This window comes from Pinus tabuliformis, chromosome 4_2, assembly GCF_031772625.1.
Source record: "Pinus tabuliformis cultivar Carrire ecotype Pingquan chromosome 4_2, CPIR1, whole genome shotgun sequence".
Classification (NCBI taxonomy): Eukaryota; Viridiplantae; Streptophyta; class Pinopsida; order Pinales; family Pinaceae; genus Pinus; species Pinus tabuliformis.
In genome coordinates, this window is record NC_142304.1 from 181500626 (window position 1) to 181572714 (window position 72089).

The window sequence follows — 72089 nt, forward strand, 5'->3', positions numbered from 1 at the left end:
AGTGGAAGGATTTCTCTCCCTCAACTGGTAGGCTATATCTAGATGAAAATCATCTTGATAATGAAGAAGTGCCAAGCCAGGAGGAGGCTTAATAAATTCTGGGATAGAGTTATATATCAGATTAAATTTAGCTGTGAAATCTTTCACATATTCATTAGTGTTTCTTTTCAAGGCATTATACTTGAGAAGAATTTGGAGAGGATTCTTTTTCTCTTCCCACTTTGTTAGGAATAGGTCCATTAATTATTGGGAAGAGGTTATAGAACCATCTGTTAAGGAACAGAACCATTTCTTGACTTCCCATGAAAAGCTCTGTGCTATAATGTGCATTTTGGCATCTTCATTATCAATTTGCTCAAGATCAATAAAATTAACCACTTTGTCTATATGTTTCCTGGTTGTGACTTCGGTTGTCCCATAAAACAAACGAAATATCTAACCATAACCTTGAGGCAAAGCAATGATTTGTGCAGGTAAAACTAGAGGAGAAAATCTTTCCATAACTATTATAGAAGGTAGTATAGTAGTCATAACAGGAGGTGTTGATGAAGGATATGATTTTGGAGGAAGCAATGGATTAACAATGGAGGATGATGGAGAAGCTATATAAGGAGGTGTAACAGTAGATATAGCAGCAGATAAAATCTCTTGTTGGTATTGGATATAATCCTTTTCGAAGGTTAATTTGAGTTGATTAACCAAATTCCAAAGTTTATAGAAATGTGACCAAAGTTTCTTATAAAACTCAGCATATGGAGACTTAGGAGATGACAAGTATGATTTAAACCTAGAAGGATCAAAAACTATTTCTAAGAGGAAAGGCTCTAACTTGGATTTGAATAAAGACAACTCAAAATTGATATCAAAAGACAAATATTGAAGAGAAACCAATTCTGCGAGAAAAGATGCATATCTTACCAGTCGAGGTGTACCTTTTCCGACTTCTTCAGGCTATGACCTTTTCTTTCTCAACAAGTTTTCATGGTCATCAACAACTAATGGAGGATCTGGATCAGGAATAGACCTTGTATACCTTTTTGGAGCCAATGTTCTTCTCAATCTGCACTTTGACTCTAAAAAACTTAATCATCCTTCTTTTAAAGCTAGGACATGTCACCCATAGACCTAGACCTCAGCGATCTTGTAAGAAAAATCCTAGGGAATATTTGAAACTCGTTCCTCGGAAACGACGCGAAAATGTTAACACTCCTTAGTTTCCCAAGGCTGAGAAAGGAAACCAAAGAGGTAACCACAAACCAACTTTTGACTTGGTATTTAGCCCTACTAAATCAGAGAGGGCTCTCTCAATATCAATCTTGTAGCCAATGGAAGTGACTAGAGAGTATTAGGGTCTTAGGGTATTTCTTTGCATAGTAGGGTGTGATATAGGGTTTGCTGGATAAAGAGAACTAGGTCTCAAAACTAGGTCAAGGGATCCTAAAGGTAAGTTGTAGTCATAAGATGGGGCAATCAGTGGCACAAAGTGAATTTGGCATTGTAGTATGGTGAGGAGGAAAGAAGAAGAAAAATGAGCATATAGGTATGAATTCATTTGCTTAAAAGATAAAACGCTCATATGAAAATCTCAAACAAAACAGAGCATATTGATCATGAAATCTTCTTTAAAACTTAAGAGATAATCACCAGAAGAGTATAGATGGATGCTGGAAATACTTAATCATCAAATTCATAAAGAAAACTAGAGAAATATAGTTCCACAAACCACATCACAAGAGTCCCATAAAAATAGCTGCAACAGTTTGTTATATTTCTGCAAAAATATCAAATACACTAGTCAAAGAGATGAGCATCAAGAATCCAACCCTCTCTATTAGTTCATTCTGACTACATGTAGATGCAAAACAACATATTCCCTCTTAGGGGTCGAAACCGCCTTCCTAGGAACTATTTACACAATCTTCTCTAACCATTGCCAAAAACTAGGGAGGTTAGAAACCAATTCCCTTTTACACTAACTGATTTGATTTTGACTTTGAAATCATTTAATTACAAGACATTCACTCTAACCATCATTAAAACATGTTATATCTAAGACTTTTGTGATCCATATTGTAGAAGTAAGTATTTCGGATTAATCACATTGTTAGGATTTGGTCGACGTTTCAAACCAACTAATGTGGTTCATCCTTAGGACAAGGTGAGAAATCCATCGATCAAAAGGAATAAATAGTAAGGATGCATCGTTGCCTAGAGTTAGCCATTAAAAATTAGTTGTTGGTGAATTAGTTAATAGGTAAAGAAAATAATTAGTTTGGAATTAGTGGTAATAATTTATTTTATTAAAATATTCTATATTTGGTTAAAAATAATTGTTAAGGAATAATTAAATATAAAATATTGTATTTCAATATTATCGATTTACATAAAGTAATTATTTAGTAATAATTTATATCATCTTATTTGTTAGGGGTTGACTCATTCGTATTAAATAAAATGTATTTGGTAGAAAACTAGTTATTAGGAATTTAAAATATTTAATTCCAATATAATTAAATAATTAATAATTAATAATTAATAATATCAATTTCTATATTAAGATTATTTATTAATAATATCAATTTTATATTATTTGATAGAGGGATGCTTAAAAACCCTCAAAAATATAGCCATGATAAATTAAATAAAACTAGAGTCAAAGGTTAAATAATAATAATAATAATAATTACTAGTTATTTTATATTGTTATGCAAACATATTTTAGTCATTAAATATATATATATATATATATATATATATATATATATATATATATATATATATATGAAGAAAGGGATGATGAGTTATGATGAGAGAGACAACTCATCATCCCTTTCTTCTCCTTTCTCCTCTTTAATTTCTTTCTAGTTTATTTTCTTCAAGTTTCAGCGTTGATCCCCTATTTATTATTATTATTATCAATATTTTTTTTTAATGACTAAAATATGTTTGCATAACAATATAAAATAACTAGTAATTATTATTATTATTATTATTATTATTTTGTTAACCTTGGACTTTATTTTTATTTAATTTATCATGGGTATCCTTTTTTAGGATTTTAATTGTCCCTCTATCAAATAATATAAACTTGATATTATTAATAAATAATCTTAATATAGAAATTGATATTATTAATTAATAATTATTGAATTATATTGGAATTAAATATTTTAAATTCCTAACAACTAGTTTTCTACCAAGTACATTTTATTTAATATGAATGAGTCAACCCTAACAAGTAAGATGATATAAATTATTACTAAATAATTACTTTACGTAAATCGATAATATTGAAATACAATATTTTATATTTAATTATTCCTTAACAACTATTTTTAACTAAATATAGAATATTTTAATAAAATAACTTCTTACCACTAATTCCAAAATAATTATTTTCTTTACCTATTAACTAATTCACCAACAACTAATTTTTAATGGCTAACTCTGGGCAATGATGCATCCTTACTATTTATTCCTTCTAATCGATGGATTTCTCACCTTGTCTTGAGGATGAACCACATTAGTTGGTTCAAAATGTCGACCAAATCCTAACAATGTGATTAGTTTGAAAGACTTACTTCTACATCATTAAAACACTCAACTACATCATGTAAAATCATTAAGACATTAATTACATCAAGAAAACTCAACTCTACACCACGAAAATGTAGAAAAAGTCTTCCTCCACAAAATCACAATGAACGATTACAGAAGCACAGTGAAATTTGGGCTGATGTTTTGATGACTTTGAAGTGGTTTTCAACTTTGTTGATGACCTAGGAAGATAGCTTAGGATGTATACTACACCTTAGGATCTTTAATTCACCCCAACTCCATCATTAAGACTCCTCAAAACTGGTTTGAAAATAAACACTCCAGAAGCACAGCGAGTGACCCAAATCAGTGGCAAAAGGTTGAAAAATAGGTTGCTTTTTTTCCTGAAAAATTATGATTACAAGTGGCCCAAGTATATTTCAGGAATGTACTAATAAAAATCCACCTCCACATGCTTTCCAATCTTCATTTAGAGCCTCTAGGAAAATTACAGCAAGCACACACTGCGTTTCTATGGGGTACACTTGAATATGTGCAGGAAAACTTCAAAATTTAAAAAATGTGCAAACCTTTATCTCCTTAACTTGCTTTCTGTCATGCCTTCAAACAACTAGCGATGCCTCTACCAAAAAATCAAGATTATCTTTCTTCTTAAGCTTCTTTAGGGTTTCCTTTAGCTTTTTCTTCATGTTCTTAACCCTAATCTTGCACACCATGTTTCTTGTGTAATAGTGCCTTTCCATATTCCTCTGCATGATAGTGCCTCTACTTGCCTTCTTCAGTAGTTTCTCTAGGTGCACATTCACCTTCTCAAACCAATACTCCATGTCCCCTTCAATTTCTGTAGCTATGGAGTCATCTAAGGTTTTTAGGGTTTGAGGAGGAGAAGGATTTTTTGCTTGATGTCCCTTCATGGCCATGGCTCTAGTTGTAGGTCTCCTTGACTACACCTGAATGTTCTCCTCTTCCAAAATCTCCACATCAATGACTGCTTTTCCCTTGTCCTTGGCTACCAAAATATCTTCTCTACTAGAAGAGGGAGAATCTTCATGTGATTTACTTTGTGGCATTAGGCTTAACTTAAATTTCCTATTCTCTTGTTTCGAGAAAGCCACCATGAAATTGGCTTTAGAAAGGTCATCTTGTAACTCTTTGATCTGTTCCTACTGCTCTTTAATGATGTCTTCTGCTTCCTTATCCCCATGATCAGTCATATCTACCTCAAGAGGTACCTCTTCATGATTCTGCAATGGTGAATCACCTCTATCCTTAGGTGATTCCTCTCTCATGGCTTTAGCTTGAACTTCTTCAATAATAACCTCCTTAGGCACTCGTTTTCTTTTAGCCCTAGTCGTAGGTTTAGGAGTAGGCATGTCTCTTTCTATCTTAGGGGAAAAACCAGCCCCTTACCCTTCTTTTATATTTTTGAAACCTCTACCCTAGGTTGTCTTTTTGTCACTGATGGTATGCTAGATGGCTCAAGTCTTTGTGGCCTAGATGGTGTAGGTGTATTGAGGCTTTTGGGCTGATGAGAGTGTTATCACTGTAAAACTTCCTTAAAAAAGTTTGGACAACTTACATGGTTTCTCAATTCTTGTATCAGTCATGGTCAAGTCATGGTCAAGTCATTTTTATGTTTTAGAGTCTAAGTCATAGGGTTAGAGTCTCATGTCCATCTTCAAATAAAGTTTGATAGCCTCATTCCATGTCCTAGAAGCCTCACCATGTGTTTAGAAGACATATCTCACATAATTTCGGAGAAATTTTGAAACTAGCTACGAATCCACGTTTTCGTAGCGCAGACAGTGTAAAAATCCTGTTTCGCGCTACGAAATCAGTGTTTTCATAGCGCTACGAAACCCCTGTAGCAGCCTGTTTCAGCAGAAAAAACTGTTTTACTAGTTAACTTCCAAAAGCTTTCCAGAGTAGCTGAGAACTCAATTTTGCAAACTGAAAGAGGCTTTTCTTCCTAACATGTTGAGTTACAAAAACCTCTTTCAGTTTCTTCAAATCCATTCTGATCTGGGAGAAATGAAGGACCAAAGTTGCGCTACGAAACTGCTGTAGGTGCAGTTTTTCATCTCCTGTTTTACACCTTTTTTTCAAAGACTCATTTTGGGCGGTAGAAAAGATGTTTCAAAAAAAAAAGAGAGTTTTTTGTTAAGAACGAATTGTTTCACAAAAACCTCCTTCAATTTTTCCAAATACATATTTTACGAGAAGTTATGACCTCTGTCCCAAGACCTATTTTTCAGCCAGAACAGAGCAAGGGACAGTTTCCTGTTTGACACGTGTTTTTCAAGGACAGATTCTGAACAGCTGGAGGAATGTTTTAAAAAACCAGGAGAGGTTTTTGTTCTAGACAACATGGGCTACAAAAACCTCCTTCAGTTTCGTAAAATGTGTCATGGATGAAGAGATAAAGGCTCTGCAATTTTCAAGGATCTAAACCTAAAAACAGGGAAACATGTTCCCTAATTTCTAGGGTTTGTCATCAGCAGTTGGGTGACCACGTGGGAGGCTTCATCAAATTCGACTTCATGGAGTGTTAGGTGTCAAAGAATGCTTTAAATGTTTAGATAAGGTTGTTGTAATCATAATAAGGAGTTACACTCCTAGTTGTATTAGGTCACTAGCACTCCTAGTTAACAGCTAGTTCTAATTAATGGTTTGTTTTATGGTTAGAATAGGTGTCACTGATGGCAAATTCGAATTCTCTTGATGAGGGATGATGGAATACTAATTTTAAATGCTTTATATAGAGCAAGAGGTCGAATTAGCAAAGGGTTGGAGACTTTTTGGCTCAGCTGCTGCTCTATGTGCAGACTGTGTATATTTTTAACCTAATGCAGATTTCTACTTAGACAACTCAAGATTCATGAGGAGTTCTTGTATGTTCTTGTTATGATGGCATATTCCAATACTTACATTGCAGTGGTGTTTACTTATGATACTCAGAATTCATCACTGATGCTCTGACTTCCTTCATAGATAAACTTACTATGTTTCACTGTTTTGTATTGTCATTTCTACACTCGAACTCTATAATGCCTTGACTTCCATGCTAGGTAGAATGCTTTGGCTTCACTACTCAGGATTCATGAAGGATTTCTTATATTCAGAATGTGTGTTGTCCTTTCCTTAGTTTTGTTTACAGTTGCATAGGTGTACAATCACTCAAAATTCACTGATTGTGCTCTGACTTCCTGTGTGCACTTATGAGCTGTGGTTCCACATGTGTGTTGTGTTCTGAATATTCAGAACACAAATCCCAGCAAAAACAACTGTCATGGACATTGTTGTTGCAGACATTCCACCTAAGTTTGGGATGCTTCTTTCAAGGTCATGGGCAGCAAAAATCAAGGGTACCATGCAAATGGATCTAACATATGCTACCATCCCAGTGTTTGGTGAACAAAGGAGGTTGTATCGTGAGACAAGGATGGCATATATGGTAAGCAGCAAAGACAAGCCTCAGAATTTTCCTATTTACTCATGTTTTTCAATGAATCAGTTGGAAAAGAATCACAAGATGAACATGCAGAAAATCAATGTCAAAAGGTACAGCAAAGAGATGAAAGAGACATCACCGGTTGCTGGTCCCTATACTTTGATGGAGCAGCAGGAAAAGAAGGGGCAGGAGCTCGGATTTGGATCACTAGTCCAACTGAAGAAAGTAAGTTTCTGTCATACAAACTAAACTTCGATTGTACCAATAACATGGCTGAGTACGAATCTCTGGTTTTAGGCCTGGAAACCTTGATAAAGTTGAAGGCAAAGAACATTGCTGTTTGTGGAGATTCCGAATTGATTATTAAACAAGTACAAGGTACATATCAAACAAAGGATGCAAGGATGAGAGCCTACAGAAATTTAGTGTTGGAATTGTTGGAAAAATTTCAATCCTATTCCTTCAGTATAAAAACCAGAGATCAAAATTCTATTGCAGATTCTCTTGCTGTTGCAGCCAGTCTTTTTATTATTCCTAAACATTCTTCTGAGAGCTATGAAGTGAAGGTTCGCCATAGACCAGTCATCCCAGATAAGATGGCTAACTCTTGTAAAGTGAATTTAACAAACATGAAGGCTGGACAAACATTACAAAGGCTTCCATTGGGCTTATGGAGTCAATCATACTTCAGTAAACCATAACACTGCTTTTACATAGAAATCAGGGCATGTGACATTTAAATACTCAAAACAACATCTCATAGAAAACCTCAGTTTACAAATACACACAGGAAATCAGAGCAGCATAAGTGAATTCTGAGTGATTGTGTATTTATACAACTGTAAAAACATTAAGGACAAAGAAAAACCACATATCTTGAGCATTAAAATACTGTATGAATCCTGAGAGGAAAAGCAGCAAATTGTATTACTGAAACTGAGTTTTTACACAAGCCAAAACAATACTCTGTTTTCTCAAATATCCAACCTTCATTACATAGATGTTTCAGCTATATATAGAAACATAATTCTAACTACTTTGAGCTTCCTCCTCCAGCATGAGGGGAGCTCGATGACTGCCACTAATGACACCTATCTGCTTTGCAACAAACTATTAAATACAATAAGTGCTAACTGAAGTTCTAAAGAGTTCTAATTTGATTATGACTCTAACTCTATCTTCTTCGTAGAATGATTCCTTCTTGTTCTTTGACACCTGGTTTCCTTTTAGTTTGGCTGAGATGGCTGAGATGAGTAGTTAATGCTCCATTTTGGCTTTGGATGCTGAATGCTTTAACTGCTCAGTGATGTTAGGTAATATTCCTTGCTTTTTGGTTCTGGTCCCCCATAACTTCGAATATACAGCAGCATGTCTTTTAGCCCTTTTAATAACCCAAAAATATAGAACACCACCATGTTTCCTGATGAGTTGGATGCTTCATCGATGGCCAAGTGTGCAAGCCAAAATTCCTTGTATGTAATTCATTCAATACCCTATGACCGGTAATAAAGTGGCTTTATAACAGAAACTTTTAAACTTGAGTTAAAACATTTCACCTTTTTAAAGGCACACATGTCTTGATCAGAATGGTTGTGATGGCTTCATTTGGTCTTTTACATATCCTTTAGGTGTTTCCTTTTGAAAATTCCTGCACATATTACCAAACTGTTTGTTTGCGTTGAAAACACCACCTACAGCAGTTTCATAGCGCGCTACGAAACTGCTGAATTGTTTAAACAGCTTGTATTTTCCCTGAGGTATTTACTGCTTAGACCTTTGATTGCTAAAACTCATTTTGATCTTCGATACATATAGCAGGGATCTACATGTCCTCAAAACAATAAAATTAAGCAAAATTTGACAAAATTTGGAACAACACCTTTCTTTGAACAGCAACTTCATTTAGCAGCTAACTGGCCTAGCTGTGCCTTCAAGTCTGCAACTTTCTTCCTCATAGCTTTATTTTCAGCTCTTAGATTCATATTTATCTTTCTGATTAATTTGGCCTCTTTGAGTGCTGGAACTGTCCATGTGTAAACATCGGCTACTGAATCCAACTGGTTTACTAGGTTTTCACTTCCTTTCAATACAGCTTTACGATAATTTGCATACCTGACTGCAGACTCCCTAGTGGCATTATTCACCTTAGCAATCTCATGTTTAGCTGCTTCTAACTGGTTCCTTATAGCTATAATATTGCCTCCTTGGGATATGATGACTGTTCTATTTGTGTCTTTTTGCTTGATTTTCTCTGCCTCCTCTGTTCTGGGCAATTCCTCGGCTTCCTCTGTTCTAGGCAATTTCTCGGCTTCCTTTACTTGCTTTCTTGTAACAGGTCTTCTGGGTTTGAAGATGAATTCATCACCTGGTTCATCAAACTTCAGCCTTTTTGAGGCCCTAGACTTCTTAGTACTTTCTGGTGATGACTGTGTCAAATCAATGTGCACTGGTTCAATTTGCTCAAACTCAATGGCCTCCAATAAATCACTCAGGCTTGCCTTAGATACTGGGCTTTCTTCAATAGCTATGGCTTTACCTTTTTCTTTACTTATTTGGCTCCTTGTCCTTACCCTTGACACTGTTTCAGATCTACTTGGTCCAGGTACAGTCTTCTTATGCTGAGCTTCTTCTTTTGCTGATTGCTGAGGTTGTTCTCTAATGATCAGTGGCTTCACTGATTTTCTTAGCTGTGACTTGGCTTGCTTTTTATCTCTTGCTTCTTTTTGAAGCTCAGCTATCGTGAGTTCTTTGACTGATTGTTCTTTAACTGGTTGTGGAGTAAGGCCAGTTTTGCTTTGGAAACCAGCCATGAAAATGAACGAATTCCAGTCCCTGCCTATCTTCTGGAGGCCATCCAAAACTAATAATTTAACCAAACCATGATGAAATAAAGATGTTTCACAGTCCTCTTTCCTTAATTGCACTTTGTCACACATTTTACTCAGACCGTGAAACAAATAAAAGGGAATGTCTATGGAGGCTTTCCCAGTGAAATGTAAAAGCAGCTTGAAGTGATAAGAGTAGACCTTATTGTATCTTCCTTCACAAGTCAAGTATTTCTGAATACAGGTGAGAAGAAGGGCATAATTCTCCTTGACATAGTTTCTGGGCACTGCTTTTGTTAGGTCTTCATTCACATATGCCTCTTTTAAAAACTCCTTGCATGGATTCATATCAAACTTAAAATTCTTAAACCATTCTTTCCCCCCTCTTGGGATCTCTGTTACAGCAGCTATCGCCTCCGGAGACACTTGAACTTCCAACATAGCTATTTTTGAATTTAAACCGGTGAAGTTTAAAGCAAAATCTTTTGTTACCTGCGCATGGCCTCCTTGCAGCTTTTTACAAAAATTCCAGCACCCGGCATCTTTGAATGCTTTCTTCACGCCTTCATCTCTCAATGCTATGTCTAAACCTTCAGGTTCGGTCCTCTGACATTTTCCAGATCTGTGTTCTTTCCTCTCCATTTTTCTTTTGAAATCTTCACGCACACAATGACCAACAGCTTCAGCTAAAATGGTGATTCAGTTCTCTTTAACTCGGCCTCGCTTGTAATCAGGCTCGCTTGAAAACAACCTCGCTTGAAAACTCAAATACATCATCATACAAGCTGGTCACTTATGCATCGCTTACGATCATCATAAAGATCCATGCATGGTAAAATCCATTGGAATGATATTTCTGTGCATTTCTACAAATCTATTGGTGGAGTAGTGGTTAATGAGCGTTTGGGAGGTACACAAACTGACATGAGAGGACGGAATTGGTGACTCATCAACAGACTTGACACTTTGGGAAAGATTCGCTGCGAAACGCACGAATCCACGATTTCGCAGCGCGGTTAGTTTTGAATTCTCATAATGCGCTGCGAAACGGCTTAATGATGACGCGCTGCGGAATGGCTGAACAATGATTACGCTGCGAAACTGACCAATAAGAGATTGCGCTGCGAAATCACGGAAAGAATCGGTGACTAGGATAAGACAAGACATGACTTATGAAACCATGATGGTGGAGGAGGACCAATAGGATTAGAGTATAATTTAAATCAAACACCTTTAAAGCTCCAACCCTACGTAAGAAACATAAAACGAAAACAATTTGACACCAACTTTTGACATTGAACTAGGACAAAGGATTATATGCAAATTTTTATAGTTCTAAGTGATAACAGAGAGATAGGAAAGAGAGCAATTTCCTCTAAGAATGCTTCCCATCACATATTGACTTGTGTGAGATGGTGGAGAACTATGACTTTGATCAAAGAATGATGGAATAAGCTTTCTTGATGATCCTTCCCTTTAGTATGCACCTTTTTATTCATCTTAACCAGGCTTCTAAAAAAGTAATTAGGTAGGTTTAGTTGTTTGATGGATGTGAAATGCATCAACAACATGATGTGATACTGATATAACCTGCTGAACCTACCTTCACAAGTGAAATATTTCATAATCATCTTCATCAAAGGAGTATATTTATCCAATAATTTCCTGTTAGGAAAGATATGAGATGGGGTTTACTTATACTATGGTTTCAAGAACACTTTGTAGTTTTCAATGTCCAAATCCATCCCCTTAAACCAAATCTCTCCTTGATTGGGGATACTAGTGGTTGAAGCTATAACCTCTATTGATACTAGGAATTCCATCCCTACTGTGGTGGTCTTGTTCTTCTTGAAATTGGTGGAAAATAGATTAGTCAGCTCACAATGGTATCCCACCTCTTGTACTTTCTCACAAAACCCTAGGCAACCTACTTGTTCAAATGACCTCTTGATGAACTCTGAAGCATTGATCTCTTGCATATGAGTTGGATCATATCTTGAGACCTGTCCCCCCTTGTATTTTTTCTTTTCACTGGCCATGATCTTGGCTTTTCTTGATAGAAAATCTTAGTTTTTGAGGAGAAAGGGTAGGGGTATAGGGCTGCAAAAGAGGGGAAACAAAACAACTAGTTTAGGGAGGGAAATGGATGGGATAGGACTTAGGGGAAATTTTAGGAAAAATTCAAGGGGTAAGGGTAGATGTTAGGGATAAAGGGGTAGTGAAATTTCTTAGAATGGGTGAGGGAAGGAGGTAAAAAAGTGGAAAAAACAGAGCAAACGCAGAAACGCGACTTGGGCTTGGATTTTTTGGGAAAAGTGGTGAGATGGGGAAAATAGGTATGGGAAATGGTTGGGGAGGTTCTGTCAATTATATACAAGGGTGTTTATGTAGAAAACATAGGAATTTTCTTTTTGGAAGAAAGAAAAAAACATGAAATCTTAAAAATGTAGCAAGGATTTTAGCAGTTTTGTGAAGAAATTGATTGAAGAAAGGATTTGTAATGGTTCCACTTACTTTTTTGAAGCTGTTGGAAACACAAAAATTGATTTTGCACTTGTTCTTTCCCTCCTTATGTCTCCAAAAAAAAAGTGCAGCAACCCTACTAGAAACACAACAAAAGTGAAACAGGTTGATGAATTGAGTAATTTGGTGATGTAATATGACCTTATGATGGTTGTGGTAAGTTTTGAAATGCAAGGGAGGAGCTCTTGAGGACCTATAAGGATAGAATGAACTCTTGGAAAGCTTTGTTTCTCTTTCTAGCTTAAAAAACTCGATTTTTGGCACATGACATCATGTGTACTTTTATAAAATGACTAGTGATGTGATTTGACTACAGCATCATTTCTTCAAATGGAAATGTTACCTTTTTTACTTTATTCCCTAATTTTTCTAAATCCCATGATGGTGACCCAAAAGATGAACATGACTCTCTTTTTGCGTTTGATGACCGATATAATGATGACACTCAAAGGTGAATCCTAGACCATGACCTCTTTGATGATACATTAACTCTTTTGATGACCAAGGACACCTAAATGATGACATGACCATGATGAGTGATGATGACCTTAAGCAAGTGGATGGAGTAGCAATCACCTAGACAGCTACCAATGAATAGTTGACAACCAAGAGGTATCAAATTTTATTTGAAAATATAACAATTGGACCTAATGGCCCTAACAACAACATGGAAAGAGTACATTTGATCACCAGAATTAATGGACACTAACATGCAGGAGATTTCATTGTGTGGGTATTTTACTGTGTTGAGATTTTATGGAAAAGATGAAATTAGGACGGGGTATTTTCAGGAGAACTATGATTATGTATCATAATGTGCAGGAGAAGAAGCATGTAAGGAGGAAGTTGTGTGAATATTGGAATTAATCAATTAATTCAATATTGTTATGAACATTAGTGTTAGAATTGAATATTTGCAAAGGGCGAGGTATGTAAGGGAGATTTCATTGTGCGTAGCTTTCACTGTGTTGCGATTTTATGGCAAAGATGAAATTAGGATTGGGTATTTTCGAGAGAACTATGATTATGTATTGTATGAAGGTATGTGCAGGAGAACATAGAATATTATTATGTTTCGCTATGCAGAGATTTCACTATGCGAAGATGGTGTATGTTTATCAATTTATCAAACAAATCTAATAATTTTACAAATTTTTAGATCATATATAGTATGAATGTTTACGAAAGATGGAGTATGTCTCAAAGAATGGGGAATATGATTATGTTTCGTTATGCAAATCCTTTACTATGTGGAGTACGAAGTATGTGCAGGAGAGGAATTGCGTAGAGCTTTGATTAGGATGAGGTACAAAGTTTGTGTGAGAGATTTCATTGTGCGGAGCCTTTATTAGGACAAGGTATTTCGGGACAACTGGGGGTGCATATGGAAATTAATGAACATGGGGTTTTTTTGTCGATTTCCTGAACAAATATAATACTTTTACTTGTTTCCTGATGGTATTTTGTATAAATACTTACAAAGGATGGGGTATGTGCAGGAGAGCGGGTAATATTATTATGTTTTTTTGTACATATATTTTGTTGTGTGGAGTACGAAGTATGTTTGGGGGAGAAATTACATAGGGTTTTGATTTTATAACTATGAGGGGAATATTATTATGTTTCATTGTGTGGAGATTTTACTGTGCAAAGTATGAAGTATGTGTGGGGGGAAATTGTGAGAGATTTCCTTTTAGAACTATGAATCTTTCAGAGGATGGGGTGTTTGTGAGAGAACGTAATTATTAAAGTTTTTAATTTTCATTGTGCAGCGTTTTTACTGTGGGTTTATGCGGGATAATGGGTGGTGCAGAACACAATTTTGTAACTTTACTTATTTTTTGTATGTAGTAATGCGCAATCACTTGCGCTTAGCTAGTTCTATACTCAGTAATGCTTTAAAAATAGTCATTTACAATTGACTAATGTAAATTTTATGAATTACAATATATGCTATCAATTTTTCAAACAAATCTAATAATTTTACACATTTCCTGATCGTATAGTGCATGAATGCTTATGGAGGATGGGGTATGTGTAGGAGAGTATGGAATGTTATTATGTTTCATTTATGGAGATTTTACTGTGTGGAGTACAAATTATGTGGGGTGGTTGCATAGTGATTTGATTTTAGAACTATGAATCTTTGCATAGGATAGGGTATTTGCGGGAGAACATAATGATTAAAATTGTTAATTTTCGTTGTGCGAGGTTTTTATTGTGTGTTTGTGCACGTGAATGGGTGGTGCATAATGCAATTTTGTAATTTTGTCTCTTTTCAATGGTTTACAAATACTCATTTACAATTGACTATTGTAACTTCTATGACTTACAATATAAGATTTAATATGGGTTTCACACAAGGAAAATATTTGTATAATAAAACAAGTTTCTATCTTCAGTAGGACTTATTTAAATACTTATTTTCTTTAAGTAAACAAATTGTATATGTCTATAAGAAGATTACTTACAAAAATTGGTTTACACTTGAGAATTACAAAACAAAATATGGAGTTTTTTCATAGTGTTTCGAATTACACGAGTGCTCTGACAGTGTGTTATTGTTGTGATCATGACATTGATGTGTGAGGAGATTTTACTTTGTTGAGCTTCATATTGGAAACTTTATTCGGTAGGGATAAAATTAGGATGCGGTTTTTCCAGGAGGATGGGGGGTGCATATAGAAATTAATGTTAATATGTTATTATTATTATTATTATTATTATTATTCTAGAGCTTTGACTATGATAAAGATGGGATATGTATGTCGATTTATAATAATACAGATAAATGTGATGCATAGAAATAAATTATTGTTTTCAAATTCAGCCACAATTTAAAAGTTCGAAGAAAGATTGGTAGTGTTCACTATTGGGTTGTAAAAGATATTATAAACTGATTTTCTTTATTAACGAGGAAAAAAAACTAACAATTGTGTAAATTAATGCATATTTTTTTATATCAAAAGTGACTTCAGATTCATTAACTTTTGCCTCGAGCTGAGAAGGGCAAGAATATTGGTCAATAGCCAAGATATCATTATCCAGAAGAAAACTCAATGTTTCGTTTACCAATTGTATTCACTCCATCTTCAATTCCAGTAATGTCATTTTTTGATTTAGAAGGTCAAAATGGACCCGTGCTTCAGATTTAATCATTTAAGTATGCTTTAAGACAAAATCAATGATAAATTCCAGAGCATCATCTATTCTAGCTACAGAAGCAGTGAGATGTTGTACAACTCCATAATAGCATTCCATTGGTTTCAATATATTCTAAAATTGCCAATAAAATTTCCAAATTACGGTTCTAATCATTGATTCTATGTTTGCAGAACCATTCTAGCAATGTAAATATGGCATTGAGGTAATTTTTCTTGATTTTTAGTCTTTATATCTTCCATTAATGTCAGATTTAAGTCCATACAATGTAAATGTTCATTATCTCAAGGACGTGCAAAGAATGGTGTATGAATGAGAAAATGAAGGTGCAAAAGGAAATTTACGACATCGATACATAATCAAATTTACTAAGAAAAATTTAGAATTAGTATGATTATGTTTCCTTTTTTTGAGCTTTCCTTACACAAAGTGTTTACTGTGTGAAGGATGGATAATGTACATGAGAAAAGGGGCACAGATGAAAATTAATTTTAAACTATTTTTCATTTAAAACTTTTATAGATTTAGCAATGTTGAATCAAGGATGTGTAGAGAGGGAAATATGTGCAAGAGAATCAAGGAAATTTTTAAGAACCCCCCAAATTTATATGTATAATAAATTGGTGAATCCCCATGATACATAGGAAAAACGGAAAGCGACTTTATCAATAATATAATATGTATATATAATTTTTTTGGAGAATCTCTCACCAAATTATATTATCTTGTAAAATCATGGTGAATCTTTCACTGAATTATAAAATCTTGTAAGATCTCGGCGAATCATTCACTGAATAATAAAGGATTTGTAAAGAGATAACAAATTTTATAATGAGTATTTCTTGTAATGACTTCAAGCCTTGTTAAGCAATCTATCAAGAACCAAAACAAGTATATTATTTATATGGGACATAAAGACACATCTCATGGAAATTCAATTAGGTTTAGTGCAAGTGGTAGGGAGAAATCCTACATGTGAGAATGTGTTGAACTCATAATGAGTATTTCTTGTAATGGCTATGAGCCTTGTTGTCTAAGAAATCCCTTGAGGACTAAAATATGTATATTTCTCATATGGAATATAAAGATATTTCTCATGTATTGGAATATAAAGATATGAGAGAGGAGTGGGAAATGAGCCACAAGAAGTCCTTAGAAAATCGACAGGAAGAAGATAAGTGCAAAAATAAAAATAAAGATGAAAATAAAAAAAAGGAGAAGAAATACACGGGCAAAAAGGTGAAACAACAAATTAATAATCCATGGGAGGAACAATGATTAGAGATAGTGAGGGAAGATGTTCCCTTAGCCTAGGCATAACAAAGGAAGACATTAGAATTATCACTTATGCAAGTGTAGTTAAATAAAAATTAAGCTCTATGTCAGTCATAAGAGAGAAGAAATCTGGGAAAGAAATGTGGGAACAACAATTTAAATGGAACAAAGCATTGGGATAACAATCGTTGCTCGTCGAGTTTGGCTACTTCCTTTGAGGACAATAGAAATATTAGGTATGATCTATCTATGTATCTTGTTATCTAATTAGTTTGTAAAATAGTTTCCAAGTAGCTATGTTAGAGCATGGAGTTTGTGAAAAACATTTTCACTATCTTGCCCATCTTGAGATGGAGATGGACAGATATGATTATTGGATATCGAATTCTCCCTTTTTTTTGTTGTAACAAATAATACAGGTATAGCTACAACCCCCTAATTTTAGTTCAAACAATATCCATTAGTGTGAGAAAATATTTTTGAGGTTTGCACCTTGCCTTTTTTCATCTCTATCAATGTTTAATAGACCCAAGGATAAGATGGATTTATGTTAGTATATAGTTGCTTAAAACTTAAATATAGAAATTGCAATAAGTATGATGTCATTTAATTTTTATTTTATGTTGAAGTATTTAAATAAATAAGACATCAGTTTTTTTTCATTTTATTTTATTAGTGACACACCCACACATGGGGATCTCCCCCACCTTAGGCTATCAAGCACCCTGCTTCTCTTGGCGCAAAGAATAAATATGGCATGAGAAAATTCTAGTTCTTACCCATTTTGAAATGGGAGGAAGGTTATAGTTAATAAAAAAACATTCAACCTCTTCTAGTTGATTATTTGTCTTTGATAAACTTATATGTTTGTTATAACACCATTTGGTTACCTTTTAAGCGACCATAAAGACCCTGACTAATTACTATGTGAAATGAACTCTCCAAAGGTAAATGATAGAAATATTATTGTAGGCTATCCATACCATTCAACTATTTAAATATTTTAATCTCAACATAAACTTTCGATATTTTTTATTAATCCGATCTTTTTCTCCCAATATTCCATCCCTCCACTTGACATACTTCAACGATATCGTTTGTGTTGTTATATAGTTAGGTGTTTGTGCTTCAATCTGGATAGCTAATTTTGTATTTTAAATATATTTCTACTTTCTAGTTACATTTTTATTGTGCTCTTAATGTATTTCATAATCTTCAACAACCTCCTTTGTGGAGTTCTATAGCTAGGGTTTGTCCTTCAACCTAGATAGCTAATTTTTTGTTTGAATGATATGCCTTCTTTTCGGATACATTTTTATTATGCTCTTAATTTATTTCATAATATTAACAAAAAAATTGTCTTTCATTTTTAAAAAAGAATTAATTTAATTTAGAGTATTGATTGTAGTTGGTGTTAATGCCAGATTAACATCTGCATGGATTTAGAAGTTTCTTACAATTGATGTTGAAATTATATCTGTTGTAACAAGTATAAGGATGTAAATATTTATTTCTTTCTATCTTTTACCAAATTAATTCTTTTACTCTTTTGTACTTACAGTCATCCATGACTCATGGAGAGAATTGGAAAAACATTAATATAGCACAAGTCAGAAGTGCTGTGCCAGAAATATTATTTTTGCATAGTTGATCATCTTGGTCATGCATATGATTTCAGATAGACTCAAGACTTTATTAGGAAACATGACATTATAACCTAATCATGTTGTATAGGTCCTTGTTTGATGCATCCTGAATTCATTTCATTTTTGAGGTAGGTGAGTTAAAGTGGAACACCTTTGCAACTTAAAGCCTGGAAATTCTGAATTTTATGAGCTTCTATGAAGCATTCATGTTATAGATGGTAGGTGGGATAATGCAACAAAAGTGAGAAAAATTAAAAGAAATTGTATTTCAAATGAGATCGAGTTGCAGTTTGGTGGAGTTAAAATTTAAATGACAGGGTATACAAAGTCATTGTGGGAGTTAAATTAACACCTTCAATTTGAGGAATTTTATGAAACATTTTCCAATATTGGTTGGGCATATATGGAGGTGGTAGGTAATGTCTATAAAACAAAATTTACATTGCATACCAGGAAGAAGTTAAGGAATACATGCTCAACAATAATTTCCAATTTATGAAGACAAAAACTATAATGCCTATCTGATTCTGTAAAATATTTCATTTATGTAGTGACACACATAGTGGCAAGTTAATCTCCAAAATGTTCACTTGAGAAATTATTGCAAGGGATAAACCCTTTCCATCATTTTAGAGGTGAATCTAATTTTTTGTATACTGGTACCCTCAATTCTATTAGGTATTAAACAGTGAGCCCTAAAGTGAAAACCCTTTTTTTCCTTGCAAGATTTGTAAGCATTCTACTTTGTAACTGTCATATGGAGGATCTATGTATCTTTGTGTGAAGTGTGCCCTAGAGATGACACCATTACATGAGAAGTGACATGAGAAGATACATTGCAAGAATGTGTTCATCATCTTGTGACTATGAGGAGCTTGAAGATGCTACCAGGGCCTTGAAAAGGCTGGATGATCATTTTCTTTACAATGATCAAAGCATTTGGAAGGAGCGAGACACAATCAATGGCACTTTTTTCACAACCATTTAATAATGATAAGGATGATGTGGGGATTCCTATCATAACATATCAGAAGGGAGGAAGATATATTGGTTTTGACCTTACTATACATGATGATGTATGAGGAGCAGTGGTAAAACATGGCATCTCACCTAATACCAAATATACACATCATTTATCAATGCATGTTGTAATGATGGATATATGAAGCAGGATTGGAGTTGTATATCATTGCTTAATGGTGTCATTATTATCAAGGGGAACTATTGTTAAAAATTTTATCCATGTAGGTACCATGCGAATTAGCAAAGAGATGTAAGATATTGGGTTTAGCATAGGCTTAGAGTCTTCCATCCATTGGAGCAAGTGCTTAAAACAATATATTTGGCATAAGATCCAGTATTTCTTGGTAGACCATGTCGAACATGTCACTTATGCTAATGTACAAGATGGTGGTTGCACAATTGAAGTTGCAGTTTTGAAAAGAAAAGTTGGTCTATACATGGGAAAACTTTGATCCATTAAGACAATAATTGTTGAAACATATGCTATCATATTTTCTAATAGTTTACTGATGCATATGAGCAAGTTAGACTAGACAATTTCATCTCAATTTCCAACCTTGAACACTATGCTTATTTGTTGATAACCCATCAATTCCTGAATATTTAAGCCAACAACATATTGGCCTATGGTGTGACAGTTTAGGACTATGAATAGAGGTGCTTTCAACAAGTTTTGGATGGAATTGATTTATGTAGTGTTTAGGGTGTCCTTTGGACGGTCTTAAATTAGAACTAAAGAATATTTGTTTGAATAATCCCCTTTTTTTTCATCCACATGCTCCCATGGAAAAATATTTGGAATCATTTCTTATGAAGAAATGAGAGAATTTTAGTGGCTTTTAGAGGTTAGGATGCTCATATTGGAGCCTTATTTGTCGACTTGGAAAAAGATCGTTTGAAGATTGTATGTGGAGCATTGACATTTTAAGGGCCTTTGGTGGTTGAATGCTTTGCATTAAATCCCCTTTCTCCCAGATTTGGGGAGTCACGTTATGATGGTTCCTCTAGTTGCCTCAAGTTTTCTCTTATTAAATATTTCTTGTATTCTTCTACATATTGGATATGTCGACATTCCTGAGAAGATTTCCATCTGAGAATATTTTTATTTTCACCATTTACAATTTTCTTTTCATACACCTTTCCTTCATGCTTTTATATTGTATCTAGCTTTATCTGAAATTTCACTACCTCGTGATTTTTCCAACTACATGCATTACATCTAACTTCTGTGGAAACCTTGTTCTCATTTGTAGGAGGTATTGCTTCGGTAAATGGAAAACTTGAGACCCAATATTCTTAAAATTGTATCCCTTTGGTCCACTAACCATTTTTCCTTTTCCATGAATGGATTGTGCATTTTCACAAGAGTTGACATCTCTCTTGGTAACAATTTGTTCAAAGGAGCTTGAAGCATGAAGAGAATTTGTATTCTTGGATGGAGGCTTTTGAAAGTATTATAATAAATCAATTGTTTCCAAGAGTTGAGAATTACTAGATTTCTAAGTAGCATTCAAAGTAAAATAAGTGTAATGTTCAACAGACAATTTTTTATTAAAATGCTATGCCAAGCCCAAAAGAAAAAATAAATCATTATATGTAAAACAATAACATCATGATTCATCATCTATAAAACAAACAACATCATTCAAATGTAAAATATATAACAAATTCCATAAAATAATTCATATATCCAAATCACTTAATGAACACTCGAAAGCTTTAAAAAAAACAACAAAGTATTACAATCTCCATCCAAAGATTGTGTGTGTGTCTGTGTGTGGTGAGAATGTTCTCCAAGATCACAAATTAATTACAATAGGTGTTTCTTGCACCTATAGTTTTCCACTATATAATTTTTAAGGTTGGTGTCTTTATAAACCAACTTATACATAATCAAGCATAAATAGATATTTACTTTATGTATCCCCACCATACAATGACTCAAAATATGCACATTTCATATATTCATACCTGTGTTTTTTGTTTCTGGTGCTAAAATACATGTGGTTTGTTTCATGCCTTATGGGCCTTCTTTGGCTTATGGTTATTATCTAGGAGATGGCCATAATAATAAGAAGTCATTCTACTATAGTAGCATACCCCCATACCACTACAATATATTGTAGAGCAATTGGAAACAATGTGTTCCGTTAAGGTACTCCTTATGTGAAGGTTTCCGGCTCAAAATCTCATGGGTACATTCAGATATCCAATGGGTTCATTACAATATTCCATGTCTAACTTCAACGCTTAAAGTGAAAAAGGCTCTAAGATACCCATATGTCATTCACTGCCTTTGGATGCTCATATTTCCTCTATAACTGAAGGTTTTGACTTGAATTTCTAAGGTATATGAAAATGAATGACTTATGGGTATCGCAAATCTTTTTTCACTTGAATTTGTAAGGTATATTCAGATGATTTTTTAGAAAAAATTCTAATTTTTAATAAATTTGACTCTTGATGCATGGACATATTGAACTACCACCAACATTCCTTATCACTATCCTCACCTATAGAATATGAAGTACGTAGGCCAATATGTTATTATCTAACATTCAAGTTATTGAAGTCACGCTCCTTCATTTCAATACTAGAAATAGGCACATTAGGGGAAATTTCAGCCTCAAAGTGGCCTCCTAAGGAAAAATAATAAAATAATAGTTAATATATAAAATAAGAGTTATGAAATTTGGAGGGAAAAGAAGAAAACTACTTTTTGAATTGTATTTTTTGCTTATCTCCTTATGGATTTATTCAAATTTCAAGCATAGATACTCATTGGATGCGGAATTATATTTTTCATCCAACGAGAAGCCATTATGCATACTTTTGAGAAGACCCACATTGATAAAAATTACAGATACATTAAAAAGGTGTGTTGAACACGCTTTTTTAATGTATATGTAATTTTTATCAATGTCGGTCTTCTAAAAAATATGCATAATGGGTATGCGTTGGATGCGAAATTTAATTCCGCATACAACGAGTATCTATGCTTGAAATTTGTGTAAACCCATAAGGAGATAAGCCAAAAATACAATTAAAAAAAGAGGTTTTTTTTTTCTTTTCCCTCCAAAATATTTACATGTACCTATTTTTAAATTTAAAACATTTTGATTGGTTTTCATATTATGGCATGGAAATTACGTGAAAATTTCATGGGCACTTTATGCTGAAATTTCCTCAAATGACAATTTTCTTTTTTCTAAAGAAGTATGAGTTGGGATAGTCGTGAAAAGTCGAGACACACTCTACTATTCCATTCTGTGAAATTCTAGTCAGTGAAGTTATTCTCCTTCATTTTGATAGTTCAGACAACTGTTTGAAAACTAAATTGCTCTTGTATGCTTCTAATTGTGTTGATATAAGAAAATTCTTACGAACTCTATTATAAATAGATTAAGATCCTATTACATCCTCTCAATGTTCACTTATGGCATTAGTAGTTTAGGAGTACTCAACAATTTGGGGAAGTATACGTGGCAGATGACGTGGGAAAACTATTACTAACTCATTAACAACAAATGAGACATCAGCACAACAATCACACTTATTTTTAGAAAAAAGAATAACACAACCTAACCCTTACACTTTGTAGTATACCATGAACAAGAAATTTCTTAAACCATAACAATATTTTGTGTTCACATATGAAATAAGGCTTCCATGTGCCATGGTTGAGATTTAAACTTTGCATCCACATTATATTTAAATGTAGAATGGGAACTACCTTCTTTGTTTGCATGAACTCTTGTCCAAACACTACCTAATAGCAATCCAATAGAATAATGGTGAGACTTGTCCTTCTGATCCATTCCCCCAACTTGATTTGAACATCCTTGACCATACCAACAATTATTTGCTCATTTGAGTTAATGGATTTGAATGAGGTTTGAATTGGCTCAAAAACAAATCATAGACTCCTCACCACATCCTCTCTCACAAAGTTATGAGTCGTGGCAATCCAACTACTTCCACAATGAAATTGATATTCAATGCAAATATATCTTCCTACAACAAGATACAAATAAGCATTGAGTAATGTCAACCAAACATTGGAAAAGGTCTTCCTCCAATAAGATACATCATACAACAGCGAGCTGAGAAAATTCAACCAAATTGATGAAAGGGTTTGCTATAGACCACTGAATTATGTGCATAAGCATAGTAAATATAACACCAATACTTAGGTTTGCAAAGTCTAATTTTTGGTCATTATCAAAAGCTATGTGAAAATTGTTCCTAGATTGTTTATGATCTAGGTGGATATTGGTGGCCACCCACCAATTCCACTTGGACCCCCACCATTGCTTCTTTTAGTTTTTTAGTTTCCTTAATTGTAGCACAATTTACTATTTTTAGCAGTTTTTCGGGTCCTAAACTTCCGAAGTTGTTTTGAGGCCCTAAACGATGTTTTTTTGGAAATCTACCGCCAATGAATTTTTTACTACATTTATCTTTTCCATCGTAGTCCTCGAAGAGATATTTCCAATGGGCTATCATGTGCATCAAATAGAGATAATATGACCAAGTCATGACCCCGGGAAGTTGGTTGTCCAACTCACCCCAACGGGGCCCATAAACTCTTGGCTTTACATCTCCTCAGGTTAGGGTTTTGGTTGTTTAGGGTTTGATCTTATTGTTCAATAATAAAAAGGCCCTTTAGCCTCATTGTAAGGAGTTCAGAGGCATGTAGCCGCCACATCTCTTCTCAGAGATAAGCTACCGTCGCCCCAGCTAGTTTATTTCCATTCCTGTTTGTAAGCATATTTCAGTATTTTACATTAATGAAATGAAGTATTATTTCCACTGCATCTTTGTGTTTATGGTTATCTCTATAATTTGTTGCATTCCTATTTAAATCCGGATCAGTGGTATTAGATCAGTTTCTTTTTTTTCTCTATTTTTCTTTGCATGTCCCCAACGAGGTCAGGATATAAGGATTTAGGGCTTGAACTGGTCGAACCTTTGCAAAACCATCCTCGCAAATCCTGACAGCCTCCCATGGCAAATGAAAAGAAAGATGAGGGGGCAAGAGATCCTATCAAAATCTTGCTCAAAGAAGCCCTTGAGTGACAAAGGAAAGCGATCATGGACAGCTTTGCCCAAATCCTTCAGCGGCTATCGAGGGGCGACGCATCAGCTTCCAACAGCTACTATGGAAATGCCACACCATTTAAGGTACAAGTTAATTTTTAAATCCGCATATTCAAGGGTCAGATAGACACATATGCCGTTGATAAATGGTTAAATCTGCTAGAGGGTTATTTTTCTATTCATGATTTTTCCAGTCGGGAAAAGATTACTCAAAGCAGCCTCCCACGTCAATGATTGGTGGGAAACCTACTACGAGCAAAAGGATGAAAGTGCAGGCTCACTATTTTCAGTTGCACCCACTTCGAATTCATTCCGGAATGCCATCAAGGAGCAGTATTACCCTCTCAGAAGCTATGAGGATCAATACATAAAGTGGACCACGCTGCGGTAGGGAAGGGACCAAGACGTGCCGAAGTTTACCAATATTTTCCATACCCTTCACACAAAGTTGGGTATCAAGGATATGGAGCAGCATTTGGTACTCAAATACCGCGGCTTCCTGCATAAGTACATCCAGGAAGAAATAGAATTCCTAAACATCTCCTCACTTAGCACAACATACCGATATGTCGTCAAGGTCGAACAAAAGTTTAAATAGAAGAAGCGAGACTTTGGATCGACAAATCTAAAGCAAGGGAAAGGTGCCCCCAAACCACAAAACAAAGGATAAAGCCAAGGTGCGACAACCCAAGACAACCCATCAAAGCTACAAGTAAAGAACAATGACGTGAAGCCAAAAGAGGACACAGGAAAGTGGTGTGAGTTCCATAAGAGCTCCACTCACAACACAAGTGAGTGTCAGGCCAAGCAGTCACTATGGCCAAGCTAAAGGTTTCAAAATTAGATGCATGTTCTGACTCTGAGTCAGAACCCGACAAGGGGAATGACAAAGGGAAGCAGATTATCGATGCAAATCCCAATGCCACCATTTCCACCATGAAGATCCAGAGGAGGAGGAGCGTCTCTTCCACTCCTAGATGTGGGTAAAGGGCTCCCTACTACAGTTCATTGTTGACAACGGGAGCCAAAAGAACCTCATTTCAGCAAAGGTCGTGAAGTGGTTGAGCTTATCAACCACAACACATCCACAACCATACACCATCGGGTGGCTTCACCAAGGATGGGATCTTCGTGTGAGCCAGTAATGTTGCCTTCCATAAAACATCAAGCCCTTCATGGATGAGGTATTGTGTGAAATTGCTCCCCTTGAAGTTTGTGATGTATTATTAGGACAACCATACTTGTGGAAGTGACATGCTATGTATGAATCAAGGCCCTATGCTGTTATTGTTACTTTGGGAGATAATTTGTACATGATACCAGAGGTAGCACCACCTACCACCATCTCTTTGGTTACTGCAAAATAATGCAGTAAGCTCATTTCCAAAACTAGGAAATTTATTTTCCTGATGATACACCCTCAAGGAAAGAAGAAGACGATGGCCACAACCTCCAGACAGGGCCCCTTCGCACGACAACTACAGATCGACAAGGTCATGGATGAGTACGAGGACATCTTCACCTCCCCCACAAGGGTTCCTCTACACTATCAGGTCAAGCACTCCATCTATTTGACCCCAGGTGCGCCACTGCCCAATGGACCAATCTATCAGTGCTCCGTTCTGGAGAATGATGAAATCAAGAGGTAGATTTAGGAGTTGCTGCAAAAAGGTCACATCCATACGAGTTCATCGCACTGTGGTAACCTGATCGTGTTGGTACAGAAGAAGGATGGGACTTGGAGACTCTGTATTGACTATCAGGCACTAAACAAGATCACTATCCATAATAGGTACTTGATCCCATGGATTGATGACCTCCTAGACCAACTAAAGGGGGCAAAATATTTCAGCAAGATCAATTTGAAGTCAGGATATCACCAAGTACCAATTGAACCCTCTGATGTGTGGAAAACTTCCTTCAAATCCAAGGTGGGCCTTTTCGAATGGTTGGTTATGCCTTTCAGATTGACGAATGCTCCCGCAACCTTCGTGAGGCTAATGGATGAAATCCTGCAAAAATTCACCAACTCATTTGTAGTGGTATACTTGGATGAAATCTTGATCTTCAGGCAGAGTTGGGAAGAGCACCTCCACCACATCCAACAGGTTCTCCAAACACTACGGCAACACAAGTTATGTGCTGATTTGGAGAAATGCACTTTTGGCATGACCCAGGTTCAGTATCTGGGATACATTGTTGATGAACATGGGGTGCATGTGGATCCAGCCAAGATCTAAGTCATCTGGGATTGGCCATCTCCAACCACTCTGAAAGAGCTTCGCAGCTTTCTAGGTATTGCCAACTTCTACCACAGGTTTGTGTTGGGATTTTCCCATATCACTTCACCCTTGAGTCAAGTCACCAAGGGAGGAGCGAAAGCAAAATTCTTTTTGTCTGAATCTCAACAGAAGGCATTCACAGAGTTGAAAGATCGCTTCTCCTCGGCACTAGTGCTTGCATTACCAGACTTGCAACAACCATTTGAGGTCGAGACAGATGCCTCTGACTATGCTATTGGGGCAATCCTTACTCAACACGGGCATCTAGTGGCATATCACAGTGAGACACTTTCAGACACAATCCGGAAGTATCCCACTTATGACAAATAGATGTATTCCATTATGCAGGCCTACCAACAATGGAAGCATTACATTTTGGGGAAGGAAATGATCATCCACACAGACCACCAGCCCATGCAATTCATACCAACCCAAGTGAAATTGTAGAATGATCGCCATCAGAAGTGGTCCACATACATGCAACAGTTCCATTTGAATATCAAGTATAAGAAGGGCATCACCAATAATGTTGCAGATTGCCTCAATCGACCACCAATCATGGCATTAACCACTGTGCTCAACTCTTGTGGGCACGAGACTTCTGATTGGCCACTTCTCTACAAAAGTGACCCAGAATTCGGCCACACATACTAGACACTCTTGGAGGGTTAGCATGTTCTAGATTTTCACTTCCAAGATGCCCTGTTATGCCACCTGGGTCACCTTTGTGTTCCTTTAAACAAGCGTGCCAAGATGATTTTGGAAGCACACTATAGTCGAGTTGCTGGGCATTTCGGGGTCAAGAAAACGATGGTAGTAATGCAAAAGTATTTCTATTGGCTGAATCTTTGATAGGATGTCAGGAAGTACATCAGATCATGCAATGCCTGCGCCATTGCAAAACCGACCATCAAGAAGCAAGGCCTCTATATCCTGCTGCCTACCCCTAGTCGACCTTGGGAATCCATCTCCATGGATCACATGTTAGGCCTTCCTTCCACTAAGCATGGAAATGACTGTGTTTTTGTGGTCGTCGACAGGTTCTCAAAGATGGCCATTATGGTGGCTTGCAAGAAGAATATCACAGCAGAAGCCACTGCTAAACTCTTCTTTGAACAAGTGTGGGTACACTTTGGGATCGCACAATATATCATCTTATATTGGGACAACAGGTTCCTCAGTACATTTGGGTCCAGTCTCTGGTCGATGCTGGACAACAAACTCACTAAGTCCACAGCCTTCCATCCTCAAATTGATGGCCAGACAGAGGTTGTCAACAAGATGATCATACACATTTTGCGCATGTACAACTCAAATCATCCACGCACATGGGACGAGAACCTCCCCTATGTTTAGTACAGCTAAAACCAAGCTCTCCACAACTTGACTGGCCACAACCCTTTTCAGGTGGGCTTTGGATTCCAGCCATTATGTCCCATTAATGTGGCCATGCCATTTGCAGCTACTCACACAGATTTGGCTCATGTCCAGTCCGAAACAGATAAGGAAAACAAATTCATTGAGCACATCCAACATATTCACCAGTAGGTCCATGACATTCTGGAGAAATCAAATGCCAAGTACAAGCAGCAACATGATCAACATTGGGTGCCACACAAGTTTCAGGTGGGCGACAAAGTTTGGTTGCATTTGCAAAAGGAACGCCTTACCGGAGCATATTGGAAACTCATACCACTCTAATATGGTCCTTACACCATTACCAAGGCTATGGGAGACAATGCATTTGAGCTCATCATTCCCCCATTCCTTGTCCTGCACCCAGTGTTCAATGTGAACCACCTTCGGCCATACTTTCCACCATTACTAGACACATCCGACATTGCAAAACAACTCACACCCACAGAATTAAATCTAGATTGCATGGAACAAGCTGCAACTAATTGAATCAAGGACACATAGATCAAGCACACTTGCCAGCAGAATATCCAACTGTATCGAGTTTTCAAAGTAGGCCAATTCCTTCACCAAGGCAAGTGGCTCACCAAGGACCAAGTTCAGCAAAAGTTTCCTCATCTCATGGAGGAACTCAATGCAATGGGGACCATTGCTTCCTAAGGGGGGAGGAATGATCCAGGTGGATATTGGTGGTTACCCACCAATTCCACTTGGAACCCCACCATTACTTCTTTCAGTTTTTTAGTTTCCTTAATTGTAGCACAATTTACTATTTTTAGCAATTTTTCGGGTCCTAAACTTCCAAAGCCGTTTTGAGGCCCTAAACGACGTTTTTTTGGAAATCTACTGCCAGCGATTTTTTTACCTAAAATCATCTTTTCTGTCGTAGTCCTCTGAGAGATATTTCCAACAAGCTATCATGGGCATCAAATGGAGATAATATGACCAAGTCGTGACCTCAGGAAGTTGGTTGTCCAACTCACCCCAATGGGGCCCATAAACTCTTGGTGTTACATCTCCTCGGGTTAGGGTTTTGGTTGTTTAGGGTTTTCTCTTATTGTTCAATAATAAAATGGCCCTTGAGCCTCATTGTAAGGAGTTCAGAGGCATGTAGCCGCCACATTTATTCTCAGAAATAAGCTACCATTTCCCTAGCTGGTTTATTTCCATTCTTGTTTATAAGCATATTTTAGTATTTTACATTAATGAAATGAAGTATTATTTTTAGAAGAGTAGGAATGACCTGTTATAGAGTTTTTTGTACCCAACATTTCGGACTACCAAGTGAGTCCATCGTCAGGGGATGCGTCAATAGACATTCTCCAAGTCTTAATGATGTATCAAGAGCTATATTTAGGGTATATATATATGGGTTACTTTTTTTTTTTTTCACTACTGGTTCACGGATACCCATGGTCAGTGGGTCCACTACATCCAGAATCGAACAATGCTAGGGTGGACCCCACCCGAAGGGGGTCACACCCCTCGGCCTATTGACTAACCTGACCCCAAGAACTTTTCGGGTTTCGACCCTGTGACCTCCCATTGGCGAGGCCCCAGCTTGACCGATTGAGCTAACCCTTGGGGCTATATATATATGGGTTATTAAAGAAAAGAAATAAGAAATAGGTTGGCTCTTATCCTGCTAGATTTATTTATTATTTTTTATTATTATTATTATTATTATTATTATTATTATTATTATTATTATTATTATTACTACTATGATTATTTAATTAATTTTAATATTTATATATAACTATATATTTTTTATTAATAAGTTTAATGCATAAATTAATTAATTAATTTATTAATAAGATAAAGGGATAACTTAATTAATTAATTTTATTATTCATAGAATTAATTATTATGTTTATAATTTTGTTGATTATTTTCAATAATTGATTTAATTGATTCATTGATTTGATTACTTAATTAATTAATTTCTTTGATTAATAAAATTAATTAATTTGTTTGATAAAATTAATTAATTATTTTTTATTAATATGATTATCAATTTTGTAAATTATTAATTTATTAAAGTGATTATAAAGGGATAAATTAATTACTTAATTTTGCTATTTGTTGAATTAATTATTATGTGTATTATTTATATGTAAAACTATTTTTTTAATTAATTTATTAATATGTTTAACTAATTTGTTTGAATAATTAATTAAAAGAATAGATTAATTTAATTATTTTTTATTTGTTAATATGTCTATTAATTTAATTATATGTATTTATTTCTTCGTTTAATTATTTATTTATTTGGTTGATTTGTTTTATTTGATTAATTAATTTATTTAATTAATTAACTTTCTAATTAATAAATTTATCCTTGTAGATTTTGTGAGTAATTTTGCTATAATATTATTTATAATTTCCAGAGTTAATATTTAATAGTCTAGATTTGAGTTATTACAACTATATGCATTTTATTGGTTATTTTGTAATGTTATGAAACGATTATATGTGAAGAAATCAAATACTAGTTTATGTTTATGTTTGCTAATTGTTCTATTTTTTGATTATTTTAAATTTTTTTTTTTTTTTTTCAAGGGAGGAGAGAATAGGTTATTGAAGGGATAAGAATTAATTACTGATTTTTTAAGATTTCAAGTAAAGGTTTCCAAGTGTTGCTTAGTTTTAATCCATCATCCCGGTTCAGGTTGTTCTTCCCTTTTTCTATTTCAATGGCTTCTTTGATTTTCCTTTTAAGATAGTGGTCTTCTTTTCTAACTAGTTTGACTTCTTCCATGCAGATGTAATGAGAGGAAGAGTGAACATGTTCTGCTAAGGCCAATTTAGAGGTCCTATCTCTTCTTAAGTCAACAGTGTGTTCTTTAATTCTAATATTAAGAGACCTCCCTGTTTCACCTATGTATTCCTTACCGCATGAGCAAGGAATCACATAAACACCTTTTTGAAGTTTAGGGTTTATGGGATCCTTGACTAAGTTGAATAATTGTCTGATGGTGTTGGCAGGGGTGAATACTACATTAATGTTATGTTTATTAAGAATTTTAGTGATTTTATCCATGGTGCCTTTTATGTATTGAAGGGAGACCTTAGGAGTTGATAAATTTTGATTTTTAATATCATTGTTATTCTTGTTTAGGGATAAGTGCATAGATTTCTTGATGGTATTTATAATGTAGCCATTTAGTTCAAACACCTTGTGAAGATGGTTGAGTTCATCATTTAAATGGTCAGGATCAGATATTCCAGCCGCCCTAGTGGTTAAGGTCCTAATGATGCCAATCTTCTGTTTAGGGTGGTGATGGGAATTGGCATGAAGATATCTTTCTGTATGGGTTTTCTTTCTATAGACTTGGAAACCAAGATACCCATTTCTTTTAGTTAGAAGGATATCAAGAAAGGGAAGTTGGTTGTTATTTTCAATTTCAATCGTGAATTTTATATGGTTTGAGAGGCTATTTAAGTGATTGAGGAATAGGTCAAGTTTTTCTTTTCCATAACTCCACTTGGCAAATATGTCATCTACAAACCTTTTCCATTCTTCAAGGATGTATGGAAATGACCTAAGAGCCTTCTGTTCGAAGTGCTCCATGAAGATGTTGGCAATTATGGGGGATAGAGGAGAGCCCATAGCCACACCATGAGTGTTGTTGGGAAAAGTATCCAATACGGAATGACCCTATCCCACTCTAAGGGTGATAGATCCTTAGCAACAATCAAAGCAAAGCTATCTAAGATTACTTCTTTATGAGATGCAAAAGGGGGAAGAAATAGATCCACTCACCGATGTCTTTCGCCAATGGTTGATCCAATCTTCTCTCCTTGCTGCTTGCTCCCAGCTCCTTGTTCTCTCACGGGCCCAGCTACACCAAGATCCTGCAAAAAGACAAGAAAGGGAAACTACAAGAAGCATGCATTCATAATTGATTCAAGGATTAGAATAAATCAAATACGCAAGTACAACAATACATCATTGAAACACATGCGAATAGAAGAACCTCAAATGCTTTATTAATGGAAGAAAGTAAGGTTCAGGTGGTGATACAACCATAAGAGGCCCAATCCAGCATCACCTTCCCGACGGAAAGAAATCTCCTCTTCACCTCCTTCAAGCAATCACCCAATAGTTCCAACTGTAAACCAACAGCAATTCTTTGCACAAAATTCCAGCCTCCAGATCTCATGGGATGAGATCCTTATATAGAGTTTTGAAGAGAAGATGAGTCAGCTTGATGTGTGACTAGTGTCCTCTTCAACTCCAGTTCTTCTTCAGTTCTTGAGTCCACTTGGAGATCCTAGCTTCCACTTGGAGTTTTAGAACCTCTTACTCATCACTAGGCGAATCCTTTGATCCAAGTGTCATTTTGGAAGCTTCCTGGGCACTGACACATTGAGGAAAGATGCCTCCACATGTCAAAACTCGCTCAGCGCAGGTAGCCTTTGTTGAAGTTGACATTCAGCGCAGGTAGACCATGGAGCAGTTGACATTCAACGCAGATGCTCAGTGGAGCAGTTGACATGATCCAGAATTGACTTGTTTTTGAGTGTTTTTCAGTGGAGAACTGATTTGAATTGCTGTGGTTTGCTGACCTTGTTCCTCTAGGGGTAGGAACAACATGTTTAGGGACTTTGGATCCCTTAGATTATGGACATTTCATGCTTTATGCTGTAAGGCACAAAAATGTCTATAACAGTTGCCCCCTAAAGTATGAGGTCGTTTATCAGGTGAAATGCTTTATCAGGAGGATCCGAAGTTCATTCAATCGCCGGGAGGTGACCTGTAATAAAATACAATACAATACATTATTTTTCATACTGTTTTCATGATCTAGCTGAGGCGGGCATTTCCCATGCTCATCTTTATAAATACATTTTCTGTACATAGAACAAACAATCGTCTGATAATTCTCTGCTGAAATTATCATCCTTTGAGTAGGATGATCATCTACTGCACATGTCAATGTTTTTATTTCCTGAATATATATCGCAGCCCGGATGGATGAAACTAGATCCGGGGTCTTCAAACTCGTCCGATCTTCACTCTAAGTACAAGTCGATCCATGTGAGAATTTCCTGGAGTCGAACATGGACAGACATCGCTTGATTACCAGTCAATAATGTAAACTGTTAACAAGCGCGAGAGGAATCACCGATAATGATGATGACCCTCAAGGTACTGCAGTACAATTCACGTGGTGTGAATAGAGGACTTGGCGTCGAACACCACGCAAAATCTTTCGGTCGAAGGCCATTGATGTATACCTGTTGCCGAAAGTGAGAAACTTGCCATTGAGGCATGCAAGCTTCAAAGTACTGGGGGGGTGTTCCTAGATCAACTTCTTGGATAATGAGGTGATGTCGACAAGAAGCGATCCGTCAAAGGAGGGCCTTAATGAATCCCACATCAGTGACGCGGAACGGAGCTAATGATTGTGATGAAGGTGAAAATGATCTGTGAAATATGATTCAGGGTGGCGGTCATGAAAAGGATGAAAGATGATGTATGGCAGTGGATGGGACACGGTTGACTCTTCCTGAACAACATCTCTTGAACATATAACGACACTGATGTGATGGATCGGTAGCATTACCCCAAATGTGGATGGTATGGCGAGACCATGGTGATGAGACCGGTGAATGAAACAACCCAACCCGATGTGATACGGAGGCAAAAGTGTCATGTTCAAGAGCGACTTGCTACCATTACAGCTTTGAGATTCTCCCAATTTTCCCCAGTCATTTCTGACCAGTACCTCTTTATTTTTGTCAAGCTTGAGGAGGATAACATATGCTTGTTCTATAACCTGCCCTTCGGGCAAGCCCATCGCTATGTTTTAACGAGCCTAGCGATAGGGAAACTCGTTCTCGTCTAAAGACAAGTTTGTCGCTATTTAATTCATTTAACGAGTCTAGCGACAAAGACAACTCGGTCCTTTTCATTTTTAGAGAGTCTGAAAAGGTACGTAAAGTCAACTCCAAAGGTCCTTTTTCGTCATCTAATCCCTTAAGTCCGAAAAAGTATAAAACAATACAGAAGGGATGAATGTTCGATAGTTTTATCGAGCCGAACTAGACAAGTGCTCGATCTTTTTGTGTAATAATCCCTCAGGTCCAAAAAGATTAAAATCTAGAGGAGGGATAGCTCTTTCGGTGCTTTTAACGAGCTGGAAGGCCAAAACTCGGCAAACTTTTCATATTTTACGAGTCAGTGAAAAGAGCTCAAAGAAGACTCGTATTTTGAGGAACGAGTGATAAACAGGGATAGCAGCAGATTCCAGGTACAGGTTGGAATTTTCCAATCACGGCAATGTCACAAGGATGGCTAGGTGAAATCACTCTTCGTAGCTGTTCCTAAAAATAGGTAAACAATCAAGTGGAGGTGAATGATCGGCCAAATGAAAAGTGGAGGTGACGGTGCAAACACGACCAAGGCTTTTATGGCTGATGAATTTACGGTCTCAAATGGTTATTTACCGATTCATTTTTTCTGGATGAGCTTGAACTCTGGGGGAAGCTTACTCACATGCTTATGTTTATTTTTTAACGAGCATGAATTCCACGTTAAAACTGCTCGGTTTTGCGTTTATTTTTTAACGAGCATGAACTTTGCCAAAACTGCTCGTTTATACCAGTCATGAGATAAGAAGGTCTCCTGGAGATCGCTATTTTTTAAGGAGCTTCATCTCTCTACGCTTTGCTCCATCTCCTTTCTTTATGCAAGTTTGGGTTACGACTAATCCAAAAAGCAGATAAATAATCGCTCCTCGCTTGCACTCCAAAAGGTTTGCATGCCCCCAGGTATGAAGTACAATTTCAAGGTTATCCCTCTAGTTTCCACATCTGCTTTTCTTCGGGTGTTCACAGCTACTTGTCTCCTTGCTAGTCTAGTTTTACTGGGACTATACGAGATCACAAGAGAGCAGCTACTTGGTTTTTCTCGTTAGTCTAACTTTAAAGGATCTTTGCAAGATCGCAAGAGAACAGCTACTTGCGACAAGAGAACAGCTACTTGCGACAAGAGAAGAACACTCCTCAAAGATAAAACATTTGTTTTACCAAAGGAATACCTCTTTCAGGTTACCCGAAGATTGTTCTGTTAATCTTTCAAATGAAACATTCCTTCGGCATTGTCTACGAAAATAGACAGAAGTGAGTGGCGTTGCCTTAAACACATAACTTTGACAAAAGAATCTTATTCTAGAACAACCCCACTTCCTTCAACACCTTCTTCTTCATGGGGCCTGGCTTTTGCCGGCTCTACCTTACGAAGAGGAAGGAGGGGACGGGGTACGGACTAGTCATATTCTCCCGTGGAAATTCTACCTTATACCCAGGGTTTTTTCTGCCCAAAGCAGACCAGGATGCATGCCCCCTGGGTTCCAGCCCTATTTTCCCGAATCACTCGTACTCATCAGGAAGAAGAACGGGGGTGGAGACCTTTCTTGATTGAATAGACCATTCAGGGTTGGTATGTGACTACTTGCGATGCGTGATCCCGGAAATGAAAGTTGGTCTACAAGCTTGACCATTCTTCCTTCGTGTGGAAAACACATTACTCTAAAGAGTGAGGAGACTATTGCTCCCATGCAATATATATAGTCTCGTCCAAGGAGTAGGTTATAATCCAAGGGTCCTTGGACGACCATCACGTTCATTTGAACGGCCTTCCCTTTCAATGTAATGGGCACATTGGGGAGGATCCTTAATGGTCGACTAGTTCCTTTATCAAAACCCGAGAGATTTCTTATCTCAGGCAAAAGCGTCGGGGAACCCAGTGCTTTCCAAGCAATAGAGGAAAGGATACTCACAGATGCCCCTTCATCAATGATAGTTCCAGCCATTACCATTCTGTATATTTGGACTATAATTCTGAATGGTATACTGGCTGGTAACCGGGGTCTGCCTAGCTGGTTCCAATCAAAGGACACAACCAGGTTGCTTGGTGGTGGGACCGAATAGACGGCCAGATATGACCCTGACGATGCTCCTTCTTGCGATAAAGGAGTGGGCGCATTGCCCTGATGCTCATCAGAGTCGGTGTTGATGAAAAGAATCTGGATAGTGTCATCCTTGTTCTCTTCAGTGAGAGTGTCGGCTGAAGATGAATCTTCAGTGGCGGTGTCATTTGAAGATGAAACTTCTGAAGGGAGAACCGGGTCAACTGCCGTTTCGACCTTTGGACTTTCGTCCAGTCTAGATTCAGTAGGTTCATTTTCAGTGACTGACGCTTCAGCTAACCACTTGAGCGGGTCAGCTGTATTTTCAACCAACGAAGGACTTGGCGCGAGTTTTTTGTATCCAGGAGGAAGTCGTAAGGGTGAAACCAGACGATCTTCCAAAACTCTCTTTGCTTCGTCTAAGAAGGGACAATGGTGGATGGCGTGATCACCTTCACACAGTCTGCAGGGGGATTTTGCTCCCCCTCTTTGTCTAGAACCTTCACTTTCGCTGGTTGACGGTAAGCATTCAACATGGCTATCAGAGGTTGATGCTTCCGAACTGTGCAAACGAGGGGACCAGTCCCTTAGTATCCGGGGAATACAGGGACAATCTCGGTGGAAGTGGTCTCCTCTACATATGACACATGGCGATTTAGGCCTGGTCCGTGCTGTGTGTGGATTTTTGTCAGATGTCTTTTGCTTGCCCCCAGTCGCCTTAGGCTCCTTCTTCTTTTTTTCTTTCTTCTTCTTCTCCTTCTTCTCCATGGGAGCTTGGCTTTTTCCGGCTCTACCTTGCGAAGATGAAGGATTGGAGGAAGATTTATAAGAAGTGGAAGGCTGGAGGGCAGCTCTAGACTGATCTAACTGTTGACTCGACTGTTCAGGAACCGTGGTGTTCTGAACTACACTAGTTGAGAATAGCCAAACTGGTAGGCCAATTGTCAGTCCTCGAAGCGACAATGTGGCCATGTGGGGCGCACCAACTTCTCCCCAAGAGGAGAAAGGGCTAGGATTTCCATCATGGGGAATTCCTTGGTTGGTGTGTTCCATGTTCTCAACCTAAATATCAACGCAGGAATGGGAGGTGATTATGTTCCGTTTTAAAATAAATTTTATAAAACGACGCTTTAGAGACAACTTGCTTTTTCACTTTTTAAGAGTCGAGAAAAAGCTAAAGATGACTCTAGTCTCCTTCGATGTTTTAACGAGCCCGAAGTGACAAATGCTCGGATGGACTTTTTCAGTTATAGAGTTTGAAAAAGGCCAAAAGAAACTACTCTGGAGTTCTAGGCAGAGGGTGTGCCAAACCTTTCGCAAAACCACAGAATACATTTTACGGTACGAGTGGTCGATCTTCGTGAATGCTGTGTTCACTGCATTGCGATCAGTAGGGCGGCCGACACGACTTCCTATGGATAAAGGCTTTATTCCTATAGGGGTCTCCCAATATATACGCGACAGTACGTGGGAGCACAAGTCCGTATTGATACTTATCGCTTCACCGTGGAGGAATCACCCAAGCACTCGACGCTAAGATATCACGTTTAACGACGCCGGAACACGTCTCTAGCTTAGACCTCTATGTGTTTTTGTTATGTTTCAAAGCGTTGTTATGTAAATTCAATTCATTTTAGGTTGATCTTTCTTAGCAGTTTGCCTTTATGGATCACCACGTGATGTATGGTACAACTCCTAAATGCAGTCTAAGAATGATAAGAAAGCTTTTTCAATTCTTTCAACTTATGAAAATCTTAACTACTGAGGGAAAAGAAAGACATCAACTTTTCACACAGATCATAGAGCACACACTGATGCACTTTTTCCTAAACCAACATGCAAGTTGTCAAAATGCACATGCACAATGCAGGTATTTCTTTTCTTCTTTCTTAATGTTGATGTATTACAAAAAGAAAGCTGTTGTATAATTTCGAATCCAATTTCAAGTGAAAGCAAACAAGCTTTTGTCCAAAATCAAAAGAACACCTTAAGATTTACTCATTTCAACACTAGAAATACTTAAATTCGAACCATATGACGAAAGCAAAACCTCAATCAGCTATGAACAGCAAATAAACTAACTCTTAGGATCAAAACGACACTTTATCACAGGTCTAGATCTAAGAGGCCACAGCAAGACTAGTTTACTTTCGTTATGGGAAACTGTAAATGAAGTAAGAAATACAAAAAGAACAATCACAGTTTCTTTATAAAACCGAGGCGGAATAATGGCAAAGAAAGGTAGTTTCAGATAGGTACAATGGTTGATAACAGGCTGCAAAAACAATACTGAAAACTGGGCAACAGAAATCAGGGAACCCCAGTTGCACAAGGCAAAACTGGTTCAGCGCAGGCTCTGCACTGTCAGTTTGACATTCAGCGCAGGTAGCCCCTTCGGGACCTGCGTTGAAACGCAGACTGCCTTCACTGCAGTGGCGCTGAAGAGAAAACTTACGTTTCTCTCAGGTTCCGGGTCACAGATTGCTCAAAAATCAACTGTTTTAGGCCAAATCAGAGGCTATCAATCAAGTACACACTAGAGGATGATTAAAGGAAGATGAAGACTATCACAAAGAGCTATTTAGAGTCCTTGTGGATCAGCTCTTCAAATCATAAACATGCCCAGAAACTGAGCTAAAGTAGCTGCCCTCTACTTTGCATCTGAAAGATTCAAATGCAGTTCAATTCGGTACTCCCTTTGTTTAGGAAATGAATAGCAAGAAACACAAGCATCCAACAAGATACGCTCCCCAGCGGAGTCGCCAGTTTGTTGTTGGGAAAAGTATCCAATACGGAATGACCCTATCCCACTCTAAGGGTGATAGATCCTTAGCAACAATCAAAGCAAAGCTATCTAAGATTACTTCTTTATGAGATGCAAAAGGGGGAAGAAATAGATCCACTCACCGATGTCTTTCGCCAATGGTTGATCCAATCTTCTCTCCTTGCTGCTTGCTCCCAGCTCCTTGTTCTCTCACGGGCCCAGCTACACCAAGATCCTGCAAAAAGACAAGAAAGGGAAACTACAAGAAGAATGCATTCATAATTGATTCAAGGATTAGAATAAATCAAATACGCAAGTACAACAATACATCATTGAAACAAATGCGAATAGAAGAACCTCAAATGCTTTATTAATGGAAGAAAGTAAGGTTCAGGTGGTGATACAACCATAAGAGGCCCAATCCAGCATCACCTTCCTGACGGAAAGAAATATCCTCTTCACCTCCTTCAAGCAATCACCCAATAGTTCCAACTGTAAACCAATAGCAATTCTTTGCACAAAATTCCAGCCTCCAGATCTCATGGGATGAGATCCTTATATAGAGTTTTGAAGAGAAGATGAGTCAGCTTGATGTGTGACTAGTGTCCTCTTCAACTCCAGTTCTTCTTCAGTTCTTGAGTCCACTTGGAGATCCTAGCTTCCACTTGGAGTTTTAGAACCTCTTACTCATCACTAGGTGAATCCTTTGATCCAAGTGTCATTTTGGAAGCTTCCTGGGCACTAACACATTGAGGAAAGATGCCTCCACATGTCAAAACTCGCTCAGTGCAGGTAGCCTTTGTTGAAGTTGACATTCAGCGCAGGTAGACCATGGAGCAGTTGACATTCAGCGCAGATGCTCAGTGGAGCAGTTGACATGATCCAGAATTGACTTGTTTTTGAGTGTTTTTCAGTGGAGAACTGATTTGAATTGCTGTGGTTTGCTGACCTTGTTCCTCTAGGGGTAGGAACAACATGTTTAGGGACTTTGGATCCCTTAGATTATGGACATTTCATGCTTTATGCTGTAAGACACAAAAATATCTATAACAATGAGTTTGTTCATAAATTTTACCTTTGAAACTGAAGTAAGAGGATCTCAAGCACAGCTCCAAAAGATCCACAGTTTCTTTATCAGTGATGTTCCTCATGATCTCAATAGCTTCATCAATAGGAATCATGGTATAAAGTGATACAATATCAAAGCTGACCATAAGATCTTCCGTTGCATCTCTGTGTTTATGGTTATCTTTGTAATTTGTTGCATTCCTATTTATACCCAGATCAGTTTACTGTATGGACTAGAGGTTTTTGGGAGAACTCAAACTCTAGAGAACTAAACTCCAAGGAAATTCTTGCATAGCTACAACACATTGTCAGATGTTTTCTATTGTACAAGTAAATGAAATTGCTACAATCCTAGGGAATTATCCCTTATAATTTTTGTTGCTAAATTTACACTATTCATTTGAAATAATTAATAATAATAATCTTCTAACTTTAAGGTCTCTGCCTAGCCAACTACCAATTTTTTTCATCATCAAATAAATGAAAATCCCAACACCAAGTAGTGTAGGCTTCACACTAGATTAAATCTTATAGATTCCATTTGTGACTAAATTTTTTTCTAACCATATTATATTTTTAAGGCCCCATCCTCCTCGTTCTTTAGCAATCACTTTAGAATTCCAAGCAGTGACAGCAGATGTTTTTCTTTATTCTTGTTGTCACTAGTTTTTTTTACATATATTTGTTTTAAGGTGATTCAGTGCATTGTTACATACACATGTTACAAATAGGAAGTGTTGATGGCTTCCCCATCCCACCTGCAATGCCTATCAATAAAATTTTGCGATTATTTTCAACAAGACTATTTGAGTTTACCTCTTTGACTATTTCTGTAGATATGAAAGGAAAATATTTTTTAAACCAAGCATAACCATGTCACAAAAGTTGACAGGATGGAAATGGATGCGCTTGGTGTTTGTTTTAATGAGCATATTTAACTCAATGTACTATTACATGGCATCTTCTATATTTAAATAATTATTACATATATTTTATATTCAAATAATCAATACATATATTGTTATGGGAATCCCATTGACTTGTTTCCACGCTAGTTTAAATTGTGTGTATCAATTTTAATCACTTTTAACATCTTGGCTACATTAAAGATTAGTTTTTGTGAATGATTAGATGAAACCTTTTATATTTAAATAATCAATATTTGCAATATTATTACAATGTCATTATTAATATTATTATATCCAAAATTTTCTCCATATTCTCCTTGTTCTCCTTGTGCAGTATCCATATTATCCTTGTGCATTATAGCCAATGTCCTTCCTTGCATGCAGTCAATCTCTAGTATTGTAAAATACACCTTAGTCGGTGCAAAAGGCTCAAGTAGAACATCTCTAGACATACCCCAGAGAGAAATGAGCTAGAAGTGGAGCCATTCAGGTGACTAGGGAAGGGGGTCAGTTAAGAGTGGGTTCCCATAGGCTTTAGGCTAATAGACTTGGGTAATATCAAGAACATACATTCAATACCTTTTCTGATATGGTGATCAAGAACATACACTCAATACCTTAATATCAAGAACATACACTCACTCAATACCTTAATATGAAGAACATACACTCAATACCTTTTTTGATGCTGTTTTCTTTTTCTGGCTAAACGATTTTCTTTTATCATAGATTTTGGTTAGACTATTTTCTTTTACAGAGTATTTGTTTGTTACAAATAGGAAATTTTGATGGCTTCCCCATCCCACCAGCAATGCTTATTAACAAAATTTTGTGATTCTTATCAGCAAGGCTATTTGAGTTTACCTCTTTGACCATTTATGTAGATATGAAAGGGCTAATAAGGAAAACTCAAATATAAAATCAATCCTATCCATGGAAAAATGTCCTTCTACATGGGCCACTCAACAAAAAACCATCTAAATGAGCAATATTCCCTATCTTTGTCACATAATTAAAAAGAGATACAAATGAAGGTAACAAATCCCACATTTTCAATTCAATTTATGAGATTTCATTATCGTGAATAGGTTAACTAAGATAATTGCATTATACCAGCTTGGATTACACAAGCAACTGTAAAGAGGACAGTGTGGTAATCCACACCATCTATTCTCCAAAATATCATATATGAAAATGACTGGAGGGTAGTTTCTATAAAATAAATTCTTGCCCCAAAGACCAATAGTGAAAAAATGATTAAGATTACCATGACTAAATTTACTGAAGATATGATCGGGCATACTGCACACTTTCTTCCATTTCTTGATAGTCTCATTGAGCTCCCATATACTAATCTTCTTCAAAACTCCAAGCTCCTTGATACCCCCAACACGAATCAAGGACCCCTCATGATCCAGTATATGTGAGCAAACCACAAGGGGCATGGTCACCTCAACCAAACCCAAGTTTCAGCGTCAACATCAAAGGCCAACAAGTGATAAGGACCATGGGTGAGGCAGAAAATAATTCCATCTAAATGAGCATCATTCCCCAACATGGAAAACCTCCTATCAAAACTACCACAAATGTTCCATGAATCACTCCTAGAATCATACACTTGTGAAGAAATGACATCAACAATACTTACAACCAAATGTTGATACTCACTGTCTCTCTCTAGATACACTACGATTGCTACCACATAGGGGGACTTCATAGGTAGCATGGGAGGAAAAATTCTATGGGTTTTGGTGAATAAATTGAAAACAACAAGGGACTTGTTTTTATTCTCTACTATCAACATACCCCCACCTGATACTATAGGCTAACTAAGCCTTGAAAATGTTACAGAACAAGGGCATGAAGATGGCATGTAGGACATGGTAATAACAACCCACTTGTCATCTATAGGATTATAGGCATCAACAACATTTCTATTACAATTTTCTGCAAAAGGAATGAATAAAAGGCCTTGCGAGGGTAGAGTATTGTAGGCCATTAGAAATGAATCTGACTGCACACCATTGAATTGTAGGATGTAAAAACTCTCAACATCTTGAATAGGTTCAAAATCGGCAATCTAGCCAAGCTATTCTCCCACAAATGATAAGGACTATCAACTCCATTCAGTCTTTGTATTTTGCTCTACTCCTTCACAACAAGAGCCAATCTAAAAAGAAATAAAAGAAAAGCCTCCTTCTCTCTTAAAAACTTTGCAAGTCATAAGTTCAAGGTCATTTACCAACATTATCGATTCATCATTTTCCTTATTTGAAGAATTAAGATAATAAGTGTTACAATTGCTTCCAAGTCTACGATAATGTGCATCTGTACACTACCATTGATGAATTATCAGATGTGACTTTTTATTCTCTTGATCAGTAAACCATGATTTTTTTTTTTTTTTTTTGCAGTTTCAATAACTACCTTAATATATATTTCACAGTATTATTGTTGACTGGGTAGTTACCATGTTGTTTGGTCAAATGTGGAATTGCCCATACTGGAAATGTCCTACTGCAACTAATTTATGTTTACCTTCTAAAAAAAATCACGAAAATACTGCTTTCCAACATATTTTGAAAGTAGATTTTGTAGACAATGTGAGACTAAGCATATTAAAAAATATGACCATATAGATTGTTGGAAATTCAAAAATACCCATATTTAGCACAGGGACTCAAACAAAATACATGTGGGACTCATACATGACATTGACATCAACAATAATGCATACAATAAAATGTTAATATAGAAGATATTTTAAAAAATCACTTACATACAAGAGGCCAAACTTATTATTCTGTAGACATTTTGAGAAACTATAAAGGCTTATAGTTTTATAATGAATTGATTTATCATAGCTATCCCCTCTCATATAATTTCCAATGATTCCCATTGCAAGAAAAACTTCAACTTTGTGATCAGAGATTTATATACAATCACATGTCAAGTTGTTCTAAGGTGCACAAAAATGTTCTCCCGGTTTGAAAAGAAAAGCAATTCTAAGGTACTGCAATTCCATTCAAACTGCAACCCCCATTTTAAGAGTAACAAGACTCTGCAAAAGGTAGTGCGATTGGTAGGAAGTGATAATGGAAACCATCCCAATAATATTTTTGGAGAACATACCTCCAAAAACCTCCCAACATATGATACCCTCCTTGCCACAATATCTGTGATACACAAACAAATAAAACTTTATGAAAATGTACACATCTAGGATTTTTGAAAAAAATTGCGCATGCAACTAAGCATATCAAAGATCAAAAAATAATCACTAGAAGACAAGTATCAAATAGCTCTACTGATGGCTATGGGAAAAACTGAAAGCACAAAAAAATTGTGTTCCCGCAGGAAAAGTGAAATAGTTCAGTTCTAATAAGTGGTGCTTCACAGTATCCTATTGGAGTTGATCTTAAATAGGGAGGTCACCCAGTATCTCCTTCATCTACCTCCATATAGAAGTAAGGAAGAAGCTTCTCTGTTATGCAGACCAGAAAGAAAACAGAAAGAAGACCAGAATATGGACTTCACCTAACAGATTTGAAAGTAAGAAATTTGAAGTTGGGGTGTAGGTGATCCCTTTTGGAAAACCCAAAGTCTCATACTAGGTAGCAGTTTATCTAGGTCCTAAATGAATGGACCTCTCCTAGATCTCATCCTTCTTTCATGAAGGGATGGTTCACACTCGCACCAGAACACTAATACTTTTAGATCTAAGACTTTTGTGATCCATATTATAGATAAATGTCTTTCGTATTAATCACATCATTAGGATTTGGTGACATTTTGAACCAACTAATGTGGTTCATCCTTAGGATGAACCACATTATTTTGTTCAAAATGTCACAAAATCCTAATGATGTGATTAATCCGAAAGACATTTATCTACTAATACTTTTTTCATTTTTTGTCTGCCTCTAGTAGGAAAGAAATAAGGATAGTCGATAGGCCCATTTTGTTTTTGGCCTACATAAGCACTGTAGTGTAGGTAGGATTAAGGAATTCTTCAATTCATTCATAAGGACCATTTTGGATTGGTATTAAGGATTCATTGGATTAAGGAATTCAAAGGGACAAGTGACATTATAGATAATCAAATTGGTGCCAGGATTGGGGAGGTCCTATTTCTTAAGGTCATTTAGGCAAGAACAGGGAAAGTTTGGCCTTTTTGGGGAATATTGGTAAAGAAAACCCATTCATAGATGTTTATTTATTGGAAAATTCTTATTCTTCGATATAGAACATCACTCAAACCCTGAGAACCAACCAAAAAATTCTCCCAACCCATTTGACAATCAAAATGAAGCCTTTTCCACAAAAAATTAACCCAGTACAAGGGCTCGGAAATATCTTGCCAGTAGTAGTAGCCACCTCGCCCTGAAAATGTCATGTGCTCTTCCATAGTCAGACTTGTGCTCTTCCACCGCCTGAATTGAGCTAAAAAGGTTGAATATTCACGGGTACAAAATAGGTGACAATTTTATTTGTTTTATAGAAGTATGAGTTGCGATAAATATGAAAAGTGGAGACACACTCTAATATGCCATTCTCTGAAATTCTCTTCAATGAAGTTATTCTCCTCCATTTTGATAGTAGAAATAATTGACAATGTTTTTTTTCTTATAGAATTATGAGTTGGGACAATTGTTTAAAAACTAAATTGTTCTTGTATGCTTCTAATTATGTTGCTATAAGAAAATTCTTATGAACTCTATTATAATTCGATTAATATCCTATTACATCCTCTTAGTGTTCACTTCTCACATTAGTATCTTAGGAGTACTCAACAATTTGGGGAAGTAAACATGGCAGATGATGTGGGAAAACTATAACTAACTCATTAATAACATCTGAGACATTAGCACAACAATCACACTTCATTTTTAAAATATAGAATAGAAAAACCTAACCCTTATACTTCATAGTATACCATGAATATAAAATTTCTTAAACCATAACAATCTTTTGTGTTCATATATGAAATAAGGCTGCCATGTGCCATGGTGGGGATTTAAACTTGGCAACCACATTCTATTTAAGTGCAGAATGGGAACTAACTTCTTTGTTTTCATGAAATCTTGTCCAAACACCACCTAATAGTCATCCAATAGAACAATGATGAGAATTTTCCTTCTGATCCATTCCCCCAACTTGATTCAAACATCCTTGACCATACCAAGGCTAGACTCCTCACCACATCATATCTCACAAAGTTATGAGTCATCGCACTCCAACTACTTCCACATTCAAATTGATATTTAGTGCAAATATATCTTCCTATAGCAAGATACAAAGAAGCATTGAGTAATGTCAACCAAACTGTGGAAAAGGTCTTCCTCCAACAAGATACATCATAATCAAAGAACTGAAAAAATTCAACCAAATTGATGACAAGGTCTACTATAGACCACTGAATTATGTGCATAAACATAGTAAATATAACACCAATACTTAGGTTTACTGAGTCTACTTTTTTGTCATTATCAAAAGTTCAGTGAAAATTGTTCTTGCATAGTTTAATGTGAAGACTAGAGGTTTCTAGGAGAGCTCAAACTCTAGAGAACTAAACTCCAAGGAAATTCTTGCCTAGCTACAACACATTGCTAAATGTTTTCTATTGTGCAAGTAAAAGAAATTACTATAGTCCTAAGAAATACTCCCTCATAATTTTTTTTTTTATATTTACACTATTCATTTGAAATAATTAATACTAATAATCCTCTAATTTTAAGGTCATTGCCTATCCAAATACAAAATTTTCTCATCATCAATTAAATTAAAATCCCAACATCAAGCAGTGCATGCTTCACACTGGTCTAAAGCTTCTAGATTCCATTTGTGACTAAATTTTTTGCTAACCATATTATATTTTTAAGGCCCCATCCACCATGTTCTTTAGCAATGGTCATGGATTCCAAGTAGTGAGAGAAGATGTTTTTCTTTCTTATTGTTGTCACAAGTTTGTTTTTTTACATCTATTTGTTTTGAGGTGATTTAGTGCAATGTTTCATACAACTGTTACAAATAGGAAGTGTTGATGGCTTCCCCATCCCACCTGCAATGCTTATCAATAAAATTTTATGATTCTTGTCAGCAAGACTATTTGATTTTGACTCTTTCACTATTTCCGTAGATATCAAAGGGCTGATAGGGAAAACTCAAATATAAAGTCAAGCCCATCAATGGAGAAATGTCCTTCTACATGGGCCAGTTACTAAATGAGTAACATTACCTATCTTTGTCACATAATTACAAAGAGACACAAATGAAGGTAAGAAATCCCACATTTTGATTGCAATTTATGAGATTTCATTATTGGGAATATGTTAACAAAGATACTTGCATTATACCATCGCGTCAAGGCAGGTCTCCATTGCAAGGAAAAACTAGCTTGGCTTACAAAAGAAGTTGTAAAGAGGACAATATGGAAATCTACACCATCTATTCCCAAAATATCATACATGAAAATGACAAGAGAGTGGTTTCTGTAAAAGAAAATCTTGCCTCAAACACCAACAATGAAAAACTGATTAAGATTACCGTGGCTGAATTTACTGAAGAGATGATTGGGCATACTGCACACTTTCTGCCATTGTTTGGTAGACTCATCAAGCTCCCATACACTAATCTTCTTCAAAAATCCAAGCTCCTCAATACCCCCAACAAGAATCAAGGACCCCTCGTGCTCCAATATATGTGGGAAAACCACAAGGAGCATCATAACCTCAACCAAATCACAAGTTCCAACATCAACATCAAAGGCCAACAAGTCATCAAGACCATGGGTGAGGTAGAACAAAAAGCCATCTAAATGAGCAAAATTCCCCAACATGGCAAAACTCCCTTCAAAACTACCATAAATGTTTCATGAATCACTCTTAGAATAATACACCTATGAAGAAATCCCATCAACAATACTTTTAACCAAAATTTTATACTCATTGTCTCTCTCTGGATACACTACCATTGCTCCCACATAGGGAGACTTCATAGGTAACATGGGAGAAAAAATCCTATGGGTTCGAGTGAATAACTTACAGACAACAAGGGACCCCTTTCTCTTCTTTGCTTCTAACAGACCCCCATGGGATACTATATGCTTATGAAGCCTTGAACATTTTACAGAAAAAGTGCATGATTATGACATGTAGGACATGGAAATAACAACCCACTTTTCATCTGTAGGATTATAGGCAGCAATAAAATTTCTATTACAATTTTTTGAAAACATAATGAATAAAAGGTCTTGTGGGGGTAGTCTACTGTAGGCCATAAGAAATGAATCTAAATGCATACCATTAGATTCTAGGCTGTGAAAACTCTCAACATCTTGAACATGTTTGAAATCGAGAGTCTAGCCAAGATATTCTCCCACAAGTGATATGGAATATCAACTGCCTGCAGTCCCAGTATTTCACTCTGCTCCTTCACGACAAAAACCAATCTAAAAAGAAATACAGATCCTCTTTCTCCCTTAAAAACTTCACAAGTCATAAGTTCAAGGTCATTTCCCAACATTATCAATTCATCATTGTCCTTGTTTGAAGAATCGAGATAATAAGTTTTACAATTGTATCCAAGTCTACAATAGTGTGCATCTGTACACTACCATTGATGAATTATCAAATGCCACTTTTTATTCTCTTGATTAGTAAACCATGCATTTTTATTCAATTTCAATAACTACCTTAATATATATTTCATATTATTCCTATTGACTAATTAGTTACCAAGATGTTTGGTCAAATGGGGAATTTCCCATCCTTGAAATGTCCTACTCCAACTGATTTATGTTTATCTTCTAAAAAATAAGTCATGAAAATATTGTTTTCAACCATATTTTGGCAGAAGATTCTATAGACAATGTGAGACTAAGCATATTCAAAAATATGACCATATAGCTTGTTGGCAATTCAAAAATACCTGTATTCAGCACATGGACTCAAACACAATACATGTGGGACTCCCACAGGTGAAAAATAAAATGATGGATTGCAAGTACATTTATAGTAGCTTCCGATAAGATGTCACTGAAATTATACCACACTAAAAAACATTCCCACTTCCATCCCCATATTTTTATTTCAATTTTTTTTGTGAATTATAATGTCTGACATCAAATAAGTGCCCTCGTTATATACATAGAATATATTTTTTTTAACCCTTGCATACAAGAGGCAAAAATTATTATTCTGTAGGCAATTTCATAAACTATCAAGGCTTATAGTTTTATAATGAATCAATTTATCATAGCTTTCCCTCTCATATAATTTCCAATGATTTACACTACAAGAAACGCTTCATCTTTGAAACTATAGCTCCAAAATTTGGAGATATGTATAGCCCGTAAAGAAGCTCATTGAACTCATATGGACATTCAAATACTAGGCAAGTCAATGCAGAAACAATCTTCCTGGATGATTTTCTCATGAATCTATACACCATCTCAAAATGAGTAAACCACCAAATTTCTCAAGGTCATGATAATCATTTGTTTCACATTTTCTCACTTACATTCCCATGATAGCTTACTTCAAACAAAAAAACTAGGTTTTAATAAACAATACAAACATCACAACTACTAAATATATCCTAATCATAGATTTATATACAATTACATGTCAAGTTGTTCTAAGGCACACAAAAAAACTCTCCCAGTTTGAAAAGAAAAACAATTCTAGGGTACTGCAATTCCATTCAAACTGCAACTCCCATTTTAAGAGTAACAAGAATTTGAAAAAGGAAGTGAAATTGGCAAGAAGTGATCACTAATAATGGAAACCATCCCAATAATAGTTTTGGAGAACATACCTCCAAAACATCCCAACATATGATGTCGTCCTTGCCACAATGCCTGTTATACAAAAACAAATAAAACTTCTTGAAAATGTACACATATAAGATTTCTGAAAAAAAATTATGCATGCAACAAAACATATTAAAGATGAAAAACTAATTACTAGAAGACAAATATCAAATAGATCTACCAATGGCTATGGTAAAACCTGAAAGCACAAAAGAAAGGTGTTCCCACAGGAAATGTGAAATAGTTCAGTTCTAATAAGTGGTGCTTCACAGTATCCTATTGGAAGTGTGCTTAAATAGGGAGGTCACTCAGTATCTCCTTCCTCTACCTCCCTATGGAAGTAAGGAAGAAGATTCTTCATTATACAGAATAGAAAGAAAAACAGAAAGCAAACCAAAATATGGACTTCACCTAACGGATCTGAAAGTAATAAATTCGACGTAAGTCGGGGTGTAGGTGATCCCTTTTGCAAAACCAACAGTCTCATCCTAGGTAATGGTTTATCTAGGTCCTGACTGAATGGCCCTCTCCTAGATCTCATCCTTCTTTCATGAATGGGCTCTTCGATCCTGAACATGACTCAAACCTTGAGAACCAACCAAACAATTCGTCCAACCCTTTTGATGAAAAAATGAAGGATTTTCCACAAAAAAACATAATACAAGGGCTCAGAAATACCTTTCCAGTAGTAGTAACCACCTTTCCTCGAATAAGAGTGCATTAGAAAAGGACACACCCGCTCTATAAACTTCACACACCTGCATTGCAGAATTTACACATGCACAACTTACACTCCAACAACTCAACAATGGAGACTATCTAATTTATACAGGTGAATCCCCCGAATTCAACCCTATCGTCGATTTCCTGGAATGGTAGAGGGCGATTGCAACCAAAGATGACCTGTAAAACAAGAAAATGGGGTGATTGCAACAAAATCCAACCTCCAAACTAGGAAATCGGGGCGATTACAAGCAAATCCAACCTCCAAACCAGGCTAATCGGGCATTTGGAATGTTTATCTGCCTTATGTTTTATGGCTAAATTATAATATTAATTTTTTTTTGAAATAAATTTTGGGCTAACTATAGTAAATGGGTGTAATATAAAAAATTCGCCCCTCCAAAATATAAAACCCCTTAAATTTTCCCCTTGGGCTAAGATTCGCCACTGAAATTTTCTATGAAGAGAATGCAGGTGCAAAGGAACTTTATAACTTTAATTTGTAGTGTAATGATATTTCACATTTTCTTATTACATTCATACAAATTTCTTAAGGTAAGGCTTTTTTAGGTTATGTTTTATGCAATTGAAGATTTGAACAAATTTCATTTTGCGGAGTTTTTTTTAGTAAATTATTTGGCAATGTTTAGAATTAATATATTAAAAATAATATATAATAATAATAATGTCGAAGAACTGTGTGGAAAGAAACAAATTACAGAAATGGAGAGCTTCCATTATCATAACATAGCATTTAATCAGTTAATAGTTATCTTTGTGTAAATAGGCATATGCATGGATCTGCGAATTAAGTCCATTGTGTGGGGGAAGCTTTGAAGCTTTCATCATCTGATATATGACTTTCATTTCGAAATACAACAAAAAACTTTGAGTGTCAGCATGAAGAAAAACAAAAGTATTTTTTTGTAAATTTTGTGAGTGCAAGTGTGTATGAATTATGTGCAAGGTTTGTGATTGTACAAATTTAAAGCTTGAAAGTTTGTTCCCTATAATGGATTTCCTCTGTAATTTCATCAATATGCCTATTTACACAATCATTGCCATAAATAGAGCTTTCATTGTGCAGCGAGAAAAACTTTACAACGTTTGATTTCATTTTATGGAGGACAGGGTATTGTGCAAAGCTTTTACTTTGTGGATTACGAAGTTTGTGTGAAATAGTAGTTGCGTAGGGATTTTGATTTTAGAGATATGTATCTTTGTAGAATGATTAATATTATTAGTTTCCACTGTGCGGGGTGGTGCATAGGGTATTGTTCCAATGTTCTGATTTTCGGAGGCCATGCAACCTTGCTTTTCCTTATCAGATATAATCAATTAAATAATAATCTAAGCATATACAATGTTATTTAGAAAATGTATTATTTAATACTAAATAAATTATTAACAATAAAAATCCTTTTGTGCTAAGTGAGGTGATCCATACATTGAAACCTTCTTCCATACAATACAACTCATCGATATTTCCGTCCATATGCCTAATTATTTACAATTAAAATATTATTAATAATATAAGCATAAAGTATTCATTTTTAATACTAAAATATTAGGGATAAAATCCTTTACTACAAACATAGATTGAAAATCTTTATGCAACAAAAGCATCCGTACAATGAAAGTTTGAAATCTTCTTCTGCGTAATGGACATTTTAATTATTATCTAGGGAAGGAGTTATGTGGGGATGGTTATTCAGGAAGTGCGAAAGATGTCCATTATACAAAGAAAGCTTTCAATGTGTGGTTATGTGAAGGAAGCATCTATGGATGAAGTGTGTGAGAAGGAATTTGTGTGAAGAATGGCATTAATCGATTAATTCAATATTGTTCTGAGCATTAATAATTATGAACAAAATAAAAAATGGTTACTAATTGTGCTAAGAAAATTGTTCTTCGCACAATGGACTTTTTAATTATTATCCAGGGAATGAGGTGTGTGAAGATGGTTATTCATGTGTGGAGATTGTGTGAAGAACAAATGCATGTGTATAATTTGTGTGGGATGAGTGCAGAGAATCCTTTTAATTGTAATGCCTTTTGATATTGGTTTTAATTCAGCTGGCTAAAAGAGGAAGTGCATACAATCAAAGCTTAAGGGATTAGTAAGATTTTGCAAGGCTATTTTTGTTATGAATCTCTGGAAATAGTAATAACGACATATAAAAAATGAAGAATGATAAAAATGAAATGTGAATCTCGCATTAACGTTCCACCTTTGTTGATTTTTGGTTCACGGTTACCAATCACTTAGCTGATGAACTTGTTTTGTAAGGCTCTACATATAGCAAATGTGGAATAACAAAAATGAAATGTGAATCACGCATTAACGATTCACCTTTGTTGATTTCCGGTTCACATTTGCTAGTTTCTTAGCTGATAAACTTGTTTTGTAAGGCTCATTGTGTGAACAAGTGCATATGCTCCACACTGTTATCATTTAGCAATAAATAGTTTCATTTTAATTTATTTTAGCTAAAACAGATAATAATTATGAACAAAATAAAAAATGGTTACTAATTGTGCTAAAAACTAGTTTCTTAGTTATTGAGCTTGTTTTGTAAGGCTTGACATATAGAAAAATGTGGAATAATAAAAATGGAATGTGAATTCCGCATTAGCGATTCACCTTTGTTGATTTTTAGTTCGCATTTTCCAATTTCTTAGATGATGAACTTGTTTTCTAAGGCTCATTGTGTGGACAACTACATATGAGTCTGCATTGTTATCCTTTAGCAATAAATATATTCATTTTAATTTATTTTAGCTAAAACAAAGAATAATTATGAACAAAAGATGAAACAGTTACTAACTGTGCTAAAAAAATTGTGCTTTGCACAATGGAATTTTTAATTATTATCTAGGGAAGGAGTTGTACGAAGATGGTTATTCATGTGCAAAGATTGTGTGGAGAACAAATGCATGTGCAGAATTTGTGCAGGATGAGGAAAATGTAGAGAATCCTTTTAATTGTAATGCCTTTTGATATTGGTTTTAATTCAGCTGGTTGAATGCGGAAGTGCATACAATGGAAGCTTGAGAGCTTAGTAAGATGTTGCAAGGCTATTTTCATTATGTGTCTACGAAAACAATAATAATGATATATAGCAAATGCGGAATAATAAAAATGAAATGTGAATCTTGCATTAACGATTCACCTTTGCCGATTTTCAGTTCGCATTTTCCAGTTTCTTAGTTGATGAACTTGTTTTGTAAGGCTTGACATATAGCAAATGTAGAATAATAAAAATGAAATGTGAATCCCACATTAACAATTCAACTTTGCCGATTTCCAGTTTGCATTTGCCAATTTATTAGCTAATGAACTTTTTTTGTAAAGCTCATTGTGCGAACAAGTGCATATTCTCCCCACTGTTATCCTTTAGCAATAAATATTCATTTTGATTTATTTTAGCTAAAATAGATAATAATTATGAACAAAGGACAAAATGGTTACTAATTTTGCTAAAAAAATTGTGCATAAATGGTAATAACGAGAAAATGCAAGTGCAAAAAGCACTCTTGAATAATGATTTAATAACAAATATACGAGAAAATGACTAGTTGTGCAGAGAAAGCTATCCAAAAACTGAAGAAATGCACAACAAAGACTCCATGGATCAATTAATAGAATATAGAGACAGGGACTACGCTACATCGCAGTTATTCACCTTGTTGTAATCATGTAATGGGATTAAATTCCAAATTAGATTGTGAGAAAAGAGACTTAGTTCCCTCTTTCAAAAAAATTAACTATTGTATGTCATTTTGAAAGATATTTTAATGAACAATTCTTTACCATCATTAATGAATCAATTTCTCTATACAATTCTACCTAGTTTATAAGTAATAGTGGAGAAAATAGTTGAACTAACCCCTACTATCATTTCCTTTATTTTTGGGAATGTTTGTTTTTAATCAGTATGCGGAGAAACCCAAGACAAAGGTAAATCGACCCAACCCATCATCTTTTTCTCTAATTCAGTTTAATTAACGGAAAATTATTATGAAAATTACATATTAGCTTGGTTACACTAATAAATAAAGTCCCAGTTATCACAAGTATTCATTTAAATTTTATAAATGCTTAATAAATTTATTGATTAGAATTTGTGGCCATGGAAATAATTTTAAAAGAAACCTTCCCTTAATTATAATTTTTTTTTAATGTAATTTTTTTGTTAAGATCGAATTATCGCATATGTGATTAAGAATATCATTTTTATAAAAAAAATATCATAAATCCTTTCTTTGTTTCTTTTTGGCTTCTTGGTCACTACCAAAAATTATAAATCGAAGTTGTTTTCAAACCTTTCTGGGATAAAATGTTTCTTCTTGAAACCCATTCCTTTTTATTTATAAAGAACATTTTATTCATTAAGAGTATTTCCAACATTCAATCTTATGCCAAAATTTTCCAATTTGGCAAGAACATTTTATTCATTAAGAGGATTTCCAACATTCAATTTTCTGCAAAATTTTCCAATTTGACAATATTATGATTATTTGGCTATAAATATGATTATTAACCATTTAATAATTGTAAAAAATATATCATTATCATTATATATATAGCCCTTGTGGGGCAACCCATTTGGTGATGGTCATGAGAATGAAGTGTTATGTGTGAGGATGTTCGAGGTTAAAATCCCCCCCCCCCCTGATTCACCTGTGTTTGTGGAAGGGGCATATGTAGGCATCTAGAGGTTATAGTGGTATCATTTGAAATCAAACTTGTGCCACTCTAGTACGAGACCAACCCATTCATTGATTCTTATGTATATAGAGACTGCAAACAACTTTGTTGAACTCTTTGCTCTAAAGTTGCTTTTACAGTTGGACGAACATATGCAAATAAGGGAACTAAATGTATATGGAGATTCATAGATTGATAAACTAGATGAATGGAAGCTCTAGTTTAATGAATAACAATATCATTCCACTCTATTAGAATATTATGCTTAGAATACAACATTTTTCACATATATCATTTACCCATGTTTACAGGGAAGAAAATTATGATTTGGAACAACCATCAAAAGATAGATTGGAAATGGATCAAGATATCTAGAAAATCAAATAAAATCGAGAAGGCATGTTAATACTTCTCTATATACACCCCTAGTTTTGAAAATTATAACCATGGTTGATATTCCCTCAAAAAAATTAAAAGGAAGAAACTATAAAATTTATAATTTGAATTTTCCCCTCCTAAATTTACAAGTCGGCCACATGGTTTATCAAAATGATTGGGATCCTATAATACATCCATTCAACTGCCTTAGAAGTATATATAAAGGAGATGGTATCTCCTTATTTTTTGCATCTAATTTGTCTTATGCATCTCTGATCCAACGAATTTCAAGAGGAGATAAGGAGGCCAAAAATCTGAGGGAGGGTTATGGGACTTAGTCTAGCATTTCTCTTATTCTTGGGTATTGGTTGGTGATTATTTTGATGGTGTTTTTGATGTACTAATGTATCTTGAACTCTCTCTCTCTCTCTCTCTCTCACACACAAGGAAGAATTTTTTATTTTTTTCCCTTGTGGGTTTTTCCCTTACCTTGGGCCTAATTTATATGTCTCTTGTCTCATGGTTTTATGATTATTTTTGTACATACCTTTCATGATTTACTAGTTGATTTTTTCTTCTAACTTCTTAAGGAAATGAATACTATGTGGAATTTTTGTTAATTGAATCAATGAAAGATATTATCATGTAGAATAAAATATTTCTAACTTATGCCCTAGTCAAAATCAACGTGGTTTTAGAGAAGAGGGGCGAATTGAAGAGTAGTTTGAAGAAGATAACCACAAAGACCACTGAATTATTCTTAAGATATGTGAAGCTTACCTATGGCATCATTTTGTTGCAACAAATCTGAGTTTCTAGGCTAAGTCTGATTTAGTTCAAGATTCTAGCCAAATTTTTGTAACTATGTTCAATAATGAGAAGCATCTAAATTATGCGTTCAAGAGATAGAAAATTATATTGTTCAAATTTATTTTCAATGATATCAATTCAAGATCCTACAATCTCTGAGGAAGGGTGCATAATTCAACTTCCTATGTTTCACAATCTCTAAAGTTTATTAAAAAGGGATTTGGGTTTTGTTGCTAGAGATTTGTTCGAACTCCCTTAAAATTGAAGCCTCCTATGAAAATTCATGGCATTATTCGTGTTATCTACTATGGAATTAGTTACTATGAAACTTTGCAAACCTGACATATTTTATCCTTGTGGGAGTAGGGAAAAATTTAAAATGCATGACACTAAGTATGAATTATGGGACTGTGCAAAGTTCAAGAGGCATTCGAGCTCCCTGTGGTATCCAAACCTTCTAAGGTAAGTGATATGTACTCGTTGGAATAATGTTGCTATATTATATGTAAATGTTGAGTTTAAAAATATGAGTTTGATGTTGAATATGAGCCTAGTTCCAGGATTATATTTTGTGTGAGGATTCTTAGCATAATCAAATATTATGTGATGACAATTAAACTATGGAAAAGTAAGTTCTGAGAACCCAATATATCTCTATGTATTGTGCCACATAAGGAACCATGCGAATTTAACTCTTGTAGTGATGTGAGATACCTTAACTTTGTGGCATTCTCATCTCATATGGAAATATTGCAAGCTCCTAGGTTGAACAATTTGTCTAAAGATATTTTTCCAAACCTCTTTTATCCAAGACTAGATAACTCTTGATGAATATGAATCCTTGTAATAATATGAAAGTATGTCCAACGATATTGTTCAAAGGCTAGTATGTTGAAAAATCCAATATTTCTCCTCTATAAGGCATGATTTGAACTTGAGTTTGCATATCTATGACATTAGAGGACTAACCTAGTTCTAAACTCTATCATATACATAAAAGGACACCCTTCATTACAAATAAGGTCAACTTGATTGATCATGTGAATTTATGCATGCTATATGGCATCTCTTACGTGAAATAGCTCCTTGGGATATGCTTTATGTTCATGGCATCTTTGTTGTCTGAATTTACTCGTATATATCTATGAAGGAAGGCTCGAAACATGTATAATTTGTGTCTTTGTAAGGAAAACCTTTGAAATGGATGTCAGATCTATTACTAGCTTAATGATGAAGTTTGCTTCATCTCTATGGATTTATAGGGACTTATTCTTATCTATGCATCGAATTTGCAAATTGGTTATAAATGAGATTTCTCTCTCAAGTTCTGTATCAATATTAGAACCATATATAAGGTGAATATATATATGGATCGATGTTATGATTTCTATGTTGTATGTGAGATTATCTAAGGAATACTGCAGAAAGAATGAGGTTCTTCTCACTGTGAAAATTTATGACCTAAGGCTTTTGGACCAATGGTCTTTCTTTTGTGTTCAGTGGTCTATCTCTATATGAAAAAGTTTGGAAAGTCAATTGTCCATGCACTTTGGAAGAAATGCATAGCTCTAAGCAAAATTGTGGCACAATGAAATGACACAATATTTTTCCTTGTTGTGGAGCCTTGTCCTATTTGTGAGAAAATGTCTTTGTAGAAATTGTAACATGATGAGTCTTGTTCAAAAACATTGTTGAAGAAGATCTTCTCTATGTATAAGGTGTTATCTAAGAATTGAGAAGTCTAAGAGGTAACCCTATTCAATACATAGTGATGCAGGAGCATCAACACCGATTTTCATTTTTCATGTAAATAAGGGGGGTGTGACATTTTTATTGTTTTATTAATTAATTTGGTAATTTTTTTTAATAAAATAGGAGAAAGTGAGGATTTTGTAAATATTCTTTTTATTAAAAAGAATATGAGAGAAAATAGAGTTAGATAGAAATTTTAGGAAGTAGAAATGCTATGTACGGGACTTAGTTGAGCCCACACCTAAAATCTATTTAAATTAGATTTAGTTGCAAAACTTTAGGGATAAATCTAGATTTTAGGGGTGTTGAGTTATTTAAGGACATTTGAGTCTAAATTGGTTTAATTAATTTGTATAAATTATCAAGCCTCAAAGGTGTTGGGAGGGGTGAGATTGAGAGGGAGAGTGTGAGTAAAGGGCAGGAGTTTCTATTTGGAAGCCTTCGGGCAGATTGTAAAGGACCAACAATTGGGAAATCAGGTCAAGTAAGGAGGCTATTATGTAAGTACTGTATATTTATGCAGAATTTGATTTCTGGAGTTTACACCTTTATTGAGTTGTGTTCAATGTATGAAGAGATGATTCGATTCCTTTTGAATTTACATTGTGGAGGAATTAAAATTAGTTCTCTCTGTGTTTCAATGAATAAGATCAATGGGATTATGGATCATGTTGTTGAAGTTGGATACGAGGAAGAGTAACTCGACGTGCTTGAAATTACATCGACTCTGTGTGAAACCTGAAATACATAATCGTTGATTGTTATGAATGTTGAATCTTGGCATGAGTGGGTATTTTCCAATGTGTTTGGGCCGTAGTTTAGTGTTAATCCCCGTGCATAAAGCTTTGCCTGTCGGGCTTGTTGGTTACTTATAAAAGCTTGTGTTACTCAACATAATCAATAGTGAATCAATTGCATTATCACTATTGACTTAGGGTGTTGATGTAAAATATAGCTACTAACAGCCCAAAGATCAACAATACCAAATATTTCACATTCAGAACTTAAAGATGACATACCTTGACTAACAGCGGAAGATGTAATGGCTGCCATCTTCTGTCTTCTGTCTTCTGTCTTCTTCTCAGAATTCGGTTTCTCTCCTCTTGCCCTCACTTCCTTATGTGTTTCTTGATGGAGAAGAATACAACTCTTGTGTGGGAGAGAGAGGACCCAATCCTTTATATATTTAACTTTAAATCTGGTACGTCCATCATATACCAATTCAACGCTTTAATGCTTTAATCCTTTAATGCTTTAATGCTTTAATGCTTTAATGCTTTTAATTATAGAATGACTTAATTAGTTGGGTCACATTAAGATTTAGAAACTTCCATTTAATTTCTAACATTCTCCCACTTGACCCGACTATTCATAATATTAAGTGTTGAACATCATACTATGATAAATTGCTGAGAGTTATGGCGGTTGTGCACTATTAATTCAATGCATTCCCTTCCATATACTACAATACCAACAATCCATCAATTCATACTCATAATTTATATAAAACAACATAATGGTCCACATAATGTCTTATATCATAATGATTAAACATAATATCTTTATAAGACTCTTTCTTGTTTAAAATTACATAAAATACGTACTACTACATTAAAACAAGAGACACATAATTGTATATCAGAAACACATAAAAGAGCTCAGAATGTCACACATCAATTATTATTAATACAACCAAGACCCATTCTTTGAACATGTTCCTTAAATTGTTTTGGTTGTAACCCTTTCGTCAAAGGGTCTGCAATCATAAGTTCTGTCCTGATGTGCATGATTGACACTCTTTGTTTCTGAACCTCATCTTTCACAACAAGATACTTCAGATCTATGTGTTTGGCACCTTTAGAGTACTTGTCGTTCTTTGAGAAAAATACTGCTGCAGAGTTATCACAATAAATTTTCAGCGGCTTGCTAATGGTGTCGACAACCGCAAGTCCTGAAATAAAGTTCCGCAACCATAACGCATGAATTGTGGCTTCAAAACATGCCACAAATTCTGCCTCCATAGTGGATGAAGCAACGATAGTCTGTTTCGCACTTTTCCATGATATGGCACCTTGAGCAAACATAAACAGGTAACCAAAAGTCAATTTCCTAGTATCGATGCATCCAGCAAAATCTGAATCGCTATATCCAATCACCTCTGATTCATTGGATCTTCTATACATGAGCATGTAATCTTTCGTGCCTTGTAAGTACCTCAAAACTTTCTTTGCAGCTTGCCAATGTTCCCTTCCTGGATTACTTTGATACCTCCCTAACATACCGACCGCAAAGCTGATATCCGGTCTAGTACAGGTTTGAGCATACATTAGGCTACCAACAACATATGCATATGGAATTGATTCCATTTCCTTTCGTTCAACATCATTCTTAGGACATTGCATGAGATTGAATTTATCACCTTTCTGTACAGGAACTATTCCAGGTGAACACTTACTCATTCCAAATCTCTCTAGAATCCTTTCGACATATCCTTTCTGAGACAATCCCAATATTCCTTGTGATCGATCACGGAATATTTCTATTCCAATCACATAGGATGCCTCTCCCATATCTTTCATTTCAAAGTTCTTTGAGAGAAATTCCTTAGTCTCATGCAATATACTTAAATTATTTGCAACAAGCAAGATGTCATCAACATAAAGGACCAGAAAAATAAACTTGCTCCCACTGATCTTTTGGTATATACAGTGATCAACCGTATTTTCCTTAAAACCAAAAGATGTAATAATGGTATTGAACTTAATATACCATTGCCAGGATGCTTGTTTAAGCCCATATATTGACTTCTTAAGTTTACACACCAATTGTTCTTTACCTTCTACAGAAAAACCCTCAGGTTGATCCATATAAACATCCTCGTCAAGATCTCCATTCAGAAAGGCTGTTTTCACATCCATTTGATGCAACTCCAAATCATAATGAGCTACTAATGCCATTATTATTCTTAGTGAGTCTTTTTTCGAAACAGGAGAAAATGTCTCCTTGTAATCAACACCATCTTTCTGAGTGTAACCCTTAGCAACAAGTCTAGCTTTATACCGTTCGATATTACCACTAGAGTCGTGTTTGGTTTTAAAAACCCATTTACATCCGACTCTTTTACAGCCATGTGGTAACTCAACGAGATCCCAAACTTCATTATGTTGCATGGATTTCATTTCTTCTTTCATGGCATTAATCCATTCCTTTGACTCTTTACTTTCTACAGCATGTGAAAACGAAACTGGATCCTTATTGATTCCAATATCATAATCTGATTCTTGCATATAAACCACATAATCATCAGAAATAGCTGACCTACGATTTCTTTGAGGTCTTCTTAATGCTACTTGTTGTGGTTCATGCATATCAGTATTATGTAAGTCATTTCCTTCAGGAAGTACTTCTTCATTTATATGTTGTTCATTATCATCATGCTGTTCTACAACAGCTGGAACAACATTTGGAGTAATAGTAGATGGAGGAACTATTCTAGGCAATGTAACATTTACCCTTGTTTCCTTTATTTCTACTATTTCTCTTCTAGTACTCCCACTGACTTCACCATTCTCAATGAATCTTGCATTACCAGTTTCTACAATTCTTGGACTATGATTAGGACAGTAAAACACATACCCTTTAGATTTCTCAGGGTAACCTAAAAAATACCCACTGATCGTTCGAGAATCTAATTTCTTTTCATGTGGATTATAAATTCTCGCTTCCGTTGGACAACCCCAAACATGCAGGTGTCTTAAGCTAGGTTTCATGTTAGTCCATAACTCAAAAGGAGTCTTTTGAACAGCTTTAGTAGGAACCCTATTCAACAAATAGTTAGCGGTTTTGAGAGCATACGACCACAAATTCTTAGGTAGTGTAGAATCTGACATCATACTCCTAATCATATCTATTAACGTCCTATTGCGCCTTTCTTCTACACCATTTTGCTGTGGTGTACCTGGCATTGTGTATTGTGCACATATGCCATGACTTTCGAGGAATTTTGCAAATGGACCTGGACACTGGCCTGACTCATCATATTTACCATAATATTCACCACCTCTATCAGACCTTATGATTTTCACCTTTTTATCTAATTGCCTCTCAACTTCCTTTACAAACGTCTCAAGGACATTCATAGATTGAGATTTTTCATGAAGCAAATAGACATAACCATAACGGGAAAAATCGTCAATGAAAGTGATGAAATACTTTTCTCCATTAAAGGCTGGAGTGTCCATAGGTCCGCAAATATCAGTGTGTATTATTTCAAGAAGTTGGTTGCTTCTAGTGGCTCCTTTCTTATTATGTTTGGTTTGTTTACCTTTAATACAATCCACACATAATTCTAGATCACTAAAGTCCAAATTTGACAAAATTTCATTACTTACTAATCTCATCATTCTTTCTTTGGATATATGACCTAGTCGTTTATGCCACAAGAAAGCAGAATTTTCATTCAACCTGCTACGTTTACATCCAACATTATTTACTACATTCAACAAGGAATTCGCATAAGTGTCATTCAGTTTCAATTTATATAAACCATCAATTAGAATACCAGAACCAACATTATCAGTATTCTTATATAAATCAAAACAACCAGATCCAATCATACATCTAAAACCAGAAATATCCAATTTACTTGCGGAAATAAGGTTTCTAGATAATGAAGGTACATAAAGGGTACTGTATAAGTCTAATACATATCCACTTTCTAGAATTAGACGATAAGTCCCAATGCCTTCAATTGAAGATTTCATTCCGTTTCCCATAAAGAGAAAACGATCTTCATTTGGATTTATGGTTCGGATCGTAAGAAATCCCTGCATATTGTTGGAAACATGAGTTGTAGCACCAGTATCAAGCCACCATGTATTAATAGGAACTTCAACTAAATTTGATTCAAAACATATGAAAGATAGATAACCTGCAAATCAAAAATGAAATAACTATAAGCTCATAACTAACGCGATTCAGATGTAGACATAATAGTATAATATAGCACTCCTTTGGGTAGATACTATCTTATACTTAACATAATTAAATACCAAAACATAAGTAGGTAATAAATATATTCAATTAAATAGAACTGACATCTTTGGATGATCAATATTTATTTAATCAAAATATCTATCAAACCTCATCATGTCAACTAGTTATAGAACAAGACTTTCCTTTGGGTAAGTTCTCAGGTTCTATCATTAGTGACGCCAGTTTTTAATTGGTATTATTATAACTGGCAATTTCTATCAATAATAATTATGTCACTTATACACTAAATGATTATTCTGATTTTGACCACTTTGGTGATTAACAAAATCATAAATCTCATGTGCATAAACACATACCTTATGCAAAACAACATTCTGATTTTGACCACTTTGGTGATTAACAAAATCATAAATCTCATGTGCATAAATAATTTATAACACATACCTTATGCAAAACAATCAGTCATAGAGCAATTACTTTTATGCCCAAATTTCAAACAATTATTTTGCACCAGTAAACTTTACCAAAACAGTAAATGATGCACGAAAAGACCCAATTGAAACCCCTTTATTTCATACTTCAAATATTCAGATCATGCATTTCTAAACACCCAATATTGGCGGCCTCAATCTGGTCCCATGTGACCAAGCCCCCAAACACCGAATCCGCAATGCCGCGCACTCAATAAAATCTCAAGGCCCAATGGTCTACCGCATGTAATGTTTTCAATAAAATCTCCAGATCCAATGGCCCATCGGGAAACCCCACCGCGTCTTACTATTTATTGGCCAGCAAAGTACAGGTTTCTTCCATTATAGCGAGCCAAGAAATATATACACATTACATATATAATAAACCTTAAGTTGGTGGGAGTTCAGCATCACACATTTAATGAGAGGAACAGCTAACGCAAGTGGAGATGTGAATGTTTATGGAATTGGGTATCCGTGAAGCAGACGGAAATTTTAATTTCTTGGTCGGTTTTTTTAGTTGGATTTCAGAGGTCAGAGGATCGAATCCATTGGCTTTGCAGTTGTTTTATGAAATGCAAAGAGCAGGCGTCAAACCAAATCAGTTCACCTTGACCAGCGTGAAAATCTTGCTTTAATACATCTCCGCTCCATCAATTATACTTACTACTTGCAAATACTTGAAAATTAATGCATAAATATGACATCACGCGCATAATGGGAGAAACAAGTTTGGACATCACTTCAGAAACTCGGATAAGAGTACACAGTTCAGTCAATGGAATTCGGATGGACGACCCTGTTCTCATTTCAAATGGCCATACCTACGAGAGGGAAGCGATCTCGCACGAGTTTGCCAAAGGCGGATTGAAGGATCCCATTACAGGCGAAAGCCTAAAGGATGGCGTTTTGACACCGGCAGCGCAATTACATGGCTCGGATTTTGAAGGCAAGAATTGAGCTTTGAAAATTGAAACGATGCTGAGCGAGTAAGGGCGCTTACGGATTTGATTAACATCATGAGTAAAGCTCAATTGCAATCATAGGAAATATTCAGTTATTGATTGGCTCTGATACCAAATGTAAAATATAGCTACTAACAGCCCAAAGATCAACAATACCAAATATTTCACATTCAGAACTTAAAGATGACATACCTTGACTAACAGCGGAAGATGTAATGGCTGCCATCTTCTGTCTTCTGTCTTCTGTCTTCTTCTTAGAATTCGGTTTCTCTCCTCTTGCCCTCACTTCCTTCTGTGTTTCTTGATGGAGAAGAATACAACTCTTGTGTGGGAGAGAGAGGACCCAATCCTTTATATATTTAACTTTAAATCTGGTACGTCCATCATATACCAATTCAACGCTTTAATGCTTTAATCCTTTAATGCTTTAATGCTTTAATGCTTTAATGCTTTTAATTATAGAATGACTTAATTAGTTGGGTCACATTAAGATTTAGAAACTTCCATTTAATTTCTAACAGTTGAAGCCATAAAAACTGAATTCAACTTAGAGACTGTTGATTCTCTGAAACCCATATTGAATTTATCACTGCGTCATTCTCTTAATGGAAACCGAGAGTTCCAACTTTGATTCATGCTGGAAGAAACGCGGTTCTGATTGTGGAAGATCGATTTGTATCCGATCCATGCTACGACGTGAAGGAATGATTTGTTTGTAAAGAAATTGACATCGATTAGTAATCGATAACTCAATGTTGATTATTTAACATGCTCAATATGTGAAATCGATATCAGGAAAACACTGTTTGCAGGAGTGACAGTGTTGAATTGAGAAACAGAGTTTGCAAGGGCGATGGGAATTCTGAGCTGAATTAAATTTCATTAATCGACTTATTGATTAATCCAAACATTAGGTTGCATACAGAGAAGGAAGCAGCGATTGAAACTTAGTTGATTGCATCTGGTCGAAGATCTGATTGGTAGCATAGAGCTTACAGGTATGTGAGTTAAAGATTGTTGAATTAAAGGGGGATGCGTTGGGATTCAATGTACTGTTAATGTGGAGGCTGAGAGCGATGGAGTTTCCGCACAATTTATTATGATTTTAAACCATATATTGAAAAGCTTCCGCATGCAAATAGTAGTGTGTGAGTTGAATTTGCCAGGTATTGAGGTTTTTTGGAAAAATGTTGAAATGCATTTTTATATGCATGGTATTTAGAAATTCTGGGTTTGCAGGGTTGGCTCTGCATCACATAGGATGACATTTCTTTGAATATGGCCGACCTAGAAGCTGACATGCTTCGGGAACTAAGATCATTACATATTTGTGAAATCCATATTGAAGTATTTTTTCTAATGATCTCTCTTTGAGTTTTTGTCTAGGTTTTGACCAGTCAACAATGATGGATGGCTCAATGTTTCAAATTTTAAAAGAGCATTAGGTCACTACTTTGACATGGCATGTTCTTCATAAAAGGGTTTAATATAAATATTTCTTATTTAATTTCTAATTTTTTGACATGATTGCAAAAACAATGTTGTATTAGTATTAAATGGGGAGATATGGCTTTGAGCACCCTAGTGATTTGAGGCTTATTTCATGGATTACATCTTGGTAAGAGGTTTTCATATATAACCCTTTCCTCATGGTGTAATTTAACATGGCTTAAGCCCCATAGTGTGAGCACCCTAACCTAATTAGGGTATTTTTCCATATGGAATGTTTTTTGAAATTACATGGTCTGTCTCTCCTAGTGAATGCCTCTCTTTTGCACTTATGTTAAGTGATCATAGCCCTCTAAATAGTTAGTTTCACATACTTTGACTTGATTTTATATTGGTACTAAATAGCTTGGATACATGTGCATAAGTATTTGCATATGTGTAGGACATTCCTCTAGAAATAGAGGTTGTGTTATGTTGTAGACTAAGAAGCCAGATGTTTTGTATTGTTGTCATATATCCCTATTGGGTCCTGATGGCTAAGTAAAAAATGAATATATGCTTGCTAGGGTTATAAGAATTAATGCCCCATATATGTTGGTGCTAATGTATGAGGGAAGAATGTGTAGATGATATTGTTGTTATTGGGTTTGGAAAACGTACTAACATATTGTTGATGGTTCTCGAAAAATGATATTAGAAGGTAATTGTGTTTCGTTGAAAGACATATATGCAACTAGTGCTTATGAACAAACACTAAGTTTTCTTTTTCTAAAATAATAAACTCTATCTCCTTGATGATGATGATATGGATTCCTCAATTATTCCTTTGATGATGTGAATTCCGTTGATAAAGTGGACTTCTTGATGATGATTAACTCCTCGTTGATGACATGAATGAGATTAACACCTTAATGATTTGAACGAAAGGGAGATGGAATATTCTCAAGAGATAAGTACTTTATTGATTATTTGTGGTATTTTTCTTAGTCTCTTGTCTTTGTTGGATGTATTTTTTCTTCCATTTCCTTCTAGTGAGGATTGCAAGTACGTAATGAAGACTTCCAAGGTTATGGAAACAAATAAAGAAGGATGGAAGAATAGAGACAAGAAGATATAGAATTGGATGAGCTTTTGGACTCAGAGGGAGAAATCAAGAACATCTTGATTGAAGCATGTTGATCCAAATATGTTGAAGAAGAGCCTGTGACTTTTTTATTATATGTTTCTGACAAGGACTGAGTTCCTCTACATCCAGTATAAGAGGGAGCTGATTGAAAGATTGAATGTATGGCATGAACTAGGTGAAATTTATGAGGTTGTGTTATAATGGATTGTGAGTCCATGGGCACTTGCTTAATGAAAATTTGAAGAAGTTGTGAGAATTTTTTGTTGATTTGGTTGATCCTTTGATTCGCTCAATGAAACACTGAATGCATGAAATTGTTGACTCTATCTAGACTTGATGAATTCTGGATGTTGTATTAGTCTAAATGAAATGGATGATCATGTTTCGTGTAGCACAATTGAAGCTAGAAATGTAGTTGATTTGTGAATTTGGTTGGTGATGTTTGATTCTATAAGAAGCCACTTATTGCCTATTGGATTCTACCATGGGTAATGATATTTGCTTCTATGAGAAGCCACCTGTTGTCTATTGAATTGTTTGTTTCTGTGAGAAGCCCCAACTGAATTTGAATGAACAGTTGGATGTTGTTGTCTATTGGAATGATTGATAAAGTGTTGAAGTCCACCATGGTGGTATTTTTTGTTGTTGAACCAATTGTTGATAATTATGTGATTAGGTTGAGAGTGTTACACATTACGGTGTTTCTTGATCCTAGGATCTTCCATGACTTCCTAAATGAATAAGAATTAGAGATATGTTGCTCTTAGTAAAACCAAGGAAAATTATATTTCATCTATTGTGGTTGTGAAAGCTCCTTGCAGAGTTGTTTGATCATGTGTAAAATTCAATCTTCATATATTGTGTCGATTAAAGAGGGATTGGATTTCCATAGAATCTAGTGTTCCATGATAGGTAAAGACACATCAAGATTAGGTAACATGACATTAGAGATATGGTACAGAGAGGAGAAATAAGTCTCCAACACATCTTGTCAGATGACCAGGTTGTAGACATTCTCACCAAGAATTTTCAAAAATAAAAATTATGATTCCTATGAAAGCAACTTGGAGTGTAGGAGAATGTGTCCCTCCTTGAGAGGTAACACTGTTGATCAATAACACTGAGCATATGATGTTCCCCTAGTCTTTCAAATAGCCTTAGACTTGGTGAGGAGGGATTGAGCATTAAGGCTCCTGGGTGTGAGGGTACTCCTTGAATCCATGGACTTGGCTTACATACACTAGTATGAATCTACTCACAATTCACCTTCATGACTTTATTGACTAAGGGCCATATTGAGATGGTTAAGCTTGTCAGGTTTACCACCCATCTGGCCAGTGGATGAGGAGACTTAGGTGTGTGTAATATTTACCAAAGCTAGAAGATACTTCCATGGAGTTTGTTAAGGTAAATTGATCTCCCTGAGTGTTGGATGCAGGTGTTCTACCACTTGGTTGTTGAGGATCAAGTTGGGTGAGGAATAAGTTAGTGGACATAGGGTGTATGTGATATTTACCAAGGTAATTTATGACTTCCATGGACTTGGTTTTGGTAAATCAATCTCTCCTATTGTCATTGTGGATAATTCTTCTGAATGAGATCATATCATATTAGATGATGATGTAGATATTAGATTTCATTATGTTGATACATGTACATCTGACATAAGATCTATAATATAGTCTTTTAGGTCATAGAGCTTGACCTGGAGACCAATAGGGTATGTGTGATATTTACCAAGGTATAATGTGACTACCATGGACTTTTTTATGGTATATTTATCTCCATTATCATCCTTTGTGGATTGAAACATCATTGTTCACCCAAGATGAGATCTATGTAGTAGCTGGAAGAATTCCTCCCTAGCTGAGAAGGAGCATTGAAATTAGATTGTAATTTTATCTGCTCTCCTTATGATAGAAGAGAATGAAAATACCTCCCTGGCTAAGAGGGAGTGTTGAAAATTATAGCCATGGTTGGTATTTCCCTTAATAAAAAAAAAGGAAGAAATTGTAAATTTTATAATTTGAATTTTTCCCTAATAAATTTACAAGTCTGCCTCATGGTTTTTCAAGTCAGTTGGGCTCCCACATGACACCCATTTAACCCCCTTGGAAGTATATATAAAGGATAGGGTCTCTCCTCATTTTGTACATCAAATTTTTCATGTGCATTTCTAATCCAACAAATTTCAGGAGGGGATATGGAGGTCAAAAATCTGAAGGAGAGTTATGGGATTTGGCTTGGAATTTCTCTTATTCTTGGGTATTAGTTTGGTGATTATCTTGATGGTGTTTTTGATGTACTTATGTATCTTGAACTCTCTCTCACACACACATAAGGAATAATTTTATGGGTTTCCCCTTGTGGGGTTTTCCCTAGCCTCAGGCCTAATTTTGTGCCACTTGTCTCATGGTTTCATGATTATTGTTGTACTTCTCTTTTGTGGTTTACTAGTTGATATTTTTCTTCTAACTGCTTAATGAAATGAATACTATGTGGAATTTGTGCTAATTGAATCATTAAAAGACGTTATCATGTAGAAGAAATTATTTCTAACCCATGTCATAGTAAAAATCAATAGTTGGGTCTAACTAACAGAATTCCATGCTGCTTCAGTTGCTTTTTGTGAACTGGTTGGGTCACTTGTTGATATATTTATATGTGGCAGGATATATTTTTGTATGTTTATATAAAACACTCTTTATATATGATGGAAAATATTGCGTTATTCAAATATATGGCTGATACAAAACGACATACTTACATGATATTTTTCTCCCACGCACTAGCAGGGGCTTGAAAAACCATTGCTAGACTTTTCTATGTGATAGTTCTTTTGGACTTTCTCCTTCATCATGAATTGATCACGGCATCATTTGGATATGTGATTTTTGTGTAACTTGTTTGGGACTATTATGTTGTATCTTCCTTTTAAGGCATAGTTTTTTGACCAAAAATCCACCTAAATGATGGATAGCATACATTCCATGTATTTTATTTCATCTATAAATAGAATTCAGACTTTTTCCTTGTATATATATATATATATATATAAAACTTCTGCAATTGGGTTTATTTCAGGTTGTTAGGCAGAATGGTTGTTTTTTTTTTGCTAAAGCAAGTGTGGATCCTTCTATTTTATTAAGCCGAAAATTAGTGTACAACTTTTTCAAATGTCCACCCGATGTCAATGAATCAAAAAAGAAAAATTTGAGCCCAAGCCACCAAGGGAAAAACCTCATAGCCTTACAAAGAAAAGCCCAAACTCAAGGAAAACAAACCAAAATACAGCCCGGCCCTCGGAAAACCAGCAAACTTTCCCACTTCATAACTCCCTGAAAAGCCCGAACCATCTGAGCCGTCTAATTCTTCCTACAGATCAACGGCCGAGGAGGATATCGCACCGCCAAAAAGACCGAAGTTTAACGGTCTTGCCCCACCAAGTTGCACAATCAAACTCAACCATTGGTCATCTACGACTAAATCCAACGGATGAGATTGATGTCGCACTAGACAAGATAGTCAGACATTAGTGTGCGATGAAGGGCGGTTTACGGATCCATTGCCCTACCACATGTTGGAGGCTAAATGGAATCGCCAAAACCATTTCCCACTTTAAAGCGGCGCGATCAGCTGAAAACTACCTAGGAGGTGGTTTTACATGCCAAGACCCCGAACTCTGAAAAATCTGGCTGCAGGAAAAAACAGGGTTCTTTCCTCACCTGTTAATCTTCTTCGCTCGGACCTGGAACCCTACAAAGATAAGAGGTTTTCCTCTGGCCAAAGACCTGTGATATTTGTTTCTATACCCTCGATGAACAGTGGTCTTCATCTCGCTAACTCTGGGATTTTGAACGACCAGACGTGGTCTTCTCCCCGCCAAAGAACAGTTTACCAGATATTGGTGACTCATTCAGAGGATAAATCAAATCGAGCTAGCCTCCATGGCTTTGTGTCTAAAAACTACCTTATCTTCTTCTGCTTTCTCGCCACATAGAGGTTTTAGTCTGCATGGATGCAACTCATGCCACTTCATCAAAACCTTATCATCTGTACAACTGACCCCCTGGTTGGCAAGCAGATCCGCCAGCTTATTTGCCTTTCTGCGAACATGGTGGAAACTGACAGTGCGAAGGCTATGAAGATGGCTCTGAATTCTCTAGAAAACCCGAATTAATTTTCAATGCTTAGAGACTTTCTCCAGCGCTGTTCCATTATTTATTTTTTGCACTAAGTTGATGATTAACTCAAAATCTGCCTCTATCATAACATTGAAATAGTTATCTTGACTCAGAAAATCGAGGCATTGCTCCATAGCCATTAGTTCAGCCATGTTGTTGGTGGCAGTACCTAGGTGGCAATGGAAGATGAATATTATACTTCCCTCTACATTTCTGAGGACACCTCCATACCTAGTTGCTCTCGGGTTCCCTTTTGAAGCCCCATCAATGTTATATTTTAAATAGCCTTCCGGGGGAGGATGCCAGAAATCCTTCTCCGTATCCATAGATATAACCTTCCTGTCTAGGCCTAAAGGAGTGAGCCCCTGCATCCCCAACTGCCTGAGAATTTTTAAATCTACATCTGAGGGAGGATTTTTAGGGTAGTTACGAACTATGGTTCCCACTGTCTCCTTGAGTTGTTTCAGGATTATCTCAAACAGGCGGTGTGGGGGATTCTTTTCATCCTTAAATATTCTTTTGTTCCTCTCCTTCCAAACGTTCCAAATAATGAAGCTTGGTGTAAGAGCCCACGCTGAGCTAAGAATTTCATAATCTGAAAAAAAATAAAAAACAAAAAATAAATAAATAAATAAAAAATTCTCCAATTTTTTATGGTACTAATGATTCTCCCTCTGTCTCTATCTGATTGCCGAAAGATTGTAGCAAATATGTCCCATAACTAGGAAGTAAAAATGCAGCTGTTGAGTAAATGTTCCAGCGTTTCCTCTTCAGCCTTACAGAGCTGGCATCTT

The 72089-nt window shown here is 35.7% G+C and overlaps 2 pseudogenes; both read right to left on the reverse strand.

The window, feature by feature from the left end:
• Nucleotides 1-41972: 41972 nt before the first annotated feature.
• Nucleotides 41973-43168, reverse strand: LOC149168756 (F-box/kelch-repeat protein At5g43190-like; annotated as a pseudogene).
• Nucleotides 43169-47270: 4102 nt separating this feature from the next.
• On the reverse strand, nt 47271-48444 carry LOC149168757 (uncharacterized; annotated as a pseudogene).
• Between the last annotated feature and the right edge of the window lie 23645 nt (nt 48445-72089).